Source organism: Canis aureus, chromosome 30 (assembly GCF_053574225.1).
Source record: "Canis aureus isolate CA01 chromosome 30, VMU_Caureus_v.1.0, whole genome shotgun sequence".
NCBI classification, from domain to species: Eukaryota; Metazoa; Chordata; class Mammalia; order Carnivora; family Canidae; genus Canis; species Canis aureus.
Window position 1 is genome coordinate 37,749,609 of NC_135640.1, and position 70,007 is coordinate 37,819,615.

Genomic DNA, 70,007 nt, shown 5'->3' on the forward strand with positions numbered 1-70,007 from the left:
GTTAAAAGAATAAACTTTAAACTCTCTGGAATTGACCTTATTCCCAGTAACAATTCATTTCCACTGCCACTCCTCTGGCATTGCCTCCTTCCCTTTTTTTCCTTTCCAGAAGCCCATTGGCTGGTTTTACAGGTTTACATTCTGAAAGAAGGACTACTATGAGAGACTGCCATGTGAATAGTGGGTCACCATCATAGGTATGGGCCAGGCTCAGAGATCCCTGTCAATTCCATGTACCCCTACTGCTGGGTGCAGGGGCGGGGGTGGGGGGCACCCGGACATCACTCTCTGGGTGGTGAAATCTTTGCTTGCACAGCCAGGCCCGGTTGAGCAAAGCACACCCTATTGATTTTTCTACCTCGTTTCTGTTTATCTCCTGGGTCTTTGACGGCCTGGTGACTCATTCCCAGCCCGTCAGAACTTTTACATCTTGATTACATCTGGATGACTAATGCCTACGACACCTGGGGAGATCCATGAAGGCACTGTTTGTTCAGACCACACTCACTCCAAGGGCCTGTCCTTCTTGGAATAGAATCCAAACATTAGTGGTGATCACTGGCAGTTCTGTCCCTGTGGATCATGAGGAGTAGGTCCATTCTTACTCGCCAGCTGTGATGAAGCCAACTTGGCACCTCCCAGGACTGGAAGTCAAGGTGTGTGACCTTCACCCATTCAGAAGCTGGGATGCACTTCTGAGTGTGCCTGGCTGGCCCAGAGCAGCTCATTAACTCCCCTTCTCCCTCAAGATTCAGTTTCAATCACCTTTGTTCCATCCATCAAAGGGAATATTTACTGTTATTGTAATGACTCCTCTCACTGTACACACAGTGTGTTAGGCCACACCTAACACACACAGGCTTTCAGAGAGCACAAAGGGCCATTGTGCAGACCATAGCCAAGTGAGATAGACAGAGTAGTAAACATGCCATTAACAGCCATGCTCCCGGACAACTTACCTTTGTCTGTGTGTGGTCACTGGGCTTGTATTGCATTTATTTCAAAAGTTGCGGCTTCATCATGAGCATAATTAAATATCTGGGCATTTGTTTTGCATTAAAATAATCAAGCAGCAAATAAACATCATACTGGGGTGAGAACCTTGGGCTAAGGTACAAAGTTGTGGATCTGGTTCTCAGTCCATGCTACTGATGAGCTGGGTGACCTCAGAAATACACTGTCCCACTCAGGATCTTAATTTTCATTCATTCTTTCTTTTAAAGATTTTAACTTATTTATTTGACAGCACAAGTTGGGGGAGTGGGGGAGGAAGAAGCAAGTTCCTGGTTGAGTAGGGAGCCCGACACGAGACTTGATCCCAAGATCCCAGGATCACGACCTGAGCCAAAGGCAGACGCTTAACTGACTGAGCCACTCAGGCACCTGGATCTTAATTTTCCCACCTGAAAAATAAGGAGATGGGAATACTCTAGAGTAGCAGTTCTCAAAGTGTGGTCCAGGAACTCTCGGGGGTTCCTAAGCCTCTTCTGGGGATCTGTGAAGTTGGAAGTACTCTCATAAGTGTTATTTGCATTCTCCACTCTTCTTCCACAGTGTACAGTGGAGTTTCCCAGAGGCCTCATGGCATGTGATACAACAGATTGAATTCAGAGGCAGATGTGAGAATCTGTCTGCCTTCTGTTAAGCCAGATACTAAGATTTACAAAAACATAAAACAGTGACATGCTTCACACTGCTTTCTATTGTTTTACAGCAGCGTTACCTTTCATTTAAAAGATGTTAATCGTGTTAACGCAAAATCACTTCCCTGTAATTCTTTTTAAATAGATAAATACATAAATATTTTAAACACTTTTCGGTTTTGATTTCTACTGTGGTAAAAATGGGTAGAAACCACATACACAAGAAATGTGTAGAATGTAAAAGAGACCAAAATGGTTGACAACCACTAGTCTGGATCATTTTTAAGGGTCATTTGCCACTCTGTAATTTGGAACACCTCCCCCCCCCCACCATGAGCCTATGCTAATTATCTATTATGCCTGTCCCCTGCCCTCATGTGAACTCCAGGAGAGCTGAGATATGTGTCTCATTTGTGTGCTGATGTACCCCAGGCTGCCCAGAACAGCAGGTGCTTGCTAAGTCCTCATGGACGGGTGGCGGGGAGAGGGGAGAGACACAGGTGTACAGCTCTTCCAGAATCTGTATATAACAGACAGGGAAGATAGATCGTTCTATCTCTGCTTTGTGGAAGAAACTGAGGCACTGGAAATGAAAGGCACAGCCAAGATTACAGGGTATCAAGGCCAGAACTCCCTGTTGCAGCTTCCTAAGTCACATGACTTTATTATCAAACCCCATAAGGCAGTACCTTTTCCAGTAGGGCCCAGGGGTATCTGAGTCCCCTGAAATTGGAAGAAGTAGACAGCCTGTGTCCAATTGACCTTGAAAAGTGTGGGGACACCCCTTCCCTAGTGCACAGCTTCCCGAGAACCCTTGGCAGGAACCTAGCCAGAAGGCTCAGATCCACTTGGATGGTGTAGGAGCCCTGGATCTGTGAACAGACACAGGCCTTAGAATCATTTGAGCCTTCCAAGTTCACTCTGTTGACACAGGTCAGGCCCTGTTCACCAGATCTGGAGCATTCCCAGCTATGTCAGGTATGCCTTTGAGGGCCACCCATCATTTATGCTCCTGGTAAGTACATGATTAAGTAACCACAACCACAGACCAGGCCTCTTCCAAAAATCTCTGGGAATGAAGAGGTAGTTTTATGATAAGCCAGCCAGGCACCCTGCTGAGCTCACCCACTTTCAGTGTCTCTTCTCCTGCCAGTCTCTCCAGCCTCTCCACTTACCAACACCTCTGAAGGTGATTCCTTCACCCATGGACACTCAAGGCCTATGTGAAAGGGGAATCTTCTGGGTCTCAAGCAAGCTTAAAGTCTCTAGGGAAAAACTCTGACAAAACTGTCACAACCCAAGAGTTAAGACCCAGGAGTCAAATCAGAGAGCCAATTAGGTCACTCTAAGGATCAAGTGCAAAATAGGGCCTGGCCCTCTGTGGGTGGATGCCCAATAAATTTAAGTGATGATTGTCTTAGTCCATTTGAGCTACTATAACAAAAGACCATAGACTGGGTGCCTTATAAACAACTGAAATTTATTTCTCACAGTTCTAGAGGCTGAGAAATCCAAGACCAAGGCATAGGCAGATTTAATGTCTGGTAAGAGCCCAATTTCTGGTTCATAACTGGCTGTCTTCTCCCTGTGTCCCACATGGCTGGGGTGGGGATAGGGCAAGGGAAATTTCTCTGGCTGCCTTTATAAGGGCACCAGTCCCATTCATGAGGGCTCTGTGCTCATCACCATGTCATTTTCCAAAGGCCCCACCTCCAAATACACACTTTGGGGTTAGGTTTCACACATGAATTTGGGGGCCACACAAGTATTCAGGCCATAGCAATGATTATATTACAAAGCCCTCAACAAATTTCTGTTCTCTTTTTCCCTTGTTCTCTTTCCCTTCTTCTGACTGGACCTCGAGGCTCATGATGTAGCTGGTGAGGAGTGTAGGAGGGCAAAGCCGGCAATGCAGCTGAAAGCCTCACCAAGCTGTTTAGATTGTCATGCTGCAGAGCCACTGAATGCTGTTGAGCAGGGGAATAACATAATCAGAGCAATGCATTAATAAGTCTATCTGCGGGGATCCCTGGGTGGCTCAGTGGTTTAGTACCTGCCTTAGGCCCAGGGCGTGATCCTGGAGTCCCGGGAGGATCCCTGCATGGAGCCTGCTTCTCCTTCTGCCTGTCTCTGCCTCTCTATCTCTCTCTGTGTCTCTCATAAATAAATAAATAAAATCTTAAAAAAAAAAAAAAAGAAAGAAAGAAGTCTATCTGCCCACTCAGTGCAGTATTGATCGAGATGAAGTTATCAGAGGGAGGGCATCTGATTGGAAAGCTACTGCCAGACGTTATTGTGCTGTCCCTCTGAGATTCTTGAAGAGAGAAAGAAAAGATTGATTGCTAGAGAAATTGAAAAGCCAGAATCCACAGGCCCTAGTTACAGACTGATTTAGATTGAGCAGGAGATAGAAGAGTCTGAGGGTTGCCCCCTGGTCCACTGGGACATAACTCAGGAGGACGGGCACATGTCAAGGATGGATGGCTGTTGGACTTCGGCTTATCCTGCTAATGTCCATTTTTAGCACAGACTCATCTAGCTAAAGACTACACTTCCCAGCCTCCCTTGCAGCCAGATGAAGTCATGTGATGGAGTCCACCAATAAGGATGCGCAGGACTGCCCCTGTAATTATGAATAGTGACCTTAATAGGAAGTGCCTACGGTTCCCTCCCTTTTTTTCCCCAGGTAGAAACTTGGAGGTGGTAGTGGGCCATCTGTTCTGGGGATGAGGGCAGAACAAGATGGGAGGAGCCTACTTCCCAAAGTCACTGAGCCACCAAACCAGCCTCAGACCACCTTCCCCAAGTATTATACCAGCGAATGATAAAATTCTACATCACTGTATTAGTGGAGTCTTGTTACTGAGATGCATGTTCATGTATCACTCTATGTGTGGGGAGATCTGTTTGCTTTTGCTGTATTTTAAGTGACTGGGGGGGTTAAGGGACTGTAACTCTGCACCCCAGGATTCTCAGAGCCTCTAGTCCCCTGCCCACTGTCTCTGCACTGATGTGTGGCATGGGAAGCACCTGGGAAGCATCCAGAACACACACCAGCCCAGGGACAGAGGCCATACGGGTCTGCTGCATGCGTCTGGACAGCAATGGACACTTCACATCTGCTCTGCCAGAACTGAGCCAGGAAACATGCCCAACTGAGTGAAGGCCTCAGGGTCATCAGGATTTCATAAAAACAAGTTGTGTCTGTATGACCTGACAGGCTTATTGGAGAAGCAGATAAGGTGGACGTGGCTGATGCTATTACTTGCTCTTCAGCCAGATATTTCACCCAGTGTCATATATCTTCAAGGGTAGTAATAAAAAAAAAAAGTTAATTGGGCCTCTGTTATTGTCACCAACAGGGATAGTCTTAGTGACATACTTTGCCTTAGTCACTATTTGTTCAATGGCTTGCTTTTTTTTTTTTTTTTTTGTTCAATGGCTTGCTTATCAAGGTTATAGGTGACCAGAGCAGAGACTAATGGAAGATACTTTGGATAATAAACCTGAGGAGTCATGAAGATCCAAGACATGGTGATGCACTGAATCTAGCCAGATTCATTCATTTATTCATTCGTTCATTCATTTATTCATTCATTGAGGGCATATTCATTGACACCTAGAATACGCCACATTCTGCTGAAGGTGCTGGGACACAGCAATGAGCAAGATGGACAAGGGTTTTGCTCTCACTGAACTTGCATTTTAGTACGCCGGGGAAAGACAACAAAATCAAACAGATAAATTAACAAGATAATTTTGTAGTGATAAATGTTAGGAAGAGTGTTATCAGTATGCTCTGATAGTGTGACTGCAAGGTGAGGCATCTCCTGACCAGAGGTAGAAGACTGCCTTGAGCCAGTGACATTTATCCTAGAGGATGAGAAAGGGCAGCCTTGTAGAGATGGGAAAGAGCATTCCAGAGAACAGCAAGAGCAAATGACCTGAGGGGGGAGCAGTTTGGGGTGTTCCAGAAGTAGATAGAGGCTAATGTGCCAGAGTGTGAGGAGCAAGGAGAAGATGATAGAGAGAAGAAGCAGAGCAGGTTTTCTAGGGCCTGGAAGGAGTCATGATTCTATTCTATGTGGGTGAGAAGCTTTTTGAAGATTCAAAGGAAAAGTGGCATCATAGGATTTATTTTCTCAAAGACTATTGGCCACTGTGTGAAGGATGGATTGTAGGAAGGCTGGAGCAGAGGTGTGTTTGACAGGAGATTGGTGCATGGTCAAGGTGAGTGACATGGTGACAAGGGTATAAAAGCAGAAAGAGCAAGAAATGGTAGGATTTGAGAAATGTTCTGGAAACAGAGTCCACAGGACTTGCTGATGGCTTATGGGTTTCAGAGAAGAGTGGAAATCAAGGATGACCCTCAGGGCCTTGGCTTGAGCAACTGGTGGATGGTGATGCCAGTTCCTGAGATGGGAAACACATTTCTGCATTTTCATCATTAACTCCCTGGTTCAGGCCATTCACCTCACCTATGTTCACTCCCACTGTGGTCACCTGGCTGGCTTCCCTGCTTCCACCACTCCTGCCCATCAGGTCTAGGATGGATGATGTTCTACATCAACACTCGCACTACTAACAGACGGGTTGGAAGGAAACCCCAATGTGGCTTACACACAGCAGACAGGTGCTCCCTGCGTGTGACTGTCCTTGCGTGGGCAGAACATAGACAAGCTTCTGGCCAAGGAGGGGCTGAGGACACCAGACAGAAGAGAAGTCTGAATTGAAGAAATAAGATGAAGGCAGAATCCCAGTCTCAAGAGACCAGATGTGAGGAAGGAGAAGGTCCCAGTGCACAGCAGGGCAAAGGCCATCAGGGCACTCATAGCCCAGCAGTGGCTCTAAGCTGGCCAAGACTCAGTCCACTCCCCTCTTGTGGGGCTGGCTGTTGGTGTACTGTTGTCCCTGTCCAGAGGTCAGCAGGGCTGGCCCACTTTTCTTAACAACTCAAGAACAGGGATTGGATCAGTACAAAGTTGAGGAGCCCCAGAGAACCTAACAAGGAGCTAAGAATGAACAAGAGCAGGAGGGCCTGCTGCTACCTTCTAATCTTCTGATCACCAACTGCTTCACACCATGGTTAACATGTCATTGCTCTGCATCTGTAAGTTCCTATTCTTTTATTTTTATAACTTTTTATCCACATAAGTTGTAAATGGTGACTCACCTCTGAGATTGTACTTGACATTCCAACATGTAACTGCACCCTCAAAGGCATATCGCCTTCACTGGCTGGGATGCCCCTACAGCAGTTGCATGAGTCCCTTCTTCTCGTTTTATTGTAGAGAATGTCAAAGACTCAAGTCACTGTCTAACTCCACTTTTTATTCCTTACTCGTTTTTTAATTTCCTCAAAACTGTCTTTTTTTTTTTAAAGGTTTTATTTATTTATTCATGAGGGAGAGAGAGAGACAGAGACAGAGACACGGGCAGAGGGAGAAGCAGGCTCCTCACAGGGAGCCCGATGCGGGACTTGACCCCAAAACTCCAGGATCACACCCTGAGCTGAAGGCAGACACTCAACTGCTGAGCCACCCAGGCATCCCTCCTCAAAACTATCATACTCATGTGAAGGTTCCTCGCTTTCTGAGAAAGCCTCAACTCTTGACTCCCATCCCTTGTGCCCACTTCCTGGTTTTTCTCTCGGGTCACTTCTCCCAAGGAGGTTGTATGAGTTTCCTGTGGCTGCTATAACAAATCATTGCCAACTGAGTGGCTTAAAGGACTGGACATTTTCTCTCTCGAAATCTGGAGACCATAGGCTCCAAATCAAAGTCAGCAGGACTGTGCTCCTCTGGGGCTCTAGGGGAGGCTACTTCTGTGTCTCCTTGTTTCTGGTGGCTCCAAATGGTCTGTGGCTTATGACTGCATCTCTCCAGTCTCTGCCTTGGTCCATGGATGACTGTCTTCCCTTCTCCCTGGGTCTCTCCTGGACATTTGTCATTGACTTGGGGCCTGCCAGGATAACCCAGGGTGATTTTATCTTGCGGGTCTGCACTTACTACCTCTGTAAAAATCGTTTGTCCAAACAAGGTCCCATTCACAGGTTGCAAGTGTTAGGATGTAGACGTATCTGGGTGTCGGGGGGGGCACCATTCAGCCCACATCAGGGACACAACTATATCCTTATGGAGAGTTACTGCAAAGGCTGTGAGAAGAGGCACCCTCCCAAGGGGAGGTAAAACCCAAGCTGGGCAGTGAGTGAATTTCCTTTGCTGGTCATGTGACTAGAGCAACCGAGATGTGTTTCAGCCAAGTTTCAAACAAAGCTCACCATGGGACTTCAGGCCACTCTTGGATGATGGAACTGACCAATAGGATAGCTTCAAATACCAGAGGTCAAACTGTACCTTGTTCAGCAAAGAACAAGGAAGTCAGATGTCATTGTTTGTCATCAGCAGTCAAGTCAGTACAAAGACCAGAGACCTGGTGCTGGCCCTCACCTAAGCCAACTGGCCGGGTAACAAGACTCTGGCCAGGCTGAGTCAGAGTTTCCTCACTGGTAAACCAGGGATTTGGGGATAACAGTGTGTGCTCTGCTTATCACAGGGCAGGGGCAGGGCAGCTGATGTCTGGGAAACAGTTTGTAAACTGTGAAGGGCTCCACACAAGCAAAGTTTCCCCTCTGCTTGCATTGGTGGAAAAATACTCTTCACTGAAAATTTCAGAAGATTTTAGTCTTGAATCCCCTAGAAGTTTGTTCTATGACTTTGGGAATTTGGGCAAGTTACTTAAACTGGAGATGGCAATGCGATCCAATATAAGGAATGTTGGAGAAGGTAAGTCTAGGAAAGCCTCGGAGTACTACATAAATGCAAGATTCTTTTTTTTTCCTTAAGATTTTATTTATTTATTTATTTATTTATTTATTTATTTATTTGAGAGAGAAAGAGCAACTGCATGAGCTGGAGGAAGAGGGAGAGGGAATCTGAAGAAGACATAGCCCAACACAGGACTCCATCTCATGACCCTGAGATCTTGATCTGAGCCAAAACCAAGAGTTGGCTACTCGACCGACTGAACCACCCAGACACCCCCATAAATTCAAGATTCTACCATTATTATAGTTTTTCCTATTTCAGCAAAATAATATAAAAGACATTATGTAATGTATTCACATCTTTTCATGGGTAAAACTTTTACATATGCATCCATACTTACTGCCCACATTCTACATGTTTGTTGGAAAGGGGATGAAAATTTACCCTCAGAATTCACTAAGGTCATTTATTTAACAAATATTTATTGAGTCCTGTATGTCAGGAATTGTTCTGCACATTGCAGAAAAGCAGTGAACAAAATGGGTATTGTCTGCACCCTAATGGAGCAGAATTGATGCTGGAGAGCTAGAGAATAGCCAGGTGGACAAGTGAGCTGGAAAGAATAGCAAATAATGATATGAGCTTAAGAAAAAACCATCGTGTGGGTCTGATGGGAGTGGTTGAAATTTTAGGTGGTGTAGCCAGAGAAGGTCTCAGCAAAGGTGACTAGCAAAGATCTGAGGCAGTAAGGGGAAGGAGCCCTGTGGTGTCTGGGGAAGAGCTCTCCCAGGAGAGGAAGGAGCCTGCCTGGTGTTTGAGGGGAGGCCAGAGGCTGGTGCCCAGACGGGTCCAGATGGGGGAGGGAAGGAAGATCACAGAGATGGAGGGAGGTCAGATCATGAGTCATTAGGGGGCCAGGTGGGCACTTGCACTTTTCCTGAGTCACATAGGACCATTTTTGCTAAAGAAGGATGGGTATGACTCGTGTTCTCACAGCGCTCCTCTGGCTGCTGTGAAGAGAATAGACATAATGTCTAGAAGTCTTTAGAAATGAGTATAGGTACTTGAATTCAGAAGTTATACTGAATGAAAGTCATTGAAAATTGTCAAAGGATGTCAATTATATCTTAATGAACCTGGAATGAAAGAATGATAGATAGATGATTGATAGGTAGATAGATAGATAGATAGATAGATAGATAGATAGATAGAATGATTGGGTTTTTTTCCCTAACCTAGAGCAAGTGGTTCTTGCAGAGAAATAGTCTACTCATTTTTCTACACAAATGCCACAGTGCAGGGTGAAAATAAAGAAACAAGAAGGCAAAATTTGCCAAGTGTATTCAAACAATCGTCTGGCTCCCAAGCTCAAGCCATCAGCCCTCAAGCTTAGAGGAGACCAGTTTCCTTGGTCTCCCTCCCACAAGGAAAGCTTGGCTGCATCTGGGGTGGCCAACTGCCAGAGGGCCAGTGCCACAGGGGCCGTAGAAGCCCCAGTGGGCGGTCAGGTGGGCTGCTGGGTGCAGCCCAGCGCAGCACCCCCGCTCCTGGCATGGCTTTGTCTCTTTTCCTCTCCTGCTCGGGTTGGTCCAGAAAGAGAACATCAGCGGTTCATCCACTCTGGGCACTAAAGATGCTATAGGTTTCATCGTGCAGACCAGTAGGGTCATGGGCACCTGCAAACAGAAACTGGGCATGGGATACAGAAGCATATATTGGCCACAAAAAGGAGTAAAGCACTGACCCTATGACATGGATGCCCCTGGAAAACATGAGCTGAGCAACAGAATTCTGTCCACCACAACGAACCACGTATTGGTGGTTCCACGATCCATTCTCGTGAAATGTCCACAAGAGGCAAATCAAGAGACAGAGAGCGGATTGGTGGTTATTCAGGACTTAAGGATGATGGGGTGATAGCGAATAGAAACCGGGATTCTTCTTAAGGTGATGAAATATTCTAAAACTGACTTGCGGTGGTGGTTGCCCAACTCTGAAAATTCTAAAAATGACTGAATTGCATACTTTAAATGGGTCAGTTTTATGGTATGTGAATTCTATTTTTTTTTTTTTGGTACATGAATTCTATCTCATACACACACACACACACACACACACAAACACAATGCTTTCTTGTGACTTCTAAAAAATGTTGATAATTCCCAATGGAAATATTTATGCCTAGCCAGTTGAGTCTTTTATTTATTTATTTTATTTATTTATTTTTTCAGTCGAGTCTTTTAAAAGTGAATTTGGGGCACCTCGGTAGCTCTGTGCGTTGAGCACCCAACTCTTGATTTCAGCTCAGGTCATGATCTCAGGGTTGTGAAACTGAGCCCAGCGTCCGGGCACTCAGCAGGGCTGTTTGTTCCTCTTCCTCTGCTCCTTTCTCCACTCGAGCGTATGTGCTCTCTCTCTCAAATAAGTAAATAAATAAAATCTTTTTTAAAAATTGTTTTTAGGGCACCTTGGTGGCTCAGTGGTTGAGCATCTGCCTTTGGCTCAGGTCGTGATCCTGGCGTCCCGGGATCGAGTCCCACATCAGGTTTCCTGCATGGAGCCTGCTTCTCCCTCTGCCTGTGTCTCTGCCTCTCTCTCTGTGTCTCTCATGAATAAATCAATAAAATCTTTAAAAAATTGTTTTTAAAGTGCATTTTCAACCCTCATTGACACACAAGAAAGGATAGTTTCAAGGGACTGGAAGAGATGACAGGGTCTCTGCCTGTGACATAGCTGTTGGCTCCCTGTGGGTGGGGAAAGCACCGGGACAAATATCCCACCTGGGACCAACTACATCATCTGCAGGGCACAGTGCAAAATGCAGCAGACCTCTTGTTTGAGACAGCTACTAAGAATTTCAAGATGCCCAGTGGAAGCCTGGTCCTACCACCTGTCCTCTTCTCCAGCCATGGAGCGGAGGGGAGGGCTGTTCTCACAACATGAACCTGCTTGGAGGAAAATACACAAGGAGATGTGATTTCCACAACAGCTACCAACATGAGGTACTGACAGCTCAGTGGGTCTGAAATAGACACAGAGAACCAAATTCCTGGGTACAAAGAGGTGGGGGAAAATCTTGCAGCAATCAGAAAACCATTCCTCAAAAGAATGGACATCACCTACATATCCCAACGCCTCAGTGGTTTACTCACGTACCTGCTGAAGTGAATTACAGTATTTAGCTTTAAAACACTAATCCAGGTTTTAGTTTGTCACCAAAGCGGCATTTCAATTAACCTTCCTTAATCATTTGCTAGGCTGACTGGCACATTGATGACTAACTCCTTGCTTGTGTGAAGACCAGTGGTTCAATGCTCCAGATTGCAAGGTAAATAGTCAAGTTGATGCTCTGAGCATTATGCAGTTCGGTGCATACTGTGGGAATCATTCTGTGATTCAGAAAAACACACAACTACCAAATCATATATCTGTACAGGTCTGACTCACACTTCAGACGCATTTATTTAGGGATTATCAATTTAACAGAATACAAAGGGTCCCTCTTGCTATTTTTGCTGTTCAGACTTGCCTAAAGCATGTCATCATGCAGCTTAATATCACGGTGGATTTTGAAGGTGGTTTGTATACGCCCAGAGTACTGCCTTATAAGGGAGGCGGTAGGGGCAGTCAGCCTGGAAATAGCCCCAGGCTCAGCCCTGCCAAGAAATAGCCCCATGACTGTGGGCAAGGAATTGATCCTTCTTGGGCCTCCGTTTCCTTATAAAAACAGGAGCTGGTCTCACTTATCAGGTCTCTAAAGTTGTTTCCAATTTTAAAATTCAGTGTTTCATTCCCCCATCGAAGGCAAGAGAATCATGATGAAGGGAACCATGGGCTGCTATTGATGGCATTGGTCTTGATCCTATTCCTTGTTCTGAACCAAAGTCCTACTCAGAGTGTAGAGCAAGGTGGCTGGAAGGATGGAGATGCTGGAGATGCTGGAAGGGATGATAGGACCAAGGTCTCCAGGGTCAAGGGAACTGCCGCTTGTTTATCAACACCCTTGGACTTAACTGTGTGCCCGGCATTGTTCTAAATGCGTCAGAAACACTAACTCATTTCATCTTCAGGCAGTGCTAGGAGAAATCTCCATACTGCTATTAATCGAACCTGACAGAGAAGGAAACTGAGGCCCAGAGAGATGAAGTAACTTTCCCAAGGCCACAGTGGGTGCCTAGTGAAAGACTGAAGCTGGGATTTGATCCAGGGAGTGTAACCCTACAAGCTACCCTTCAGAGGTTAAAATCATAGGTGCTTTCTAGTTTTTAATGCCTTCGTACCCACAGGGAACCCATTGGACAAATCAGGCTGCCAACAGCAGAAGAAATTATAATGGGCCATCAGGAAAAGGGGCCCATCTCCAGGATAGTCCCAGGTTTGTTATTCTGAAGAATCTTCACGAAGAAGATAGTTACTGCCTGCTTTTACATAGTTTGGGACCACCCAGTCGGGAGGCTGGGAAACTGCCAGACAACCCCAGGTCATCCGAGATTCCTGGTACCTGTGTCTACAAACGGGCAAGAGTGGAAGGGCTACTGGGATGGTATGTATGTGGTGTGCACACGTGGAGATGGGGGTAGAGCTTAACCTCATTCTTTCCTTGACCCCAACACGCATCAGTGGGATAACTGCTGCTGCCAGACACCACCCGCCCAGTGACTGCAGGGTAAATGGTCAGCAGAGGAAATGCAGGTGCCAGAATGTGCACGAATTCTGCGATTTCTATCTCTAAGGGCATTTCCCCATCCCCCACCCCCACCCCATCCCCCCCTTTCCAGGATTTCCAAAGTCTCTTGTTTGCGTGTGATTTTCACAGTATTGTGGACTCATTCTTACTTCTTCAAGGGCAGGGACTAAGCCTTGCTGGTCTTTGTCTGCTCAGCAGCTGACACTGTGTTTGCTGAATGAATAAATGATACACTGCACACCAAATGACGTCTGTTTAGCTTACAACTGGAAACCACCACGTACTGCATGTTGACTACTGGTTTGGATTTCAAGGTAAATACAGACGTTTCTAAGGAAGCATTTTTGGGTTTTGGGTTGTTTTTTGTTGTTGTTGGTTGTTTTTTTGTTTTGTTTTGTTTTGTTTTTTTACAGAATGACTTGGTAAGCTACTCATTTTTAATAGTTACGTCTGGATCCTAAAGAACTCTTAACTGCATCTTAGTCTCTAGACATTTAGTATTTAAACACATATGTTCTGCTGTAATATCCCTTTTCTATTCTATGAAGTTCCCTTTTTCTTAAGGGAAAAGAGTGAAGAGTGCTTTTAAACTCAGTTTGACATAGTACATCCGATCATTTCACCCGGCGTGCCTTCTGACTTGTAATTTCCTTCTAACACGTTCGACTTTTGATCTTGAAGCACAAGGGCCGTACTTTTATTAGGTTTAATTTACTGTAAAGCTCGGTGTTCCCTGTGAATCAAACCATAATAGGTGAATAATCACAGGCTTTAGCCAGCCAGGTTTTAGTTCTGCCGAGTAACTAGGAAACCGACTAATAACAGGAAGGTAAAAAAAAAAATGTTAGGAACCCTGATATCGCCCCAGAGCTAGGTTAAGCCATTTTATTATGTGCAGATGACTGTCCAAGCATAGAGGGGGACCAGCTGTGGCGTAGATCCCAGGGCATGGGGGTGCCCGGATGGGTCCAGGAAGGGAAAGCAGGGAGTGACGGGGGCTTGGGTTGGAGTCAGGATTGGGTGCTGGCATGTGACCCCACTTCCTCTCCCCCACCCCAACCCCGGCCTCCCACACCTCTTTCAGCTCCACCATTTGTGCCTCTGGCCAGATTATTTTCAATGGGGCTTCACACATTATAACTGAGAGGGTAGGGATGATTTCTTTTTTCAAGTACATGCTCTTTTTTTCAAAGGGTTTTTCATAAAATGAAAAGGGAAGAGCTTAGAACAAGAAATGTAATAGCTATATCACTTTGAGATTCTCTTTACCACGTACTTAGGGCTCTGATAAGTTCTTTACACATCCAGTTCTACGCAGAAGGCTCCTCATGGCCTGATGACGTAGGTTCTATAATCGCCTTTTCTTCTGTAGAGGAGAAAACTGGCCCAAGACTTCACTAGTCAGAGCAGAAGAAAACATCATCAGGAATGGATTGTCTCTCCATCCTCCTCTTTTGACATCTTTCTGCTCAGATGTGTCGGAACACCACCCAGCCTGAGCAAAGCTCCCCTCCAAGCCCCCAGCCTGCACCAGCGCCCCAGGAGGGAACATGGCTTCCCCAAGAATCAGTGGCCGTCAAATGACTCGGGGAGCCTCTGAGCCTGCACTGAACACCCGCAGTCGTGGCAGCAGGTGCTATGGAAAAGGTGGTCCCACCTGGGGCGGCCGAACTTAACAGGATGGCTGTAGGCCTCAAGCTTCTCACACACTATCAAGGCCTGGGTGAGTAGCCTTGGGGGAAAAGTCCCTCTATTAGCTGAAGCTGCAGCACAGATGAGTCAGTATTTTCTGCTACAGTGGGAAAAAAAAAAAGTAGCATACTCTTCAGTCTCCATGGTAACTTACTATGGATCTGCATCCCATTTATGAAACTCCTTCTTGACCTATCTGTGATTTCTGATCCTGGACTGAATATAAACTGAGAAGCCATCAGAATCAAATCAGTCTCCCAGAAATATCAGACCCCCTCCACCGGGCTGTTGGAGCTGTGTAGAGCCTGCCTCTGCCCCACGCACTGGTGGCACCTGAAGACCCTCAGGCGTCTGGAAACATCACAGTGCAATAGTATCTCAATTATCCGGGTAACGCCGGATTTAGGGTTGCCATGGAAACCGGGAGCCTTGGTAACAGAGAAGGGAGAAGGCTCCTCTCCCTTCCCAGCAATGCAGTCCCTGAGATGCGCCAAGTTTCAGTGCCTCGGCCTTCCCCACGCTGGGCTGTTTTATTTGATACCACCCTCGGGTATCTAAATAATTCTACCAAATACTGAGAAGCTGAGTAGGCCATGCACGCATTTCTAGGCATGGACTCCAGTATTTTCTGCAGGCAACAGAAACCAGCAGTTAGGGGTGATGGTTTGGGTTGCGATTGGGAGTCAGATAAACTTGGGTTTCAACCGTGATTTTCCCACTCGTACGTTTTGTGACCCGGCAAGTTACTGACCCTAAGGCCCAGCTTCCTGACACTTAACGTGGGGGACGGGATCGCTCTGGAGAACGACGAGCATCGCCGGCGGCTGAGCAGGGCTCGGTTTCCATGCAGGCGCCGCTCAACTCTAGGGGGCGCCCCTCACACGAAGCCGGGGGCCGGGGGCCGGGGGCGTCCCGGAGCGGCGCGGGCTCCGCGGCCCAGCCGAGGGCCTCGATTCGGACCTTTTGGCACCGCAGACGCATTTTGGAGACTTCGTGATAGAATGAGAAATCGCGAGGCCAGGAGGGGGTCCAGGAGCCGGGCCGGAGGGAGCCCCTTGTTACCCAAGCCCCGCGGCCACTCGGTGCCCCCACCCCGCTCCTGCCCGGGCCCAGGGGCGCCTTTGGGGTGAAGGCCCCGGGACGGGGGGAGGGGGGGAGGGGAGGCCCCGCGGTCCCAGAGCCGCAGGCGAGGGCCGCAGCCAGGTGACAGCGGGCGCCCCGCGCCGTCCCGGCAGGAGGGAGCCGGCCCCGCCCCGCGCCCCTCCCCTCGCGTCCTCACCCCTCCTCGGCGCCGCTGCCCGCCCTCCTCCTCCTCCTCCTCCTCCTCCTCCTCCTCCGTCCCTCCACTCCTCTCCCCTCCCGCCGCCCTTCCTCCCCCTCCTTTCCCTCCTCCCTCCCCCCTCCCGTCTCTCCTCCTCCCGTCTCCTCCCTCCCCTCTCTCCTCCCCTCCCCCTCGCCCCTCCTCCCCTCCCCTCTGTCGTCTTTCCTCCCTCCTCTCTCCTCCCCCGGCCCTGAAGAGCGCGCCGCGGAGGGGACCGGCCGGTTACTTCCTCCGGTGGCGGCACGGAGCGCGGTGCGGCCCGGTCCTCCAGCCCCGGAGCCGCCCGCCTCGCCCCGCCAGCGTCCCCGGCTCCCGACCCCCGCCGGGTGCCCGCGCCCCGCGCCCCGCGCCCCGCGCCCGGACCCCCCCGCCCCGCCGCCCTCGCTCGCGTCCGACGCGCCCCGCGGAGCCCGGCCCCAGAGCCGCCGGCCCTGCCCGAAGCGGCGCGGTAAGAGCTGGGCCCCGGGCGGGGGGGGCGGGAGGGCGCCCTCGGCGCGGCTCCGCTCCCGGGGACCCAGACCCCCGGGCGGCGGACGTGGGCAGCCCCGAGGTGCGGATCCCGGGGCACAGCCGGGGTCGCGGCGGGGCGGCGACTGCTCGTCCGGGGGCCCGGCTCGGAGGCGGGAGGTTGGGGGGCGGGGGTCCGGGCGGTGATGCGCGGGGGTCCGGGGCGGTGATGCGCGGGGCGGGGGGTCCGGGCGGTGATGCGCGGGGGTCCGGGGCGGTGATGCGCGGGGGGGGGGGTCCGGGCGGTGATGCGCGGGGGTCCGGGGCGGTGATGCGCGGGGGGGGGGGTCCGGGCGGTGATGCGCGGGGGGCGGGGGGTCCGGGCGGTGATGCGCGGGGGTCCCGGGCGGTGATGCGCGGGGGGGGGGGGTCCCGGCGGTGATGCGCGGCGGGGGGGTCCGGGGCGGTGATGCGCGGGGGTCCCGGGCGGTGATGCGCGGGGGGGGGGGGGGCGGGGAATGCCCGGGCGGTGATGCGCGGGGGGACCCGGCGGTGATGCGCGGGGTGGGGGTGGGGGTCCGGGCGGTGATGCGCGGAGCCGGCCGCGTACTTGGGCCGCGGCCCCGGGTGGCCGAGGGGACCGGCGGGGCGCGCCCGCCTGTTCCACTCGCTTTTGTTTCTAAAAGGCAATGCGGGTTTGGGGGGCTCCATCCAGAGGGCGCCCCGCGCGCTGATTCCGCGGAGGGGCCCCCGCGCGCCCGGCTCTGCGGTGACTTACCGGAGCGCGCGGGCCGCGCAGGGTGCGGGCGGGGAGGGGCGCCTGGAGCACCTGGAGGCTGCGGCTCCCCCGCAACGTGCCAGGTCCCCGGTCACCTGCTCGGCCACCCCGGGCCCTGGCGGGGGGAGGGGGGCGCCGGGCGAGGGCGAGACCCCCAGGGCGCCCCGGGGCTCCTGGATGGGGGCGCTGGGGCCGCGGGTCGAGCGAGCGTGGGAGCCTGTCGGAAATGCGGGTGTGGGTGCGCGGAGCTGCCTTTATTTTCGCCTTCTTAAAGGATTTTGAATGAAAGGTTAACATTTGCACGTCTGTGGGTTTTTTGGTTTGGGTTTGATTATCGTTTTTTTGGGGGGGGTGGTTTGTGCGTGTGTGCGTGTGTGTGTGTGTGTGTGTGTGTGTGTTTAAGCACAGGAGACTCTTAAGATATTGGCCTCTATTCAGTTGCAGGGTAGCTTAAACTGGTAGAAACGAGCTACTTATTTAGAAAGTAAAGAAGTGAGCAGTCCCCTTTGGAGATAGAGGTGATTCATTTTAATTCACCAGCAGGAGATTGTGCTGGTCCTGGATAATGGAGGTGCCTGTGCGCTGTCTGTCCACACCACCCCCAATCTTGGAGATAAATCTCCAAGTTAAGGTTTATTAAAATTCTGAGTGATATCTCAGTACAGTAAATGTTAGCACTGTGGGCCCTGCAGGGAAATATTCACTCATTTCTGAGGTTAGTCATTGCTCTCTCTAAACTGATAACTTTCCAAAGAAAGAGCAAACCAACCTTCCAAAGGCAGCAAATGGCTTCGTTTTTTGGCTTTTGTTTTTCGAATTTACCCAACTCTAAACCTGAGCTCTGATCGCTCACATAAATGATCACTCCCTTCCAGGAAAGGTACTGTTGTTAGGCAAGTTCTCTTTGTTTTAAAATTTTACTGTTCCCAGCTCACACATTTCTGCCATGTTTTCTTTCCTTTTTTTTTTTTTTTTGTTGTTGTTCAAAAGCAGCAATCAGTAGAGCAACCCGCGAGGACTTGAATTTAAAATTAATTTGGGTAGAGAAACTTGACCTGTCTGCCACCTTAACAAGCTTTGTTGAGTAAAATAAGCGAACTTCAATTTCGTTAGTTATGTGTCTGCCTGAAACCATTGGAGGAGCACTTTGATTCCACATGGTTTTTACAAAACAAATTAAAAGCTGGACAACAAAAGAATTCTATTCTGTGGCTAGTAATTAGAGCTCTTTATGTGGGAGTGGTAGACTGCCTTTTCTCCTGCTATTTGTACCCAAAAAACCAGGCGAGCTTTATCCAGTACCTTCCATACCAAGTCGCTCTGTCCATTTGTTTGAGGCTGAAAAAAATGTCCAATAAAGTCAGCAAGGTTCTCTGCAAACCAGACTTAGAAAAAGAGCTGGCCTAGTGGGCTCAGGAGGGACCACTGGTAGCTGTTAAGATGTCTTTATCATTTGGGTCTTCTATTTAGGGTTTGTTGATTTAATCAGCAGGTAACAGGATTTAGTTCCTAAAGCTCAGAGTTAGGAAGCATGTCCCATGGTTAAAGAGTAGAGAGCAGGGCGGTGGTCTAAGAATATTTGTATGCACTCTCTCCACTCCATAGTGATATGGTGGGAGAAGACCCATGCCTCATCATCCCGTTACTCCCCATGAAGGAGATCCCCTGGGATTGATCTGCACTGTGCCCCCCTTAGTAGCTCTGCAGGAGCTGTGTGATCCTGGGCAAGTCATGAGAGGTCTCTGGGCCTCCATTGCCCGGTAAGAGGCAACATCGCCGAAAAATGTTACAACACCTGTGTCTCAGAAAAGTCAGGAAGATTCAGTGAAGTGGGAATGGGGGGTCGCCCAACTTGGGCTTAGCTCTTGACAGGAGGACTCTGTCCCACTGGGATCATTAGTAGTGAATATTGATTCCTGAGTGCATGTGGATGGCATGATCCACCAAGTGGAGATTCTGAGCCAGGGTGGCCACTTTGGAAGCAGGACAACCCTTTCTCTACTCCCATCTCGCCCCATAGGACTATTAATTTATTTTCAGTGTTTTCCGGCCTCCATTGGCCACCATGATAATTACTCGTACTCTGAGGGTTTTAACAACCTTCCCCAGCGCCTCTTGCTTGCTCTGTGGCGTAGACTCTCCTCCCACGCTGCCTCTCTAGCCAGGGGTGTGTGTGTGTGTAGTAGTAGTAGTTGGGAGGTCTGGTTTAGCCATAACGTTGATCATAAAGAGAAAACAAAGTACAAACTCGAAGTAGTCACGGGGAAATGGCCTACTTGCCACCTCCAGTAAGCGCTGTCAATTGCACAATGTTTTAATTGCTCGAAATTTCTGGTTGTAACAGGTGGCAGCACCCAGGGGAGATCATGGGGGAGAACAATTAGGGGGACCCTGTAAAGCTTCCTCTAGACCTTCATTCAGTTCCAAAGCCAGGAAGCTGGAGTTGGGGGGTGGGGGACACGGGGCGAGGCTTGCCCCATGGGGTAAAGGTTACTATTATTGATGCTAACCCAGCCCCTTTGAAAAATGAGTTTTAGTTTTAGTTGCTCTCTATTTTTATATGCCACTCTGGTGGCGTTATCTTGGTGCCTTTCTTCCTTATTAATATAGAACTTACCCAGCCAGCCACATGTTAGGGCTCCAAGTTAAGTTTTCAGCGTACAGCACTGTCCACTTGCAAGCCACAGAAGTAACTATAAAATTTCCAAGAGCCCATTAGATATGGTAAAGTAAGTGAAGTTAATTGCAATATATTTCAATTAACTGAATACATTCAGAATATTACATTAACATGCAGTAAATAGAAAGTCTCGTTACTGAGATACTTTTTTTCTACCAAATCTTTGAAATCTTGTGGCTTTTACATGCGGAGCTCCTCTCAGCCCATCCTAGCCGTGGGCCTAGCCACAGGAGGCTGGTGGCTACCACGCTGGTCAGCTCAGGTCTGTGTAGTATAGGCCTATACTGAGCAAGTGAGACCGATCCATGATCGGCATTACTTCCCCCTCGAGGAGACGCACAGCTGAGCAACACACACATCGGACACATCTGGAGTGTGTGCAGTGAACACAGGAGGATCTGGGACAATGCAGGGGGTTTGGTCTGAAGCAGTGGTTCTGGGAACCTTTTATGTCCTTCCTGGGAATGTTTCCTCACAGCTTAGGGAGGGGTTAGGGCCTCGAAGGCTCTTTCCAGCATGCTGACCCGGAGCTGGGTATCTGGATCCACCAGGAGTTCCCAGGTTGAGCTGACTGCCTCCCCTCCTCGCTTTTCCCCAGCAGACAGGAGTGGCCTGTGCCTTCCTGGCACCCGCCACCCGCACTGAGGTCCTACGCTCTGAGCAGACCGTGGACATGGCAGTGAAAAGCAGCTCGGCCCACTCCTGTGATGGAAAGATGGGGTCCTCCTTGCTCAGCCCCCCTAGCCTGGCTCCCTTGGGAGGCCCTGACCAGCCAGCCAGAAAGTGACTTTATGTGTGTGCTTCATATCTAAGTGGAATTCAGTAGAGAATCGGCATGATTATTTAATTACTTGAATAGCATGCCCTTTGCAAGCTGGGCCTTTTGAGTAAGAACTGGCATTCAGTTTTGAATGACCTGTCTTGCTGTAGAACTTGACAGACTCCACCAGAATTAGGGTTGACGCAGCCAGTACTTCTTAAAAATGTGCATGCTTTGCTGCCCCCGTGACTCTTTCTTTATGTCTTTTCCTTTTTCTTTCTTTTTTTCTTAAAGATGAATGACTTTGGAATCAAGAACATGGACCAGGTGGCCCCTGTATCTAACAGTTACAGAGGGACACTCAAGGTAAGTGAGCAAATCTTAACTGATATGTTTTTTTAAAATATAGGAAAACTCCATCTCTGGGAGAAAAAAATAATATGCTAGGTCCTAAAAGATTGGCTCTAGCCCCAGCCTTTTAATTTACGGGCTGTGTGACTCTGGATTGTTTGCTTAATCTCTCTGGGCCTCAGTTTTCTAGTCTATAAAATGGGTCTCCTGATGCTCGTTCTACTTGTCTTCCAAGATATGAAACCATTTAATTTGCAGATGGTGAGGCCTTTGTGGTTTTATTTCTGAGACTTCTAGCAGGTGAAAAATCCTATGATTCTCCATAGGGCAGAGCTGGAGAAGCTGTCTCTCTACTGCTCACTCGTGAGTTTCCCCAGGGGCGAGGGGTTGGTTCTTAAAGAACTAGAAAGAAAAGAGCTGAGAGGAAGAAGACCAGCCCCACTGTGAAGGCTTCTTCCTTCAGAAGAGGCAGTGACCCCAGGGCTGCAGGCAGCCTGTCCTCACTGCCACAGAGAACCAGTGAACCAGTGTGCCTATTGGCATAAACCAAAGCACAGATGAAAGATAAAGGAACCTTTTCTGGTGCATAATAACCAAATCTCATGTAGCTTCTGTCTCAATCCTTTTGGGAATGTTCTTGAGTAGCACGAACAGATCATTTCCCATTGGCTTTCTCCAAATGTGACAGCGAGATTTGATTGTTTTCTTAGCATCCTGTAGTAAACGGGTTTTGGAGCAGTGATTTTAGACTGGTCCCCTCCAAGCTCTTACACTGATGTATCCCTGGCGTGTTATATTTTCCTTTGTTAAGTCCTTTTGAGGTTGTTTGTCTGGGAGAGCCCAAGGAGCCAAAAATGGGCACAGGCTCCTCTAGAGTGTCACGAAGGTCACGAAACTTCAAGCCAATGAGTTTTCTGGTTTGATTTGGTCAGATGTTTTCAGCATGGCACAAACTGTACAAGAAATTGTGGTATTGAGTTTGTAACCACACCCCTGGAAAGAGAAATTCTTCCTTCTATAAGTTAAAAAGAACTTGATGATGCCCATGTGATTTCTGGGTTTGGAGAAGAAACAGTAGTTGCTGAAATTGATGTGTTGAAATACTCAGTGCGAATTTGTATTGTCTTTTGGCTTCCTGATTTTAAAAAAAGAACTTCCAGTCAGGAAAGGAGAGGCATTTCTTGGTCACCTGGGGGAAACACTAGTGGGAATTTAAAAAATCAATTGGCTGTTTCACCAAAATTATCCCTGAAGTTAGTTTATAAATCTGGATGTGGATTTCGAACTTGATTGTTTTTTCCCTTAAGGTTTTGGCTGTCGAGCATTATTGTCTTGGGCTTGGGTCGGGGAGGAGGAGGGGGCTGCTGGGCTTCAACATCATTGGGACAGGATTGTCTTGAGTGTTTTCGGCTGAGTTCCAACTTGTGCTGCCTGCCTTCTTACGTAATGCGTCATTCATTGTTCTGCATTTCTAAGAAGAAAGCACACAAACCGATTTTATTTGTAAATGTGTTGCACATTTTTTTTAATTGATGACTCAACAGATGGGTCATGTATTACACATAACATGGGCTTTCCAGTGTATGTTGGAAAAATATACCCATCTTTTACGTTGTTCCTCAGCAAGTCAGGCAGCAATGAATCAAGACTTCATCTGTTACTTATAAACAGGTCTTACATTTAAAGGCTATCTTTTCTTTCATAAATTTTAGACGAGATCAACACACTGTGGGGCTTATCTTTCCCTGTGTCCCTGTCCACTTTGTCCCCCTAAGCTGTAAAGACTTTAACTTGAAACTTTTTTTTTTCCTTTAGAAATCTTTCCCCTTAGTTAATGATGGGGAGCCAGGGGTCCTTTCAACACCTTTACTTTTATAAAATTAAACCATGAGGAATGTTTTACGGTCTTCTGAACCTTTGGAATTGGTGAGGGGAAAAAAAAATCTAGTTTCAATTAAAGCATGCCACGGTTAAACAAAAATAAATGCTTCCACAAATAATTTATCTCACTGTTTTCCAAATCTCACTCACTCGTCTGCCTCTGCTTTAACTGCAATGAGCTAAAACTGTCCTGCTGAGGGTCTGACTCAGTTTCCCTCTGATGTGGCTGAGGGGCCGGGTGTTTGGACCAGGTGGTCTCTAAGTCCCACGCAGCACTGTTGTTCCAAACTCTGTTATTTTTAGGTTTGTTTACTTATTTTATTAATTGAAATTCATTAGGCCATTCAAAATAAATTTCCAGTCCTTCCGACTCCGTGAGGTCAATGCAATGATCCAGAGTAAAATTTGGACTGTGTAGACGTCTGATCAGAGCACTGACTGGTCAGTTCCTTTGATGGCTTTATATTTGCCAGTTTCATCAGGGTGCATAAGTAAGATCGCTCATGGACGACCCCTTTTAAAACAGGTAATTAAATGAGTTTAAAGATTAATTTCAGTTTTCTCCTCCATCTGTTTTGCAGCGCCAGCCAGCTTTTGACACCTTTGATGGGTCCCTGTTTGCTATTTTCCCCTCTCTAAATGAAGAGCAAACACTGCAAGAAGTGCCGACAGGCTTGGATTCAATTTCTCATGGTAATTTGTTACTCAGACTTGACAAACTGTGCATGGTTTCCGGTAGTTCAGTTAATAAAAAGATGACAGTTGGTAAAGCGACAAAGGTTGGTGTCTTGAATCTTTGGTATGAGAAGTCGGATGGTGGCTCTGGGCCTGGGAGAAGACAGTTTTCCTTCTTTATGAGCCTGTTGGTTCTAATGTCATCTGCTGCCAGACGCACCCTGGTGAGAGCAAATGCCTTGCTGGTAGCAAACTGCAGGGGAGCCCCTGAGATTTTCAGTGGGATGTTTTCATCACTGTAGCAAGCCGGGGCTCCATCTCCCAGGGGGACCTGCAAAGCAGACCATTAAAGTGCACTCCAGCTTCTCATTCTGGGGTCTTATCATCTGTTAGATCATCCCCCTCTGGAGTCTTGGGGCAACAAATTATACTTGCTAATATTTGCCCATCTGCATTTACTTTTGTAGGTTTTTTTTTTTAAGATTTTATTTATTTATTCATGAGAGAGACAGAGGCAGAGACACAGGCAGAGGGAGAAGCAGGCTCCCTGCAGGGAGCTTGATGTGGGATCAAGCACCCCGGGATCAAAACCTGAGCCAAATGCTGATGCTCAACCACTGAGCCACCCTGGCGTCCTATGTCTGTAGTTCTTAATGTTGTTGTTTATTATTTTTTAAACGGATAGCAGTCAGATAATGCCTGCACAATTACTGTGATAGTGTTGTTACTTGGAAACATTCCAGAGATTACTTTGTCATACGAAGTAGGTGCTAGAAGATATAGCCCCGAAAACTAATTAAAACACATGCTTGCATAAGCATGCCATCATGTGCCAGTCATTTATCATTCTTGAAATTGCTGAGCGAATCCAGAGAAGATTGTTTTTCATTAAAAATTGCAGGTGTGGGGATCCCTGGGTGGCTCAGCGGTTTAGTGCCTGCCTTTGGCCCAGAGTGTGATCCTGGAGTCCTGGAATCGAGTCCCACGTTGGGCTCCCTGCATGGAGCCTGCTTCTCCCTCTGCCTCCGTCTTTGCCTCTCTCTCTCTCTGCGTCTCTCATGAATAAATAAATAATCTAAAAATAATAATAATTCCCTTTCCTTAAAAAAAAATTGCAGGTGTGTCAGAAGTCCCTTTGCCCGCTGCTTAGTGTAATGAAAATCACTTAGGGTGCATTTGCATCCCTTAAAACTTTTGACCAAAACCGCGTACTTTCTTTCTTGTCTAAAGATGTTAAAGGAGATTTAGATAGAAATTTCAGCTAAGGGGGATTGTTTTATGAAGTTCTGCAAAATGATTTGCAAAATAAAATAAAACTTGAGTTTTATTTTAGATGTTTTTTTAAGATAATAATATATTTTCAATTCCTGTCCCCTCCCTCAAATTTTTGTTAATATTTATACTCCTTTAAGGAATTACGTCAAGGTTGGAGACTGCAGTTGTTCTTGCTGAGAACTAAGATTTCTCCCCTAAATTCTCTATCTGGTATTCCCAGCTTGAAGTCCTCATGTCCCCATGGGTTTCTTTTTCTAGATTCAACCAACTGTGAATTGCCTCTGTTAACTCCGTGCAGCAAGGCTGTAATGAGTCAAGCCTTAAAAGCTACCTTCAGCGGCTTCAAGAAGGAGCAGCGCCGCCTTGGCATCCCAAAGAGTAAGTGCCAGTTTTTCGAGTCCTTTCTCTGAGTCTATGTTGTACTAGAACAACAACTCTTACCACAGTTGCTTGAGATGACTTTTTTTTTTTTCAGCTTTGTTAGGGCATCTTGCAGGGTGGCAGGGATGTGGTTAACCTGAGCCACTTTTTATTCTGGCCCAGTTAACCGAATGCTTAATTCATCACGATTAGTGTCTTAGAATTTAGCTGGGTGGCTTGCTCCGTGGGCGGGTCTCTGGTACGCATCTGGATCAGGAGTGATTCTGGTCTCCTTGTCTCCCTCCACATTTTCTCCCTGTGTGTGTTCTGACTTTTTCTTCCCTCCCCTGCAGACCCCTGGCTGTGGACCGAGCAGCAGGTGTGCCAGTGGCTTCTCTGGGCCATCAACGAGTTCAGCCTGGTGAACGTGAACCTCCAGAGGTTCGGCATGAACGGCCAGGTGTTGTGTAACCTGGGCAAGGAGCGTTTTCTGGAGCTGGCACCTGATTTTGTGGGCGACATTCTCTGGGAGCATCTGGAGCAGATGATCAAAGGTTCAGCTGAGTGACTGACGGGGCTCCTCCCCCTTGGGGAAAGCCATGGTGGGGGAAGGGTGATGGGGGGAATCAGTGCTCTGTGATCCTACTAAGTCAGGGTTTCAAATAATGTAGAGTAAATTGCTTGAAAATGCCACCAGAGTGAGTCAAATATGTGGCAGTGATTATGGGTTTTTAATCCACAGAAGTGTGTGTGTGTGTGTGTGTGTGTGTAGCATCAAGTATAGCCACAAGGCAGTAACCTTAGTCACTCACTTGTTGACGGTGGTCAGATGGCATGTGTCAGAGGAGTGCGTGTTGGCTCAGATATGGAGGCCAGCAAGAAGTCATCCCGTGTTTTGTGGCTCACCTTATCGAACCCAGAGAAGTAAGTCAGCCTCAATGAAAGGGAGCCTTTATTCAAACTCCGTGAATTAAAAAAAAAAAAAAAAAAACTCCGTGAATTTTAGAGTAAATTTTCCTGAGACCAAAAGGAATCTGACAACATGAATTTGTTTGGGTTTTAGATATTTAAACAAACGCAGAAGTAATTGACACATATTTATACGCTGACACATTATACAGAAACTGGCCACGGAACAAAAGCACTCTCATCGTATAGAAAGTCTTGGTGTAAGCCTTAGGAGAGTGTCGAGAGCAATGTTAAAAATACATCCAGTTAAAAAGAAAAAAAAAAATTCTAGTGAGGGACTAGGTTAAAAATATAAGACAATTAGTGCATTGGTGGAGTTCAGGGCCGTAGTAGTCCTTGTTCACTTGATTTTAAACCCCGAGTTTCAACACCTTTTACAGACTCAGAATCTTTAAAAGACTTGAGAAGGCTTCAATCCCCTTCTCTTTTCAGCAGTGCCTTTTGAGGCCCATGGAAACTTATTTTTGGAGACTCCCAAATTCTCCCTAAACTTGGACAAGTCTGATTTGACAGGTTTCTGATGGGTCTGTTCACTGGCAGGTTGGGCCCGTTTTGCCATTACTCCGGGCGTAGGTCTGTGGACCAGGATGTGTGGGTGTGTGTGGTTCCGTGTGTTTGTGGGAAGTCAGCACACACAGAGAATGCTAATAATTTTTCCATTTCCAAGGTCTGGGGCACTGTGGTCCCCCCTTGATAGCCCCACAGCTCTGTAGGGTTTGAAGCCACGAACCCTTGTATCTGGCAGGAACTGGATCTGCTTTACTAACCCCCTGTACTCCCAGCCCCTGGGACAGGTGGCGCTTCATAAATATTTAACTACCTATTGATGGCATGGATGAATTAAATTCACACTCTAGATATTTAAGATTATGCAGTAGAACATTTCACGTGGCCAGTGTCCGCATTCATTTTGGAAAACGTCCTCTGGCTATTAAAAATTCATTGCCGTCTCTAGTTTTTGAAAAAGACCAAATTAAAAACAAAAACAAAAACAAAAACAAAAAACAAAAAAACAGACCGAATGACACCGAATACCATCAGTTTAAATGTGAAGCGTAAATGCATTCAGGTTTTCTAAAATAACCAGACAGCAGTCATTTAGAAATACACTTTTTTTTTTCTGTGCGTAGTTTTTAACTTTGATTTGTAATCCTACCTCTCCCGTCTGTTTTTTCAGAAAACCAAGAAAAGACGGAAGATCAGTATGAAGAAAATTCACACCTCAACTCAGTCCCTCATTGGATTAATAGCAATTCACTAGGTCAGTCCAATCAGTTCTGCCCTGAAGACCTTGCTTTTAGCTTTTCCTATTAAATTTGGGTTCCTAACCGCCTCCCCCAAATAAATAAAATAAAAATAAATTTGGACTCCCTAGCAGGAGGTCTGAAGGCACGATCTAGGCCTGTGCTGTCCCGTGGGGTGGCCACATGTGGCTGCTGAGCTGCTGGAAACGCGGCTGGTCCACACCTAGACGTGGGATAAGAATACAATGGCTCCGAAAGGCTCAGTGGAACGAAGAATGTAAAATGCCTCCTTAATAATTTTTAAGAGATTGATTACATGTAAAATGATCATTGGTGACACTGAGTCAGGTTAAATATTAAAATATTATAATTAATTTTCACCTGTTTCTCTCTACCTTGTTCCTATGGCTATTAGGAAATTTAACATGGCCTACGTGGCTGGCATTGTCTTTGCACTGGCCAGTGCTCTCTAAGGCAGTTCCCGGAGCACGGGGCGGAGCGAAGTGAGCATCTGATGGCTGTGGTCAGAGCTCGAAGGATAGATAAGAGGTGCCAGGCACAGGAAGCATGTAGAAAGCAATTCTAAATTTGCTCTGATCTTTGGAGCTTAAAGAAGTGGCATGGAATTCAGGCCTTCTGGTCACTGACACTGATGAGTGTAGGCTCTGGGCGGCCCCCGCCAGCAGAGGGAGGGGATGTTCCCCTACAAGTCACATACTGGGTGGCAGATCACTCAGGCTCTCCGAGCCTCACTTCCCCTGGAAGTGAAAGAGCCTCTGCCATCCTGAGAGTCACATAAAGCATTTGATGCACTAGAGCCGGAGAAATGTTAACCTCAAGGAGGGTCACGTCTTGGTCCAGAGGCAGCAGGCGCGTTGGGGAAGGGCTTGTGGGCTGACAGCATGAATGGCCACCTGCCAAAGCCTCCTTTCCACCGTGGTCTCGGGGAGGGTTAGACCCTACAGAACCGGTTGCATTTGATTCGGCTCAAGGGCATGGAGGGTCTCCGGTGACCCTGTCACTCCACCTAATAGCTCTGCCTTCCGACTGTCCCATCCCAGGCTTTGGTGTGGAACAAGCAACGTATGGGGTGCAGACGCAGAATTACCCTAAAGGCGGCCTCCTGGACGTGTGCGCACCCTCGGCGGCACCCGGCGCGCTCGGCTCTGAGCAGGAGTTCCAGATGCTCTCCAAGTCCCGGCTCAGCACCGTCAGCGTCAACTACTGCCCGGTCGGCCAGGACTTCGCGAGCGGCAACTTGAACGTGCTCGCTGGCGGTTCTGGTAAGTGCGATCCCCGTGTGCCGAGGGCTCCGCAGTGTCACCACCGCGGGTGACAGGCTTGCTCAGCACGCATCGACTCCCTCCGGGTCGCAGGCTCCGGGCCCGACTGTACGGAGCCTGCTCGCGGCTGGATCCCTCCACCCAGTGGGATATTTGGGGAGACCATGCAGAAACAGGACATTCCTGCAGTCAGAAGCATCCCCCCCACCCCCCAACCAAGAGGCAACCACTGGCTTGATTTTTGTCATTATAGGTTAGTTTTTCCTGTCCTGGAGCTTGATAGAAATGGAACCATAGCATTATGCTTTCTTTCATGTTTGTCATTTGCTCACTATGCCTGAGACCTGCCACGCCGTTGGATGGGGCAGGCGGGCTTTCTTTTTTCATTGCTGTATAATATTCCATTCTGTGAGGTGCACTTGCTGCCGCTGGTGGAGGACGTGGTTGTATAGGGCGTATAGGGGACAAGTGCTCTTGAGAAGTCCGGGGCTCTGCACCAGCAGGCTGTCGGTGGGGTGGGGTGGGGGTGGCTGGCGTGAACCCCAGACTGGCCCACGGGCCCTCACCATTCGGGAGCACTGGACAGTCCACCGTCCCCAAGGGCTCAAGCCTTGGTGCCCGGTTGTCTTTGCCAGGGAAGCCCCGGGACCGCGACTCCCCTGAGAACGGCGCGGACAGCTTCGAGAGCTCGGACTCCCTGCTGCAGTCCTGGAACAGCCAGTCGTCGCTGCTGGACGTGCAGCGAGTGCCGTCCTTCGAGAGCTTCGAGGATGACTGCAGCCAATCCCTGTGCCTCAATAAGCCGACCATGTCCTTCAAGGACTACATCCAGGAGAGGAGCGACCCGGTGGAGCAGGGCAAACCGGTTATACCTGCGGCAGTGCTGGCTGGCTTCACAGGTGAGTGTGTCACCTGGGCTGTCCCCGCCTCCTCCCCTGGGCCCCCGCCGTGTTCCGCCGGGGTGTTTCTGGATGGCGCACATTGCATCTGCATCGCACATTTCATGCGTGGCTGTCGTCCCAGATCAGGCAGGCTGTGTCCCTGAATTTTGTAGAGGCCAAGCTCTCAGGAGCTGTCGTGTGCACGGCTCAGCAGCGTGGATGACGTCCATGGGCCACTCCGTCACCTGGGCTGTGCTCGACCAGCCTGCAGAGGAGGGGGCGGCGGCCGTGCAGGGGACATGGGCCTCTGGAGGCTTTGGCTCTGACTCACCCACTCCAGGAATCCCGAAGAATGTAAACTGGCCCAGGGAGGGACGTTATTGTTATTGAGCCAGCCTCAAATAACACAGGGACTGTTTACCTTTGCTTTTGCTGCTAAAATCCATCTTATTTTTAAGATTTGGGCGAGAGCTATTTTCGGCAAGGGACAAATATTAAGGCTGCTTTTAGAACCAAATATTTCCAGTACTTTAGCAAAAATACCAAGATTTTTTTTTTTAAAATGCTTCATGGGTCCTTAAATGTGTTTTTTTTTTTTTCATATTTTGACCATATGGAGCGACTAGATTTAAAAAAGTGCCTACTTAAAATAGTAGGTTAAACTAAGAATACAGAAGCATCCATTTTTTTCCTTTTCTGTCATTCCAAACATGCACGGGAGTGAGCTTGATAAGAAAATAAACAGCTGTAGCGTTGAGGTCTTTCTCTTTTCTTTTTTTTTTTTTATTTATTCAATGAATGCATTTATTTATTTTGAGAGAGAGAGAGAAGTGTGCAGGCATACACCAGTGGGAGGTGGGGAGCAAAGGGGCAGAAGGAGAGAGGGAATCCTAAGCAGAATTCCTCTCTGGGCGGGGATCTCAACACAGGGCTCGATCTCACAACCCTGAGATCATGACCTGAGCCAAAATCCAGAGTCCGGCGCTCAGCCAACTGAGCCACCCAGGCGCCCCTTGGTGTTTTTCACTTTAATATTAGTTACCACTTGTTGACTCTCAGCTTTATGTGGTTAATGAGGCATATATATGGTTGGTTGTCCTTGGGACGTGTCCAGTGCAGGTGGGGGTATTAACCTGTTTTTCAGATGGGACAGTTGGCTCAGGGTAGATCGTGCTCCATGGTCACACCAGTAACCCAGTTACCTCTGGTCCCGGAACTCCCGTCCTTGGTGCTTTAGAGCCTTCTTGCTGGTGGCCGTTGGGTCTTGAGGAAGAGCTGTTTGATGAGTGTGTGGTCTGGGGCAAGGCACCTTGCCTCTGAGCTGTGCCTCATCTTTAAAATAGTTACAGCAATGCTCTCGTCACAAGTTGGTGGTTCTAAATATTAATCCACAAAGAGTATATGAGAAGCAAAGCATACCTCACAGAGCCGGTGAGGCCATGGAGACAACCCCAAATGTCCAAGCAGCTGTTGAGTAAACTGAGTCTTGGATTAAGCAATTTACCCACCATCACTGGGCAGGAAGGCTGTAGCCTAGGATTCCAGGGACATGCCTCATTCTGTGGTGAAATGCCCCTTTAGCCTGTCCCGCTGGGTGGTTCTAGAAATGAACCCTGAAACTTATGACATAAGGAACAATTAAAAAGCATGAGGATTTTTTTTTTTTTTTTTTAAGATTTTATTTTTGGGCAGCTCTGGTGGCTCAGTGGTTTAGCACCTGCCTTCAGCCCAGGGCGTGATCCTGGAGACCCGGGATCGAGTCCCATGTCGGGCTCCCTGCGTGGAGCCTGCCTCTCCCTCTGCCTGTGTCTTTGCCTCTCTCTCTCGCTCTCTGTGTCTCTAATAAATAAAAAATAAAGTCTTTAAAAAAAAAAAGATTTTATTTTTAAGTCATCTTGACACCCAGCGTGGGGCTCAAACTCATAAGCCTGACATTGAGAGTCACATGCTCTACAGACCCAGCCAGCCACACAGGTGCCCCCAAGATGAGGAATCTTGATGTCCAGAGTTGGAATTTTCTTCCAGAAAGACCCAACTCAGCAACTGAGGGCGTAGTGCTCCCCTTTCCAGGAGTGGGAGGCGGGGAGGAAGACCCCACATTGGGGGTCTAGCCTCATGCCATTCAAGCATTCAGCGCTGCCACCACACTTGGAGTTGTGCCTTCACTTGGCACCCTGCCCAGAGTTGGGCCTCACGTTCCTCAGTGAGCCTATTTCATCAGAAGGACTAAAGCCTTGCTGTACTTTATATTTTTTATTTTTTTAAAGATTTTATTTATTTATGATAGAGAGAGAGAGAGAGGCAGAGACACAGGCAGAGGGAAAAGCAGGTTTCCTGCCAGGAGCCCGATGTGGGACCCAATCCCGGGACCCCAGGATCATGCTCTGGGCCAAAGGCGGCGCTAAACCGCTGAGCCACCCAGGGATCCCCATTGCCATACTTTAAAGCGAAAAAAAAAAAAAAAAACATGTAACAGGGAAGCCTGGGTGGCTCAGCAGTTGAGCACCTGCCTTGGGCTCAGGTCGTGATCCTGGGGTCCTGGGATCGAGTCCCACATCGGGCTCCCTGCATGGAGCCTGCTTCTCCCTCTGCCTGTGTCTCTACCTCTGTGTGTGTGACTCTCATGAATAAGTAAACAAAATATTTTATAAAAAAAAAACAAAACAAAACTGTATAACACATCCCCCCTCCTCCCCCCAGGAAGCGGACCTATTCAGCTGTGGCAGTTTCTCCTGGAATTACTCTCGGACAAATCCTGCCAGCCGTTCATCAGCTGGACCGGGGACGGATGGGAGTTCAAGCTCGCCGACCCCGATGAGGTACGGCCAGAGCCTGGGAAGTCAGTCTCGGTGCTTTAAAACCTGATTTCATCACTTTGGGCTCATAAATTCAATTCTCTGGGCACAAGGCAGGGTTCACCGCTACAGCTGGGTCTAGTGTTCTGTGGGTGAACACACGGGCACCGGGCGGGCATCTGTGAGTTGCTCTCTCGTCTGATAAAAAGGCACAAATGGTAAACTGAGGGTGTCTCCTGACCGTCCGAATATACCATGGGAAATTTGCTTTTTCCCACTGTGGGGATGAGCCTCCAGCAGCCCTTGCTGGTCCTCTGGCTGGTGCAGCTCTGCCCAGCTCAGCTCAGGCCTTTGGAAGCCCTGGAGGAGAAAGCAGAGGGCAGACCCTCCAGGACGGCATTCGAGAAGCCTGTGGTCCCTGGCAGCAGCAGAGGGCAAGCTGTCGCCTCCCCGACTCCCTGGGGAAGCAGAAGCATTGAGGAATGCAGAGTGTCACATGGCTCCGAACCCCACCCAGCAGCTGTTGACTGTGCTGACTGGAGCCAGAAGCCGGGAGGTGGGGGGACACAGCATTTCCCTTGTGTCAGGCCCGGCCGATGGTGAACCTTGGCTCTTGGTGCACCAGCCGGCGCCGTGGGTGGGGGCCCCTCACTCTCCCAACCGGAATCCACCTCTGTCCTCAGAGAAACAGCCGAGGGACTCGGTGCCCTGCACGTGGGCTAAAACAGGCTGCACCCCTAGGTGCCGTGGTCTGGGGGTGCTCAGGTTCCCTCGGGGCAGCAGGCGTGAGAAGCCCCATCGGGAGCAAGTCGTTCCCTTTCTCTTAATCGCACATTTGGACGCTTTCCACCCGTGTCCGTCCAGGTGGCCCGCCGGTGGGGAAAGAGGAAAAACAAGCCCAAGATGAACTACGAGAAGCTGAGCCGCGGCTTGCGCTATTACTACGACAAGAACATCATCCACAAGACGTCGGGGAAGCGCTACGTGTACCGCTTCGTGTGCGACCTCCAGAACTTGCTGGGGTTCACCCCCGAGGAACTGCATGCCATCCTGGGCGTCCAGCCGGACACGGAGGACTGAGGCCCCCCCTGTGCTGCGCCGGCAGCCCCCCAACCCACCGACTGCTCCAAGGACCCTGAAAGGCGGGATCGCACGCGTCCAGGAAAGTCCCCACGAAGCAGTGGCCTTATTTCCTCGGAAACCGCGCTTTTTCACCCAAAGCAGCATGGTTTCCCACTTCTAAAGCCTGCTGACGGGAACACACTATTTATGATGCTCTTAGAATGGCCGAGAAGGAAGCGCTGGGAAGCCGTCCTGGCTCCGAGCAGGCCGCGCGGCAGGAACCTTCAGGCCGTTGGATATTCTCCAAAGGAGCGAGCGAGCATGCCTCGGGCACACGTTTTGTTGTTGTTGTTGTTGTTGTTGTTTGTTGCCTTTTTTTTTTTTTTTTTTTTGCCTTTGGCAGCCAGGAATCACAAAGGCAGAAGTGGTCTCTTTGGTTCAGCCAGGCGGAGGGCGCAGGGAGACAGTCGTGCCATTTCAGAAGTTAGTTTGTATATATGACTGTAACCCTAATAATTGTTGTCAGAATCCTCTCAGAGTCCTATTTAACGAGAACTGTATATTGTAATTTAAAATAATTCTGCAAATGTATTTGAAATGAGAACGCAGACGTCCGGTGTTCACTGCGGTTTCCAAGAGCACCAGCAGCGTTTTGCAAACAGTCTGCCAGGCCAGACGAAGAAGTTGTAAAGTCTGTATTATTTACATTTGATATGCCTACAGGTATACGTCTAACAGGGTCAGTCCCTGTTTCTGTTTTGTTTTGCCCAGATTATTATCTGGCAAGGACTTTGTACATTTGGGAATTTTTATAAAAACACTTAATGTTATTATCTGGAGGCGCATCTCGCCTCTGCTTTCTCCTTAATTGTAATGTAAAAGCTATAAAGCAGTATTTTTCTTGACAAATGGCATATGTATTCCATTTCCGTGCATGCCTTTAAATCCGTTTCTACACAAAACTTATTTTATTTTTTAGTTCGACTGTGTTTCCCCAACAACTAACCTCCCCGACCAGCCATTTCCTTCCCGGGTTCCACCTCCGCGCCCCAAATTATTCTGTATGATTAAAATAAGAATGCTATTTTTGGAAATAATGTGGCTCCTTTTCAGAGAGCAGGAGGGATTTATGTAGCAGCTACTTTTACTGCAGAAGTAATTCACTGGAAAAAAATGTAATTTGTAAGAAAGCTTTATTTTTATCTGCGTCCCGTGTGAAGTTAAACATATTGTACTGGGAGCTGAAGCCTAGGGCAGGTGGGGGGCGGGAGGGTGATCTTCACGGAGAGGTCGTGAGCAAAACCCGACTTGTCCTGTCCTTGCTCACCTGGCGAATCGTGGGCTGTCCGGACACGATGCTACTCCTGTATGCACAGTACCCACAGCTCCGTGTTCTTGTTTTTGTGGATGCAGAATGCCCAGAGGCAGAGAGAGGACAAGCAAGATGGGAAAGAGAATCCACTGGAGGATTTGATGTGAGAAAAACGTTTTGCTCACGATGGAGAATTTTCATGGTGGTTTCGAAGGAGCCCCCTGGGTGGGCGTGCATTCGGGATGCTTGGAAATGATCAAGTCATCCTGGTTTCAGAGCCAGACGGGCTTCACCTGCAATGTGGGAGGGCACTCGGAGCAGGGGCTGGTGTCCCTAGAGGAGAGGCCATCTGTGTAATCAGGCTGAGAAGCTGGGTGGCGGGGCCTGCTGAGAAGAGCAACCCCAGAGCTGGGGGACCAGTTGCTCAGTACCTACACGAGACCATTTCCAGGGTCTAAGCACAGGATGTTTTTCTCAAGCAGGACATGTTTATCACTCAGACATCTGTTTATAACATCAACAGACATGTGACTGGGAACATCTTGCTGCCAAAGGGAATCTTAGCCATTGGCTCATTTTATATGGGGTTGAACCACATGAAATTGCCAATATTTGACTTTTTTTATCTACAAAGTTGGCAGTTTCATGTGGTTCAACCTAATAGTTACAGAAACTAAAGCCCATTATAAACCTTTGGTGTGGTAACGAACAGACTTCAGTATAAAGATTTTGTAATCTGGCCTTTTCTTTCTCAAATAATAAAGTATTTTGTTTATATAAATGCTTCCTTGTAAGAATCCTCATTCATCCCACCCCAACAGGGAGGAGGGGAGGTGGAGTGAGGATAGTGAACCCTGATCCACTGTCCATTTAGCCAATTTTACACACAGGTCACCTAGTAAATCATGACCAAGCTACAACCAACTATAGCTCTTTCTTAAGGACCCCAAAAAGTGTTCCCTTAAATCAAAAAATTCTTTAAGAAGGGATTAGAATTTAAAAAAAAAGGGGGGGGGGATTAGAATAGAAAGATACAGGCACCTTGTCTTTGTTGGGGGATTGGCAGAGATAACAGAAGAGTTTGTAGGATGCTTATGTGAGGAACCCCGTTAGCATTCGAACTTCAAGGACTTTCTTCAGGATGCCTGACATGGCTGAGCTGACTTACCAAGAGGTGAGAGTGATGGTCCTCGGAGATGGGTTCTCAAACACACTTCAGAGTCCATCAGGATGCCAGCAAACAGGTGGGTTATATCAGAGGTGTGCTGGAGTCCCTCCCCACAGGCGGGTGGGAACAGGTCCCTTCCCAACTTTGTATCAGTGACATATTGGTACCTTGAATGTGATGGTGTAATAAGAGCATTTATATTTAATCCATGAAAATCAGCAGGCCCTATATAAATCAGGCTTCCCTCAAGCCCCCTCAGGAGCTGGTTCTTAAACATTTACTAGAATACCACTGGTCATCAGTGTTCACCATATGAGAAATTAGAACACATTTTAGGGCTCAGTGGTTGAGCATCTGCCTTTGGCTCAGGTCATGATCCTGGGGTGCTGGGATCAGTCCCAGATCAGGCTCCCCATGCAGAGCCTGCTTCTCCCTCTGCCTATGTCTCTGCCTTTGTGTCTCTCATGGTTAAATAAATAAAATAAAACACATTTTAAAATACAATTCCTTTTTAAAATAACATTAACACTTTTATGAAAAATAACTTTTCCCAAAACAGTGAGTATGTCATTGTTTGACACGTTTTCAAATTTATTTGATGTCTGGTTTAAAAGAAAGGATCTAGGTTCTTCTATTTTCTTGTGTATTTTTTCTCGTGATATATTTTGAAGGAAATTAGGCCTCACACAGCTATGTAATTGGAACAGAGGAGTATTTGGGAGATGTTTGGGATAATTGTGGATATTGTTTCATTCTATATCAAACCTGGCAAATGGAAGTTTTTTAAAGGTTCATTGCAGTTGGAATATGAAATCATATCAATAAAATTTCCTATGATTATAATAAATTTTATTGGTCTGTCTTGCACTTTGAATGGATCTTTTACCCATGTGTGACTTTGTAATATCACGCATTAGTCATTTAGAAAATATTGCTTCAAAATGTTGACCCACTTCAACATCCAATATCAAGTGATCACATTGTTACATTTATCACCAATTTCACCAGAAAAGTACTGGGAATCTATCAAGCTCACAGCGGCCAGTATAAATTTTCAAAAATTCAGATTTTCATTTGAAAGCTCAAATGTTATCATTGGCAACAAAGAGTCTAAGTTGTTTTCTTTGAAGTGACAGACTCATTTCATTTACTTTTGAGGACATACCTGTCAGATACCCAAGGCTGAATAAACATGACTTGTCTGTTATTCTTACAGATAAAAATGGTGTCCATGATAAAGTGGTTAGTTTAGCTTGCAACTCACATAAATACACAACTGCATTTCCTGGGACAACCAAGCTGCCTTTGTGTGCAGCAATTCTTCATGTGTACCATCTATTACCTAGAAGTTAAAAAGATGTGTATTCACTTAAAATTATTTTTCACTACTTTATCAAGGATGTTCTTAAATGGAACGGATTTGTTTGTTTATTTTCCTAGGAGTACATGGTAATGAAGAAGGCAATGATGGCTGGGACAGTTTAATGCTAAGGTCCCACAATTTTATCCATCTTTACTTTTGCAAGGGTGACTTTGAGGATCCCCTTAAAGGTGTCAGAGCCCCCACAGGTGTCTATGCACCTTACTTTGAGAACTGTTCTGGAAAGCCAAGCGACTCAGCCAGAACTCAGAGTAGAACAAGGGGCAGGGAGGTGACCAGAAGTCGAGTGAGGATGATTTTCCTTTCTCCTCTTCGATCCATTGTCCATCCTTCTAATCTTACCCTTTCATAGCCAATTAAAATGAGCAATTTAATTTAAAGCAAAAAAAGAACTGTCTAAAGTTCTCCATAATAAGGAAAAAGTTCACTTGCAAAAGGTGAAATGGGTAGTCTACAATCCCTCCTACCATCCTTCACTGTCTTTTCCTTTTTCATGTGTTGCTCCAATTCTAAATCTTTTTTTAACGTAATATATTTCACCATGTTTTAAACGTTCATTTTTCTTTTTCTTTTTTTTTTTTTATAAACGTTCATTTTTCTTAACAGTCAAAACAGATCATGAAGAGATGAGGTGCATGTGGCCTACCTCCCAGCTTGTACACATGGTGGTGAAGAAGCAAACTTAAATTGCCTTTAGGCCACACCATACCCTGGCTCTTCTCTATACAAGGGCCCCAGAGGGCTTCCCTCAGATCTGCAAATGGTGGACACTCGTGAGTGGGAATGATTTAGAGCCTGAAGGGGCTGCTCTGTTGGGTGTGTGAGTTGTAGGATATGGGAACCAAAGCAGATGGACAGGGAACAGAGGGGACATAGAAGGTAGTAACCTGTTTCATTACCTCTTTGGAAAAAAATCAAGCTAGTTGGCAGTAGGGTTTATTGTGCTTTGGCTTGACCATGGGTTATCATTCTCACTCATGCAGCAGTGCATGACCTTGGGCATGTGACTTCATCACTCTGTGCCTCAGTTTCCCCTCCATAAGGTGGAGTCACTGGGTGGCAGTGGATGGATGGATCTTTCATTTGTTTAAGACAGCAAGAAGTCAGTGACCTGGAAGGCTTTTTTTTAAGTCATGAGCAAAGCATTCCAGCAGCAGTCTCTTAGAAAATAGGGCTCCTGGCAGTCATGTCTCTGTTTTCATAAGGAGAAACCCAGGCACAGAATTCAGTGATGAACCTGGCACTTAGCTCAATCAGGACTCAGACTTAGATCTTCTGTTTCCCAATGTTGTCCTCTTGCCATGATAACCATGCCATGTTTTGGGTAAGTCGTTATAAATCCTACCCAGGGGCTCCCCCCAAGCTTCTAGTTCCTCCTTCTGTTCTGTTTTAAACAGCCCTCAATTTGAGTTTTAAAATTATCCATGAGCCTCCTACCCAAAGGACACATAGTTCTCATACACGTGGCAGCTGGAGGCAGCTAGTTTAGTTTGAGCAGATGCTCAAATCCCATAATCTGGGCCAGATGTTAATCTGTCTTTTCTGTAAGAGCAACACAGAAGGGTGAGGCCCAAAGCAGTGAAGGGGGTAATCCCTTATTGTGTAAGTCTTTTGAAACTCCTGGGCAGGGTTTGAACATGTGATTCTACTTGAAATCTGACATTAAGGGAAATACCATTTTTGGTCATAGCTGATGATGACACCTTCACAACTGGAATTGACATAGCCTTTGTCCCATGTGCTATGAGTAACTGCCCCCTTCTTGCCTCCTAAAGTCATGTTCAGATGGCAAGATAGCCCAGGATTGCTAAATCTGACCCCCACCAGCAGTTTCCGTGTCTATGGCCTCATACTATCCAAGTCGATAGCCAGGACTCAACACATACATGTGTATTTGTGAGGCATGGGACCAGAAATTCTGATTCATGAGAGCCCATGGCCTGTGTTGGCTGGAGGATGACATGTCCTAGGGATATTGAGGACGACAAATAGTACAAAGAACATGAGGTCTCATGCAAAGAGTATTATGCATTGGCTATGTTCCATTTCCATGTAAAGCCCATGAGAAACACCTTCATCATTTGCTAGTAAACTCCACCAAATTGGCTACCAAAGAGGTTATTTTTCATCACAGTGCAAACATGTAATTAATAATTGTGAAATACAGTAGCATTGGCAAATCTTGCTTTCATTCATCATCTCCTTGGGACCCTGGGAAGTCGGTTTCATTATGCTCATTTTGCAGATGTGGGAACTGAGGCTTGGCGAGATTAGAGCCCTATATTGAAACCAGAAGTACTTCTGGTCTCAGCAGTGACCCCTGATCCATCATGCCTGCGGACTCTGGTTTGAGGGTGGTGGAGGCCTCCAGGGGTTGGAACCCAGAGCGGGTGTCCCAGCTTAGGGGTCAGACAGACACTCAACACTGCCACGCTGGCTTGCTGCATCTGTCCCAGGTCATTGTCAGCAGTACCATAGGTGCTGTTCACCTTCCCACCCCAAGGAGAAAGTCAATCCATCATCTCAAAGACACAACACTCTGTTCATAGTTTTCAGACCCTGAGCAATTGGACTAGTATTTTCAATCAAATTTGTATGAGCCTGGGCTTCTGCTTTCCCAAGCTATGTATGGACCCCATAGCATATTCCCAAGGGAGGCACCAAGTTTGGTTACCTTTCATTCATTTATTTTTGCATTCACCCTCCACTCAGCCATTCATTCACAAGCAGCTCTTAAATGTCAACCACTAGGAATGTACAGATTACTGAAAGCCAGACACTGTCTGCTTTCTGGGAGCCACTTTAGTGAAGGAGCCTGGGTATAAAGAAGGTAAGAGCATGTGAGTTCCATCCAGCACAAAGGCCTGGTTCCCATTGTTTCACCTGCATCTGTGGCTGGGGTCTATTCAATAACTGGCATAACAGTGGTAGCATTGCAACAAGATGTGCAACAAGAGGTAGTATTGCAACAAGAGGTGACAAGGAATCAGCCTTACTAGGCACTGAGATAGGTGTTGGGGGTCCACATGTTCACTGATATGTCTCTGTAGTCAGCCCCACAGTTGGGAATAAGACGATCCTCAGAACACAGGTGCACACACACACTCATACTTTATGTGCATCGTGGCACAAAAACACATGTCCACTCACACATGATCACTGCACACATTCTGTCTCACACTTGCACACACATTCACTCGTGTGCACTGTGCACACATACATGCACACTCACACTTAAACATGGACACACTGCACCCTTTGCTTGTCTCATCCTGACCATCTCTGCCCCTCTTTCTGTTGGTCACCTCATTTCTTCTCTTCTGTATTGGCTTCCTGGGGTAGCTGTCATACAATACACAGGCTGGGAGGCTTAAGTGACATAAATCTATTCTCTCACGCTTCCAGAGGCCAGGAGTCCTGAAGCAATGTGTTGGCAAGATTGGTCCCTTCTGAGGACTCTGAGGAAGAATCTGCTCCAGGCCTCTCTCCCCGGCTAATAGATGGATTAGGGCCCATCCAAGTGACTTCTGTTTAACTTGGTTACCTTTGTAAAGACTCTATAAATAAAGTCACATTCTGAGTTATGGGACAGGAGTTAGGACTTCAATATTCGAGGTCTGGAGGAACAGAGTTCAACCCATAACATCTCCCGACACTAAAGACGTTAAAATCAGCAGAAGTGAACCCTAAGGGGGAAGCAGGTTCTGGCTATGGACTTGGGTCAGTTGTAAATGTGCACTGTCAAGTGCACTACTACAGATTTTTAAAAGAAGCATGATTCTAAGAAGATGAAACAGAAACCTATAAATTTCTCAACTAAAACCACAGAATGCACAAAAGGAATTAAAGGGGGGAATAAAAGAAACAGAACAAGAGCAACAAGGGAAAACAGAAATGTGATAGGTATTAATCCACATATACCAGTAATTACTTTAAATGTCAATGGTCTAAATATATGACTTAAAAGACAGAGACTATCTGAATGGATTAAAAAATAACCAACTAACTGTACAATGTCTACAAGAAGTTCACTTTCACTATAAAGACACAGATTAAGAGTAGGGGATGGAGAAGGATGGACCACACTAACACTAATTTTAAAAAACTGGGATCACTGTATTAATGTCACACAAGCCAACTACAGGACAAGGAAAATGTCCAGGACCTCCGGGAGAGGGAGGAAGGAATAAGTAGGAGGAGCACCAGGGATTTTCAGGGCAGTGAAACTATTCTGTATGACACTGTAGTAGTGCATACATGACTGTGTTCATTTGTCAACCACCATAGAATGTACAGCACTAAGAGTGAACCCTAATGTGAATTGTGGACTATAGTTGATAATAATATACCAACCTTGGTTCATTACTAGTGCTAAATATACCCCACTAAGGCCTATTGTCAGCAGGAGGGGGTTCTCCATGGGGGAGCCAGAGGGTGTGTGTGTGAGCTCTCCATCCATTCCATTCAAAGTTTTCTTCACTCCTAAAACTACTTTTAAAAAATAAAGGCTAATTAAAAATCAAAAGGAGGGGATCCCTGGGTGGCGCAGCGGTTTAGCGCCTGCCTTTGGCCCAGGGTGCGGTCCTGGAGACCCGGGATCGAATCCCACATCGGGCTCCCGGTGCATGGAGCCTGCTTCTCCCTCTGCCTGTGTCTCTGCCTCTCTCTCTCTCTCTCTCTCTCTCTCTCTCTCTCTGTGTGACTATCATAAATAAATAAAAAAAAAAATTTACAAAAAAAAAAATATTAAAAAAAAAATATTAAAAAAAAAAAAAAATCAAAAGGAAGCAACTCTCACTTCAGACCATGGGCACCTCCTCCCAGAGCAACAAGTCTGGTGGAGGGAGCATCTGTCTGTCCATCTGCAGGGCCCCTGCAGCCTAAGCCCGGAGCCACTTGAGACTCCAGACCCACTTTCTGACAGCTCTCTTTTTCTTCTCAGAAAAGGGGCTGGGGAGAGGCCTCTCGTGGCAGAGTCCCAGGGGATGGACAAGGGGACTCTTAGCCTGGCTCTGCCACAGAGATACTAGGAAGCCACCCGTGGTTTAAGGTGATAAAAGGAGGCAAATTGATCCCAAATACAAACTATTCCATCCGCAGGGGCCTACTTCTGAAGATGCCTCCTTGGAATGGGTACTTTCCCCTGGACATGAGGGGAGGCACAGGTTGGAGATGGAGGCCCCATGAGGGAAACAGACCAGGTCACTGTATCACCCTGTAGCAGAGTCACCTCCTTGCAGGAACACCTGCAGTGAACAAGGACAGACTAACCCCACAGAGGCAATGAAATTCTAGACCCTGCTGGTTCCAGTGGATTTCTCCTGAGTTGTTAGCAGTGGAATCCTGGAGTCTTAGTTAATACCTCTGGGGACACCCCAGGTCTCAACCCTGCCAGTGACCAGCCTGCCCACAGGGACCACATGAGAGAGGGAGGGAGCCTCAGAGGAGGGAGATCCCTGAGACCTTGACAGACAGGACCAGGAGTCCCAGCAGCAGAAGGAACATGAGATCGAGGATTGGCCAGGCCAGGGCAAGAGACCCTAACTCTCTGCCCTGACTTCTCTTGTGCCCAGAAAGAAACAGGGCCTGGCCCTGCCTTGACCCCCTAGGTTCCCTGGAGGACCTCGGGGGATGTGGGTGCCTCAGCTCCAGGCTGGGATCCACCCTCCCACCTCCCCCAATGCTTGTGTGACTGAGATCACGTTCTCCTTCAGAGCAGTTAGGGAGAACTGTTTTCAAGACCCTGCTGGGCTCCCCTCCCCCAACCAACCGACATGCCCTGGTTGCCTGGAACTTGTTTACTTTAGAGATGGAACTCTCCACAGGGTTCTGAGTGGGCAGTTGTGGCCCACAGGACGCTGGCACTCGGAGCCAGAGCTATGGAGCTCTACACAGCCTTGGAGGGCCCGGCTTCGGCCACCGGATCCACTTTCCAGCTGGTCCTGGAGTGCCTGTGGCAAGCGCTGCTGGTGATTACTGGCAGCTGGGGACACAGCCCATGTGGCCCTGTGTTTCCCTGGGCCATGCTGCTGTGTACCGTGGGGCTGGTTTTCCTCGTGAAGAGACGACTCACTCCCCGAAGAGGGAAGGCCCTGGGCACAAGCTGCTCTGCCCCCCACGGAGTCTGTGGAGCCCCCAGTGAGAAGAGAGTGGCCACCACACAGACAGATGACGCCCACAGGCCTCCCAGGGGGGAGGTCAGCCCGCCCAGGTTACAAATCCTGTGCTTGTTGGCATTTAATAGAAACCTGGACACGCTGTTACTTTGGAACACTCTCAACTTTGTGAAGATGGCACGGAAGAGACGTCTTCAATGTCCCCGAGTTCCTGGGGACAAACCCATCCTAAGATCATCAGAGGAGGCTGGGGACCAACTGCCGAGCGAAGCCCAGAAGGACGTGAGGGAGAACGTTCACTTTCCAGAAAGTCCAGATCTGCTCCACAGTGAAATTTCGAGATGCAGGCAGAGAGGACAGGACAAGGAGCGAGAAGAAAGGCTGGAGCAGGGGGAGGCAGGCATGGAGCCGGTCCCGAGAGGTCCAGCCAGCCGGTCCGCACCCAGTGTAGACCCGGGCCTGCAGGCCGTCCCCTCGCCCCACCTCCCTGCGAAACTAGGGGGGGCCGAGAACAGGGGGGTCCAGCCAAAGAGAGAAGCAGGATGTGGTGATCACCCCGTCCAGCGGGCAGCCGTTGACCTGAAGGCTGGCCCTGACGGTGGCGGCCTCAGTGTGTCCCCTCGACGACCCGAAGGGGAGCCTGGGGACACAGCCACACAGCCCCGGGCAGAAAGGCCGGAGATCCCAGAGCTCGTCCGACAAATACACAGTCTCCAAACCCGGGAGGCCTCTTTGCAGGCACAAAATTCCCAGCTTGAGAGTCAGATTCAGCAGCTGAAGCTCATCCTTCAGAAGCAGGAGGACGAACAGGACCAACACACCCGGCAACTTCACCGCCAATTGTTTCAAGAGGAAGCTCAGTGCCTGGCGATAGAGAAGCGCCTGGCCGGCCTGTATAGAGACCTCAACCGCACCTACCAGGTTTGCAACCTCCACAAGAAGATCGCCCAGGACCTGGCTCAGGAGCTGGAGAGAACCATGGCCCACTATCACCAGGAGGTCCTCTTCCATCAGGACAGGGCCGCCAAAGGCTGGGAGGCAGCTGCGTCCAGCGAGAGAAAGTTCCAGCAGCTGAGGCAAGAGAATGCCCGCAAGAGGCAGAGGCTGGCCGTGTTGGAGAGGACCTGCCGGCCTTTCCCGACTGGCCCCCCTGCTCCGCCCGCAGCCCCCGGAGGCTGGCAAGTGTGCGGGGGGGCCCGGGGTGGTCAGGCCCCCAGGAAGGAGGAAGGTCGCACTGGGAGGGCACAGGGATCCCGGGCCCCTGTGGGTGGGACGGGGCTCGGGGCAGCTGGGTCCTGAACAGCCACCCCCCCGGCACAGCCCCGGCCTGGAGTTCTGCGCACCAGGCCTGATGCCCTCTCTCCAGCGAGGCTGCTCTTGCTCAGCTCGGGCCACAGTCACGCTGAGCACGACAGCATTATGACCTTCCTGCTGTGCTGTGGCCGCAGAGCTTGGTTACTAGTCTCCTAAGTATGTAGGTTCCCCATCGGATGCTTTAGAGTTCTATACTATAGGTGTGATATTTTGATTTTAATTAATCCACTATGACTTACCACATCCCTTAAGGTTGACGAGGAGAGAGATGTTCAAAACAAGACCACTTCTGGGCGCTAGGACGGGGACAGGTACAGAAGTAACTCAATATTTATGTGAATCAAATGTGATTGGTTTAAAAAAGAAAAGAGAAAAAAAAAACAACATCCCACTGAAACTACGTATAATTGTTAATGTAGTCCTAAATTTGTATTTTAGTCCTAAATTCAAATTTTAGTCCTAGATTCAAATTCTAGTCCTAAATTCATATTTTAGTCTTAAATCTATATTTTAGTCCTAAACTCATATTGCAGCCCTATTCATATTTTAGTACTAAATTCAAATGTAGACCAAAATTCATACTTTAGTCTTAAATTCAAATTTTTCATATCTTAGTTCTAAATTACTATTATAGTCCTAAATTCATATTTTAGTCTTCAATCACATTTTATTCCTAAATTCTTATTATTTAGTTATAAATCATAGGATTAGTTCAGTCCTAATTGTAAAGATAAAAAACTTAAGAGCTTGCAATAATTTCTTGTTCTGTAATTTCTTGTTCTGTAATTTCTTTTCGTAAACTTTATTGTTTAGCTTAAGATACTTTGTTGAAAAAAAAAGATACCATTTGTTGTTTCACATTGGTGAATTGGATGCAGTCCCAATTGCTAAGCTTTCTCCTCGTGGCAAACACACACTCCCCTGCCCCTGGGTGTGCACGTACACACCCCCGATGCCGAATCTAGACACCCTCATCTGCTCTGTGAGTCCCAGAAAATGTAAAACCATAGTGGAAAATTGTAAACTTTGCTTATTGATAAATAAATAACAGAAAAAAAAACCGTGTGTGTTTACTGTGTTAATAGAGGACAGACTCCCGGATCTTATTCCCAGGGAGCAGAGGCCCTCGTGTCCCAGCACAGACCCCAAGCAGGAGCTCTCCCCCCACAAGGGGCAGAGGAGACAGAGGCCAGAGGACAGTCCCGAGCTGTGGCAGGGAGGAGGCCAGGACCCGGGAGGGGGCCCCCGGCCTCCAGGAGCAGGGGTGCTGGTCCCAGCCCTGGGCCTGCAGGGAGGACAGGGAGGTGGCCCCGCTGAGCCCCGTGGGGGGCTGTCCCAGGAACGGGGAGATGTGCCCCTCTGTCTTCCAGTCCCCCTGGCATGGCAGGAGCAGGGCAGCCACCCTGGGGCCAGGGAGAGCAGCAGGGGAGTCAGCCTCGGGCACAAAGCAGGCACACAGGGGTCCAGAGCGATTTGGAGAAGGACCAGCGCCCGGGACTCCGAGGATCCAATGTGTGCGTGTGTGTCACTGTCTCATCGGCGCCCACATGTGCAGTGAGCATCCAGCAGCTTCTCCGATGGCTTTGGCGCTGGTGGAGTGGGTGGGGTGCGTGTGGGATGGAAGCCACAACCCAGGGAAGTCCGTGGACCCCCGAGCTTTCCTCCTAGTGACTGGCGAGGCCAGAGAATCAAGAACAAAGCTACAAGGAGGAGGATTGTCTGCCCTGCAGAGAATTCCCAATGGGTGGTGGCTGGCGGGGTCAGGGGCCACACCCGGAGGGACATTCAGGCTGAGATGCAGGGGACAGGAGGTGGTCTGGGGGGGTAAGGGGACAGAGGTCTGCATGGAGCCCAGGGGACTGCCCTGGCCTGGTCATCATGGAGATGCAGGAGGACAGACTGGGACCAAGGTTGGGCCATTGGGGGGTCAGAGGAGAGGCAGGAAGAGAGACTCAGACCTTTTCTGAACCCCGTGTGTGGTCTGGTTGTCCCCACATCACCCTTAGCAAAATCTCTACAGGGCGACCCTGGGGAAAGTCAGCAAGGCCTGGACCCATCCCCCCATGGGAGGCCTGGCCTCCAGGGAGGCGAGCGTGGAGTAGGCGTGTCCTCGTGGGCTCCCCCCAGACCCCACCGTACCTGAAGGCCCCCGAGAGCTGGTGGTCTCACCTCCCAGCGGCTCCCACAACGGGGACCCCAAGGGCAGCTTCCAGAGGGATTCAATGAGGACCCCCAGGTGGGCACACGGACTCCCTCAGTCTAGCCGATGCTGCTACACGTGGGAACCACGACAGTAAGAAATGTCCTCCTGCCAAGTCCCCCGCAGCAGAGGGGAGGACTCAGGGACTGCAAGTGCTCATGAAGGGGGCATGTGCACCCATCGCTGGGCTCTGGAACTGTCCCTCTGCGGGTGGGGTGGGGAGCAGGGCAGGAGGGCTCCCTGCAGGAAGTGGCCTCTGAGCTGAAGACTGAGGGTGAGCAGGACTTACCAGGTGTCTCCCACTTTAAAGAGCATTGGAATTTCCTGAAGACCTTGGGTATAGAAGGATTCTGATTCCTCGGGTCGTGGAGCTGAGACCCTGCACTCCCCGTGGGCTGTCTGTGCTGGGAGCAGACCTGGAGTGGCAGGGTCCTTAGATGAGGATGGTTCGGGAGCGGGGGACGCTGAAGGGAGCGGGGGCCTTTCTGGCAGAAAGCACAGCACAGGCCACAGTCAGGGCCCCTCACAGCCTCGTCTGGGTGAGCAAGGCCAGATGTGCAGTTAGCTCCCAGGAGCCGGGGGACTCCGAGCTGGGAGGGCAGGGGCAGGAGGCAATATAGACGCTGCCCTGGCACCTGCGCCGTGCCCACTCAGCCTGCCCAGGGCCTGTCCTACACGGGCCACCTCGTCCGTTTCAGAGGAGCACAAGGGACCGTAGACTCGAGGTGCCTCTCGGGGAGGCAAGCCACGGAGGAGCCGCTCCTCCCAGGCCCAGGAACAGCAAGGAAGGAATCTCTTTAGCCTGAAGGTAAGTCAACGCCTTCAGACCACACTCACACACTCATTTGTCCTTGAGCGCCCGTCTGGTGGCTCAATGGTCTGTGCCTTTATGGTCACATCAAGGGCAAACTCATCATCTATCAACGTATTTGGTGACTAATTATATTTTCACCTCTTTTGGGGTTAAAGCATATGTGTTGTTACTGTGTCCACCTCAACTGTAGATTAGAAAGAGAGAGATTCAAGACAGGGTTTTTAAAGCATCACGAAATCTCTTGCTTTCCTATTTCAGCCAGCAAATTCTCATCTGACAATTGCCCCGGGTACATGTTTCAAGGACACCTGCCAAAATGAGTGTGTGTAATTTTTAATGTGTTCTACACTGATTAGACTTTGATTTTTTTTCATTCCCTCACTCACTCAGCAAGGATTTATGAAGCGTCTTCTGTGTGTCCGGCAGGTTTGGGTACCGCTGAGGACGAGGCAGGCAAGGTCGCAGGATGTGACGTTGACCAAGAGGCAAGTGGTGACCCATGCCCCTCCCGGGAGGGCAGAGACCTTGTGCCCGGGTCCCTCTATGGCCCGGCTTCCCGGGAGCCAGGGAGCACAGCGTTGTCAGGGAAGCTTTAATAATTAGGGCTTATTAGACCAGATTACAGAGCCAGAAAAATCTCATCATCACAGATGGAGCAGCGGAAATTAAAAAAAAGAAAAAAAACAGATGAAGCAAAATCACAGGAGGGAAAGCCACGCATTTACCAGCTTCTCACAAAATTCCCGAGATAGGATGGAAATCTCCAGCTCGGGCTCTGACCTCCGGCTTCTGTCTCAGGAGGAGGCTGGTGGCAGCTGCTGGCAGCCCGAGTGCAGAGCTGTGTGCAGCCAGGAGGCAGCTTTGCGGAGGCCGGAGGCACAGGGTGGCCTGGGGGCACGTGACTTCCATCCTAGGAGCCTCATTTACCCGCATGTGCAACAAGAAAAAGAATTCTTGCCACGCGGGGCTGCCCCCGAGGGAGGAAGCTCAGTGATGATCTCCAAAAGGGTAACTGTTAGGGCCAGGCTGCACCGCAGTGGAGCCAGGAGAGCCCGAAGTTCAAGTCCCCTTTATGTAAAATGTTGCCATTCTGTTCATCATGGGGTTTTCTGCATAAATTTTGATCCTTAAGAACAATATAGCGTGCAAATATTTATCTTGATTACTGAGTTTTCTGGGCATGCCTTAAATTTTTTTATTTATTACAAAATATACATATATAACTTACTATTTTACCAATTTTTTAAAGATTTGTTTATTTATGGGGCGCCTGAGTGGCTCAGTCAGTCAAGCATCTGCCTTGGGCTCAGGTCATGATCTCGGGGTCCCGGGATGAAGCCCTGCATTAGGCTACCTGTGCAGCAGGAGTCTGCATCTCCCTCTCCCCCTACTGTCCCACTGGCCCTCTCTCTCTTTTTTAAAGATTTTATTTATTTATTCATGAGAGAAAGAGAGAGCCAGAGACATAGGCAGATGGAGAATCAGGGTCCTTGCAGGAAACCCGACGTGGGACTCGATCCTGGGACTCCAGGATCACACCCTGAGCCGAAGGCAGACACTCAACCCCTGAGCCACCCAGGGGTCCTTCTCTCTCTCTCTCTGTAATAAAAGATTTGATTTATTTATTTGAGAGAGAGAGAGAGAGAGAGAGCAGGGGAAGGGGCAGAGGGAGAGAGAGGCAGAGAAGGAGATTTCCTGCTGAGCGTGGTGCCTAAGCCAGGGCCGGACCCCAGGATCCCAGGACCCCGAGACCATGACCTGAGCCAAAACCAAGAGTCAGAGGCTTACCCAGCGTAGCCAGCCAGGCACACTTGCCTATTTTTAAGTGTCAGATTCAGTAGCATGAAGCACATTTCCCATTTTTCTGCAAACACCCCACCATCCACCACCGGAACTTTTCATCTTCCCAAACTGAGACTCTGCCCCCATAAAACACAAACCCCCCTCTACCCACAGCCCCCAGCCCCTGGCACCTTCTAGTCTCCTTTCCATGTCTAAGAACCTGACTGCTCCAGAAGCTTGATTTAAATGGAATCACACAACGCCTGTCCTTGGGGACTGGCCCCTTGTGCTGCACATGGTGACTCTAAGGGTCACCCTCAGAGCAGCAGGTGTCAGAACTTCATGGCTTTTTTTTTTAAGATTTTATTTATTTATTCATGATAGACATAGAGAGCAAGAGAGAGAGAGGCAGAGACACAGGCAGAGGGAGAAGCAGTCTCCATGCAAGGAGCCCGACGTGGGACTCGATCCCCGGACTCCAGGATCGCGCCCTGGGCCAAAGGCAGGCGCCAAACCGCTGAGCCACCCAGGGATCCACTTCATGGCTTTTTAAGCCCGAATAAGATTCTGTGTGTGGCTGAGAGTGCATTTAGTTAACCCACGTGTCCATCAATGGGTATTTTGGTTCTTTGTACCTTCTGGTACCTTCCGGTATTGTAAGTGATGCTGCTGCGAACGGCGGGGCGCAAGTATCTGTGGAGTTCCTTGGAGCGTATACACCCCGAAGCACAATCACTGGATCCTGCAGCGGCTACCGCATTTACATTCCCACCAGCAAGGCACAAGGGTTCCAATTTCTCCACGTCCTCACCGACCCCTGGCTCCTTCCTGTTTTTGTTCTCTGGTGATAGCCATCACAGCGGGCCTGAGGTGACCCCCTCTCAGATTTTGTGCCCGAGCTGAGGTGTCCCTCACTGCACCCAGCCACAGCTTCCTGGGAGTGGCCCAGGAAGGAACCCCATCCCTGTTCATGGATTAGGGCTCTGGCCTGCTGGAACCCCCCAAGGGGGCTTCCCTGCATCCCCACATGGACCTGCTGACTCTGCGTGGTGCCTTGGCTGAGGCCACCGGCTGTGTCCCTGTGTCCCTGGGCCCAGTAGCCAATTCCCACAGATGTAGGTGAGCCATTGGAAAAGCGGGAAGGACTAGGGTCTTTCAAGGCAGGCCCTGCCCTGACCTCTGACAGGCCAGACATCTTCAGTTTGGTGGCCAGAGTGCCATCTCATAAACAAGCCAACTGCTGAAAACAACTTAAAATTTAAACCCAAGGCACCCGGGTGGCTCAGCAGTTGAGCATCTGCCTTCGGCTCAGGGCATGACCCCAGGGTCCTGGGATCGAGTCCCACGTCGGGCTCCCTGTGTGGAGCCTGCTTCTCCCTCTGCCTGTGTCTCTGCCTCTCCCTCTGTGTCTCTCATGAATAAATAAATAAAATCTTAAAAAAATGTTTTAAAATCATTTTGAAAATATCATCTTGTACATATTCTTCTGCAGCTTGACTTATGGCTCAGTCGTCTGTTCTGGAGAATTGTTCACATTGATAGATGCAGCTAGTTCACTCCTCTGAAACAGTGAGGAGAGTCTTGGGCACGAAGACCCCCTTCACCGGCCCCTGGGCCCAGATGGGTTGGTTCTATAATTGGGTGCCCCGTGCCTGACCCCACCCTTTCTGCTTCTGGGTGGATTTAAGAGAGGATTTCCTCTGGGAACATGGGTGGTCATGTGGATGGACACCCTGGACACACCCCCAGCCGAGCAGGACAGACAGATGAGCTCCTTATTACCCTCGCCCTCGTTCCGTGTGGACCGGAGATGCACACAGGGCCGGGCGCCCTAAAACTGAGAACCAGAAACACCAATGCCCGAGAGATCAGGGCAGAGAACTAAGACAGAAAGACTGGCGAGGGGTGGGGGGTCAGAATGCTCCGTATGTATTATGGGAATTGGAGAACCTGACCAGGCTCTGAAATTTAGCCTTGAGCTTTCTGGGCCAAGCGGAGAGGGAAGCCAAACCGGGAGAACACACTCTTCCTGAGAGAAGCAGGGACTTGCTCAGGATTCGGGCTGGCAAAGAGCCTTCCGGTGGGGCCCAAGCTAAGACCCTGAGGGATGTCAGGGGCTGTGTCCTCCTGTGACTCCTTCTTACACCTGTCTCAAAGGGGGCAGCCGGGACCCCTCCGGGACAGCCCTCCCTAGTGGGGTCTGGGCTCCCTGTCCCCCCCGGCATGCAGATGCCACCTCCCAGGCCACAGCTCCCTCTGTCCTACATAAGATGTCTGTGCTCGACAGCACCCCCTCCGGGGGCAGGAACAGGTCTCTGCCCCGCACAGGCCACCAGCAGGCCTGAGGTTCCCGCCCAGGCTGGAATTGGGCTTCTCCTTGGTGGGAGCGGGGGAGCAGACCCCCCCACTGGCTGCTCCAGCCTCTCTGTCTACGTGGGGATGATGGGGTCCGGCTCCCCTGTGGGAGGATTAGTCACCGCCTCCCTCCAGCTCCCCTCTCCTGGTTAATCAGGGTCATAAAACATCTTAATGTGAGGCCACATCCATTCCGCAATCACGGGTAAGTCCCTTTGGAAAGAGAGCATCTGCCAAGGCTCCTGACGCAGATGCCCTGTGTCTCAGCAGGGGCGTTCGGCGACCATCCCGACCTGAGCCGTGGGAAGACCCTGCCTCCCATTTTGGCCATCTGGGCTCAGCTGCTGCCCAGGGAGCACGGGACCCCCGTGAGTGGGGGGGACTCACCCAGGAAAGACGCCCTGCCCTGGCCCCCAGCCTGGGGAACTGTGCACCTTCCCTCCTGAGCCCCGGGGGCGGCGGCTCTTCGCCCCTCGTCCCCAGCCTGCATGGAAATCAGAGGACCGGCCACATACCCAGAGCAGGGAACCTGTCCCTGGCCTGGTGACCGGGTCAGGTTCTTGACAATAGGAAACCAAGGTGGCGATTTCACCACCCGGAAGGTGGCGCGGCCTGGTTTTCAGGGCCCTGCGTACTTTACCCGAGGATGTTTGGAAAAGGAACTTGCTATTTTCCGTTGCCAAGCTGTGTAAGGGGGGTTGCCGAGAAGCCACGGCTGGGGATGGAGGGGGCCGGGCTTTTGTTTTTGTTTTTGTTTTTTGTTTTTGGAAAAGACAGTGCTGCTGTGAAATGTGAAAGCCAAGGGCTAGGAAGACAAGTGCGGGAATCCTGGGCTCCCTCCATGATTTGGGGGGGGGGGTCACCGTCAGGATGCTGAGTGTGCAGATGGCATGAGCTGAAGTGACAAGTCACCCTGGTGGGACGCGGCCAACAGATGCTGAGGGACACGAGCTCCTTGTGCAGAAAACCTTAAGGGAGGAAGGGTGCTGCTGGCTCGCAGCTGGGTGCTCTGGGGATGCTCGTCCCGGTGCTGCGGCGCCTGGCTGGTGGCAGGTCCACGAGACCAGGATGCTTCCAGATGAAGAGCAGATGGAGAGTAGGGAGCAAGTTCCAGTGGCAACACGCAGGACTGAGATAAGATGGGGAAAAGGGGCAGCCCTGGTGGCCCAGCGGTTTAACGCCGCCAACTTTGGCCCAGGGCCTGATCCTGGAGACCCGGGATCGAGTCCCACATCGGGCTCCCTGCATGGAGCCTGCTTCTCCCTCTGCCTGTGTCTCTGCCTCTCTCTGTGTGTCTCTCATGATTAAATAAATAAAATCTAAAAAAAATTAAAAGACAGGGAAAAGGTTCTGTCCCCAAAGCCCAAGCCCGCAACAGCTCATGGTGCCAGATGACATCAGGCTCACATTGCCTGTGTCTCCACGGACGGGCACCCACCGAGGGCCAGGCCTGCTCCCTGTCCACACGCAGAGTTGTCAACCCCACACTCATCTCTGAGGCAGGTGCAAAGTCTTTGGTGTGAGGCCTGGAAGCAGCACGGTTCACAGAGCTGGTGAGGCCAGAGCAGAATTTGAACTCACATCTGTGCAAGAGGAGGGCCGAGCCCCTTGCCTTCTGTGATTTGCCCACGCTTAGGCTTAGTCTCCTATTTGCCTCCAGCTTCCCTGTCCTCTCCCTCTCACCCCTGCTCATCCTTTCCTTCCTCACCTGTCCTCCCCACCTCAATCCAGCCCATCTGCCCAGCGTCCACCCCAGTCCCGCACGGACCACGCATGCTGCACGCGCTGTGCCCTTGGAGGCATGTGAGTGTGGCTCACTAAATAGCATGAGAGGGGTGATGCCTCATGGTTTCCGCTTAAAAATCAGGTGAGCCGAACGCTTGTCTCATCTCTCTTTGGTGGGTTTCTGCTTCTGGGTAACAGTCAATTAATTATTTCAGACAAACCCTGCTCACCCGTGATTCCAGGAGAGGGGCTTCCAGAGGGAGAGGGGCCTGCCTCGCTGGGTGTCTGAGGACGTGCTAGCAGGTGGGATGGAAGGGGAGACCAGGATTTCTGGAGTTGGAGTCCGGCTCTGCCACTTGCTGCTCAGCATCCCAGGGGGACGTATCCACTCTGTGAGCCTCAATCTTTCCATCTGTTAAGCGGGCGGATGGTCAGTACCCACTTCCCAGTGTGGTTGCGAGGGTTCCCTGAAGAGCACCTGCCAGACTCATAGCACAGAACTGGGAAGCGCCGTAGCTCCTCGCAGCAGACCAGTGAGGCCTGTGGCCCCCTTCCCAGAATTGTATACTTAAATACCCTAAATATAATTCAGAAGGATAACAAACAACACACCAGTATCAAAATGGGTACTGAATTATAATTGCAGAAAAGCAATGTATGTGCTTCTTTACTGATGCATTTGTAGTAAGATCCAGTGGCAGGTCTAATAACCACTGCAGTTTCGGAGCAGAGAGGAGCAGGGGCTGGATTTCCAGATTCCACGCAGAAATAACGGGGTATAAAATATCTCGGATTCCATCGGTGATGACATCCCGAGTCCTGCTAAAACTGCTGTAATTTGTTGCTTCCATTCAATAATCAAAGGAAATGCAACACTTCAATGTGAAAATAAAACCACAGCTTTTCCCACCCGAGCTCACTCTGGGGAGCCCCTTCTCTGGGCCCTGGGTGACCCCCCAGCCCTCGGCAGCAGGGGCGGCAGGGAAAGGACTCCCACCGCGTCTGAGCTGGGACCTCCTGGGCAGTGAAGATGTCAGAGAAGAATTTTGCATTTTACCTTTTTGTTCTTGCAGTTCTCCTAAGAATCAAGTCCCAGGGCACGGCATTTCAGACGCGGTGATTTTCCCCAAGCACACCATTTCTCTACCTGAATATTAACTTCACAGATACTCTCATCTCTCAGAGAAAAGCCGTGGGTGGAACATTCTTTTAAATGTCAAATCCGAAATGAATCTGCAGGGCACAGCCTCCAGAAAGCTCTGTGTTCTCCAGCAGCAGCCTGTTCAGGAAGCAAAGGGATGTGCAAACCCTTTCTTGTCACTATTTCGGTAATGTTTTCAAGTTTTCAGAGTTGTGAGTTTGTTGGGGTGCAAGGGTTTTTAGAAGCTCTTCCCTCCTCCATCAGTACTCTTCCTCCCTGTCTCCAAGCTGTCACCAGGTACCCCCTAAATGGTCCCATCTGGGAGGCCGATCTCCAAACATCCAGTAGTAAAGCCTGATGTTGGGTTCACCTAACATCTCTGCCCCTGTTCTCTTGCCTCCTGGGAACCGCCCTCCTCAACCAGGGAATGACCTCAAACCCCTCAGTCCAGGGGTAGGCATGAGACCTGAGCAGGCCCAGGCCCAGCTCCTCTCCTTAGACAAATACAGACACTAAGAAAGAGGGGACTTCTCTCCTGAAATCAAAAGCACCAAGAATCCTGGAACTTGGGGTGCCGAGGGCCACTGTGTCTCTGTTGGAGATCCTCTGGTGGAGAACGAAGCTATCACAGAGAAAGCAGGAAAGCCAAAAGACAGCAAGAAACAAAATCCTGACACCTGGACCCTTGATCCAGCTGTTCCTGAAGCCTCTTTCCCAGTCTCACAAAGGACCCGAGCTGAGCCCCCTCTGAAGCTTCAGGAGTTTGAAGTCTGCACATGCACATGAATCTATCCTGTTGGTTATACCTCGTAGTAATGTCCTGATGAGCAACCACTGTCTTCAGTGGGAGGCTCTGTCCAGAGTCCCAGAGGCCACCAGAAGCCACACGGTGGGACAGCTCACAGGTTCAGGGGCCACACCCAGGCCCCTACCTTACAAGTAGAAGCACAGTGAGAAGCTTCCCTGTTTCTGAGATTGCAGGGCCTTCTCCTTCTGGGGTCCCCCCACTGTCCATTCCTCTCCTGGGGGCCATGAGGACATTGTTCGGCCCTGCTTCCAAACCTCCCCAGGCGACACAGCAGGGACCATGATGTAAGGGCTCAGCCTGGCCGCTGACCCATCCTGCCCACAGTGGGCCCCTCCTGGGAGCAGGGCCTGGGCCTGGGGCTCCAAGCTGCCGTGTGTGCAGGGGGCACCTCCATCCTGGGTCAGCTCCTGGGAAGTGCCGCCACTGCCCTGGGGAGAAGGAGGCCTCAGGGGCAAGACCCAGGCCTCTGTCCCCAGCAAGGGCTCACTGCATTTCTGACCCAGGTTCCTCCTGGGCCTTGGAATCCCAGGCCTGAGGCCCTACCTGCCCGGAGCACCCTGGGGCTGAGTCTGGAAGGGGCTGCCTGGAAGGGGCTGCCTGGAAGGGGCTGCCCACACACGCTGCACACGCCAGGAGTCCTCCTGCCTGAGCACGTCTGCAGGGCCAGGAGGGAAGAGGGGAGTTGGTCCTGGCAGGAGCCCCCAGCCTCTGGCTCCCAGGAATGGCACCCAGGCCTGAAGGAGCCGGGGCCTCATTCAGCAGGTCCATGGAGCGCTCACCTCCCCCCTGAGGGCACCTCTGCACCAGCCCCCCCACACACACACACACCAGCCCCTGAACAGCCACCTTGGCACAAACTCCCTGACAGATGAGAGCATTTGTAGGATCGAAGCTCACGGGCACTTCTGTTCCCCACAACCCCTACATATCTCCTTTCAGGCATGACCCAGAGCCTGTCACCTGAGAGGAAGTCTCTGCTTGGTCTGGGACCACGGGCCCCTCTGAATGGGATGAGACAACAAGGCAGCTCGTCCCCATCTGTTGAGATTCCTCAAACATGGGCTGGAGATGGAGGGCACTTCCTCCTCCTGAGCAAGGTCGACGCCGAGTTCTCTCAACGAATGTTCTGAGGGAAACAAAGCCTGCAGGGCAGAGTATTTGTGGGATCTGGGAGGTGCAGGAGGGCCCCGACTCCCAGGCACAGACCAGAGGGGTCCACCACACATCCTGCTGGTGAGACGCTCCCAGGCGTGCTCTGTAAAGCCAAACCCCCCCGAGTCCTCAGGTTCATGACATGAGGGTGAGGACACTAAATCCCAAGGCTCTGCCATCCGTTTATAGAAATCCCCACCAGAAGTCTGGCCTTACCACCTCCAGGGAAGCTCTGTGGGTGCCTGTGCCCTGACTTAGACTTTGAAGGGTCCTCCATCCACTGCTAGGGTGACAAATCGAGTGGGCTCCCGCATCCAGGCCTCACGGGCAGCACACCCTTCTGGAAGGGCAGGCTATTCCCACCCGCCCAGAGCGAGGAGGCTGCTCCAGGCTCCATCATGGACCCCAAACTGTCAGGTGAGGGGGAAAGTCTGCTGGCCACCCACAGGCCCTGTGTGCATTGACAGTGAATGGCCCAGACCCACAAAGGGAGGGACAGGACCCTTTGTGAGCTGGGGGCCGTGGTGCACATGAGACACAACCCCCACAGCTCCTGGTCCCCAGCCCTGTCCCCCGCTTCTTTGCTGGATCCAGACCCCTGTCCTTCCAAACCTGTGTCTTGAGCTTCTCTCCAGGATGTGGTCTCTCCAGGCAGGTGTGACTTCATGCAGAGTGAGGTAACAGAGACCCGGTTGGTGCTTGGTGTCCACGCTGGCTTAAATAGCATCCCCCCAAATCACAGCTGCCTGGAACCTCAGAAGGTGAGCCTGTTTGGAAATAGGGTCTTTGCAGACATAGTTAGCTGGCATCCCTTCTGGCCTGTCACCCCTGCTCAGTCAGGAGCGCACACCCCTGGGGTGATCTTCACCCAACAGCTCTGGGGTCACTCCTAGAGGCTAACTGTGCACCCAGGGTGATTGGTCTAGTTTATGATGGGCCCCGTCAGGCTCGGGGTGTTCCTTAGGAGGTTACTGTTAAAACCAGTAGCCAAGAGGAGGGGCTCAATGGTTCTGTGCTGTTATTCTGGTGATATCTGTCCAGTTGAAGCATGAGGGGTGATGTCAGACTGACAGACACTTTTCCTTTAACTGCAGCTTTAGGGTCCTTGGATGCCAGCTCTGAGGGTTGGCAATGTCTGCATTTTGAAGGGCTGAGTGGCGCTGCATGCTCTGTGCTTACTTCCCGAGTGTGGTCCTCCTCGCATCGGCGCCCGATTCCTCTCCCATCCTCATCTAAGGACCCTGCCACTCCAGGTCTTCCCAGCACAAACAGCCCACGGGGAGTGCAGGGTCTCAGCTCCACTGCCCGAGGAATCAGAATCCTTCTATACCCAAGGTCTTCAGGAAATTCCAATGCTCTTTAAAGTGGGAGACACCTGGTAAGTCCTGCTCACCCTCAGTCTTCAGCTCAGAGGCCGCCTCCTGCAGGGAGCCCTCCTGCCCTGCTCCCCACCCCACCCGCAGAGGGACAGTTCCAGAGCCCAGCGATGGGTGCACATGCCCCCTTCACGAGCACTTGCAGTCCCTGAGTCTCTCCCCTCTGCTGCCGGGGACTTGGCAGGAGGACATTTCTTACTGTCGTGGTTCCCAGGCGTAGCAGCATCGGCTAGACTGAGGGAGTTCATGTGCCCACCTGGGGGTCCTCATTGGAGCCCTCCGGAAGCTGCCCTTGGGGTCCCCGTTGTGGGGGCCGCTGGGAGGTGAGACCACTAGCTCTCGGGGGCCTTCAGGTACGGTGGGGTCTGGGGGGAGCCCACGAGGACACGCCTACTCCACGCTCGCCTCCCTGGAGGCCAGGCCTCCCATGGGGGGATGGGTCCAGGCCTTGCTGACTTTCCCCAGGGTCGCCCTGCAGAGATTTTGCTAAGGGTGATGTGGGGACACCCAGACCACACAAGGGGTTCTCAGAAAAGGTCTGAGTCTCTCTTCCTGCCTCTCCTCTGACCCCCAACCGGCCCAACCTTGGTCCCAGTCTGTCCTCCTGCAGGAGCCCAGAGTCAGCCTCCTTCCAGAATCCAGCCCTCCCTTCCCCTCCCAGGTTCCCCTGGCCCCACATCCAGGGAGATCTCTGTAGAACACACATCACACACGTGCCCAACCAGCACCCCCTGTCCCAGGTCTAAACCCTCCCCTGGTATCTCTACCCTGCATTGGGGAGAGGTGTGTGCAGCGGCCCTTCTCCTTGCCCCCTGCCCCCCAAGAGCACAGCCCTCAGCCTCTCTACTCCTGGGCTCTCTGCCTAGAGCCTCTGTCCCCTTCCCCCCCACCCCAGACCACCTCCTGTCCCCTGCATCTCAGCCTGAATGTCCCTCCGGGTGTGGCCCCTGACCCCGCCAGCCACCACCTGTTGGGAATTCTCTGCAGGGCAGACAATCCTCCTCCTTGTAGCTTTGTTCTTGATTCTCTGGCCTCGCCAGTCACTAGGAGGAAAGCTCGGGGGTCCACGGACTTCCCTGGGTTGTGGCTTCCATCCCACACGCACCCCACCCACTCCACCAGCGCCAAAGCCATCGGAGAAGCTGCTGGATGCTCACTGCACATGTGGGCGCCGATGAGACAGTGACACACACGCACACATTGGATCCTAGGAGTCCTGGGCGCTGGTCCTTCTCCAAATCGCTCTGGACCCCTGTGTGCCTGCTTTGTGCCCGAGGCTGACTCCCCTGCTGCTCTCCCCGGCCCCAGGGTGGCTGCCCTGCTCCTGCCATGCCAGGGGGACTGGATGACAGAGGGGCACATCTCCCCGTTCCTGGGACAGCCCCCCACGGGGCTCAGCGGGGGCCACCTCCCTGTCCTCCCTGCAGGCCCAGGGCTGGGACCAGCACCCCTGTTCCTGGAGGCCGGGGGCCCCCTCCCGGGTCCTGGCCTCCTCCCTGCCACAGCTCGGGACTGTCCTCTGGCCTCTGTCTCCTCTGCCCCTTGTGGGGGGAGAGCTCCTGCTTGGGGTCTGTGCTGGGACACGAGGGCCTCTGCTCCCTGGGAATAAGATCCGGGAGTCTGTCCTCTATTCACACAGTAAACACACACTTTTTTTTTTCTGTTATTTATTTATCAATAAGCAAAGTTTACAATTTTCCACTATGGTTTTACATTTTCTGGGACTCACAGAGCAGATGAGGGTGTCTAGATTCGGCATCGGGGGTGTGTACGTGCACACCCAGGGGCAGGGGAGTGTGTGTTTGCCACGAGGAGAAAGCTTAGCAATTGGGACTGCATCCAATTCACCAATGTGAAACAACAAATGGTATCTTTTTTTTTTTCAACAAAGTATCTTAAGCTAAACAATAAAGTTTACAAAAAGAAATTACAGAACAAGAAATTACAGAACAAGAAATTATTGCAAGCTCTTAAGTTTTTTATCTTTACAATTAGGACTGAACTAATCCTATGATTTATAACTAAATAATAAGAATTTAGGAATAAAATGTGATTGAAGACTAAAATATGAATTTAGGACTATAATAGTAATTTAGAACTAAGATATGAAAAATTTGAATTTAAGACTACTCAGCTATTAGAAATGACAAATACCCACCATTTGCTTCAACGTGGATGGAACTGGAGGGTATTATGCTGAGTGAAGTAAGTCAGTCGGAGAAGGACAAACATTATATGTTCTCATTCATTTGGGGAATATAAATAATAGTGAAAGGGAAAATAAGGGAAGGGAGAAGAAATGGGTGGGAAATATCAGAAAGGGAGACAGAACGTAAAGACTGCTAACTCTGGGAAACGAACTAGGGGTGGTAGAAGGGGAGGAGGGCGGGGGGTGGGAGTGAATGGGTGACGGGCACTGGGTGTTATTCTGTATGTTAGTAAATTGAACACCAATAAAAAAAAATAAAAAAAAATAAAATAAAATAAAAAAATAAAAATTAAAAAAAAAAAAAAAAGACTAAAGTATGAATTTTGGTCTACATTTGAATTTAGTACTAAAATATGAATAGGGCTGCAATATGAGTTTAGGACTAAAATATAGATTTAAGACTAAAATATGAATTTAGGACTAGAATTTGAATCTAGGACTAAAATTTGAATTTAGGACTAAAATACAAATTTAGGACTACATTAACAATTATACGTAGTTTCAGGGGGATGTTGTTTTTTTTTTCTCTTTTCTTTTTTAAACCAACCACATTTGATTCACATAAATATTGAGTTATTTCTGTACCTGTCCCCGTCCTAGCGCCCAGAAGTGGTCTTGTTTTGAACATCTCTCTCCTCATCAACCTTAAGGGATGTGGTAAGTCATAGTGGATTAATTAAAATCAAAATATCACACCTATAGTATAGAACTCTAAAGCATCCGATGGGGAACCTACGTACTTAGGAGACTAGTAACCAAGCTCTGGGCCACAGCACAGCAAGAAGGTCATAATGCTGTCGTGCTCAGCGTGACTGTGGCCCGAGCTGAGCAAGAGCAGCCTCGCTGGAGAGAGGGCATCAGGCCTGGTGCGCAGAACTCCAGGCCGGGGCTGTGCCGGGGGGGTGGCTGTTCAGGACCCAGCTGCCCCGAGCCCCGTCCCACCCGCAGGGGCCCGGGATCCCTGTGCCCTCCCAGTGCGACCTTCCTCCTTCCTGGGGGCCTGACCACCCCGGGGCCCCCCCGCACACTTGCCAGCCTCTGGGGGCTGCGGGAGGAGCAGGGGGGCCAGTCGGGAAAGGCCGGCAGGTCCTCTCCAACACGGCCAGCCTCTGCCTCTCGCGGGCATTCTCTTGCCTCAGCTGCTGGAACTTTCTCTCGCTGGACGCAGCTGCCTCCCAGCCTTTGGCGGCCCTGTCCTGATGGAAGAGGACCTCCTGGTGATAGTGGGCCATGGTTCTCTCCAGCTCCTGAGCCAGGTCCTGGGCGATCTTCTTGTGGAGGTTGCGAACCTGGTAGGTGCAGTTGAGGTCTCTATACAGGCCGGCCAGGCGCTTCTCTATCGCCAGGCACTGAGCTTCCTCTTGAAACAATTGGCGGTGAAGTTGCCGGGTGTGTTGGTCCTGTTCGTCCTCCTGCTTCTGAAGGATGAGCTTCAGCTGCTGAATCTGACTCTCAAGCTGGGAATTTTGTGCCTGCAAAGAGGCTTCCCGGGTTTGGAGACTGTGTATTTGTCGGACGAGCTCTGGGATCTCTGGCCTTTCTGCCCGGGGCTGTGTGGCTGTGTCCCCAGGCTCCCCTTCGGGTCGTCGAGGGGACACACTGAGGCCGCCACCGTCAGGGCCAGCCTTCAGGTCAACGGCTGCCCGCTGGACGGGGTGATCACCACGTCCTGCTTCTCTCTTTGGCTGGACCCTCCTGTTCTCGGCCCCCCCTAGTTTCGCAGGGAGGTGGGGCGAGGGGACGGCCTGCAGGCCCGGGTCTACACTGGGTGCGGACCGGCTGGCTGGACCTCTCGGGACCGGCTTCATGCCTGCCTCCCCCTGCTCCAGCCTTTCTTCTCGCTCCTTGTCCTGTCCTCTCTGCCTGCATCTCGAAATTTCACTGTGGAGCAGATCTGGACTTTCTGGAAAGTGAACGTTCTCCCTCACGTCCTTCTGGGCTTCGCTCGGCAGTTGGTCCCCAGCCTCCTCTGATGATCTTAGGATGGGTTTTTCCCCAGGAACTCAGGGACGTTGAAGACGTCTCTTCCGTGCCATCTTCACAAAGTTGAGAGTGTTCCAAAGTAACAGCGTGTCCAGGTTTCTATTAAATGCCAACAAGCACAGGATTTGTAACCTGGGCGGGCTGACCTCCCCCCTGGGAGGCCTGTGGGCGTCATCTGTCTGTGTGGTGGCCGCTCTCTTCTCACTGGGGGCTCCACAGACTCCATGGGGGTCAGAGCAGCTTCTGCCCAGGGCCTTCCCTCTTCGGGGAGTGAGTCGTCTCTTCACGAGGAAATCCAGCCCCACGGTACACAGCAGCATGGCCCAGGGAAACACAGGGCCACATGGGCTGTGTCCCCAGCTGCCAGTAATCACCAGTAGCGCTTGCCACAGGCACTCCAGGACCAGCTGGAAAGTGGATCCGGTGGCCGAAGCCGGGCCCTCCAAGGCTGTGTAGAGCTCCATAGCTCTGGCTCCGAGTGCCAGCGTCCTGTGGGCCACAACTGCCCACTCAGAACCCTGTGGAGAGTTCCATCTCTAAAGTAAACAAGTTCCAGGCAACCAGGGCATGTCAGTTGGTTGGGGGAGGGGAGCCCAGCAGGGTCTTGAAAACAGTTCTCCCTAACTGCTCTGAAGGAGAACGTGATCTCAGTCACACAAGCATTGGGGTAGGTGGGAGGGTGGATCCCAGCCTGGAGCTGAGGCACCCACATCCCCCGAGGTCCTCCAGGGAACCTAGGGGGTCAAGGCAGGGCCAGGCCCTGTTTCTTTCTGGGCACAAGAGAAGTCAGGGCAGAGAGTTAGGGTCTCTTGCCCTGGCCTGGTCAATCCTCGATCTCATGTTCCTTCTGCTGCTGGGACTCCTGGTCCTGTCTGTCAAGGTCTCAGGGATCTCCCTCCTCTGAGGCTCCTTCCCTCTTTCATGTGGTTCCTGTGGGCAGGCTCTGGGGGCTTGAGACTCAGGGTGTCCCAATGGCAGTAATAAGACACCAGAATTCCAACCTAACAACTCAGGAGAAATCCACTGGAACCAGCAGGGTCTAGAATTTCATGGACTCTCTGGGGCCAGCCCGTCTTTGTTCATTGCATATGTTTGCCAGGGGGTGACTCTGCTGCAGGGTGATACAGTGACCCAGTCTGTTTCCCTCATGCCCCCCCCCCCACCTACAGCCTGTGCTTCCCATGGAGGACCTATGGGTTTCCAACAGTCTTTCCTCCTCACCCAGTAGGTTGGGGTCCCTGATGGAGCCTGGAACAGCCAGGTCACATACGAAGGAGGTAGGAATCGATTGCCCTTCCAGGAGGGTGGGTTGTCCAAGAGTCCTGGGGAGGGAGCCCACTGGATTATCACCCTAATAGTGGATAGAGGACCTTAAACGCCTAACTCAGGGCACAGTTACCCACACTGGTGCCCAGGGGGTTAGCCTTTGGTGGTAAGGCCAGAGTTCTGGTGGATTTTCTGTTTTGTTTTGGTTTCTTTCTTTTTTTTTTTTTTTTTTTTTTTGCAATGGTCAATGTGAAATTCTATTTTATTTATTTATTTATTTATTTATTTATTTATTTAAATTCAATTAGCCAACATTTAGTACATAATTAATTTCAGATGTAGTTTTCAATAATTCATCAGTTGGTTATATCACCCAGTGTTCATTCCATCACATGCCTTCCTCAATGCCTGTCACTCAGTTCCCCCATCTCCCCACCAACCTCCAACAATCCTCAGTTTGTTTCCCAAAGTTCAGAGTCTCTCATGGTTTGTCTCCCTCCTGTTTTTTTCCCGATCAGTGTCCCCCCTTTCCCCTATGATCCTCCACACTATTTCATATATTTCACATATGAGTAAAACCATATGATAATTGTTTTTCTCTGATCGGCTTATTTCACTCAGCATAGTACCCTCCCGTTCCATCAGTGAAAATGTTAGATATTCATCCTTTCCAATGAGTAATATTCTATCCATTGTATATATATACACACACCATATTTTCTTTATCCATTCATCTGTTGAAGGATATCTCGGGTCTTTCCACAGTTTGGCTACTGTGGACACTGATGCTGTGAACATAAGGGGGTAGGTGCACCTTCATTGTCTATATCCTTGGGGTAAATATCAAGCAGCACAATTGCTGGGTTGTCAGTTAATGCTATTTTTAACTTCTTGAGGAACCTCCATACTGTTTTCCAGAGTGGCTGAAAATTTCCATGCTAATGGATTGGAAGAATAAATTTTGTTAAAATGTCTATGCTGTCCAGAGCAATCTACACACTCAATTCAATCCCTATGAAAAAACCACTGACATTTTTCAGAGTTCGAACAAATAATCCTAAGACTTGTGTGGAACCAGAGGAGACCTGGAATAACCAATGGAATGTTGAAAAAGAAAACCAAAGCTGATGATATCCCAATGCTAGACTTCAAGCTCTATTACAAAGCTGTGATTATCAAGATGGCATGGTACTGGCACAAAAACAGACACGTTCATCATGGAACAGAGTAGAGAACCCAGAAATAGACTCGTCATCACTATGGTCAACTCATCTTCTACAAAGTAGGAAAGAATACCTGCTGGAAAAAAGTCTCTTCAATAAATGATGCTGGGAAATTGGACAGCCACATGCAGAAGAATGAAACTAGACCATTCTCTTACACCACACACAAAGATAAACTCAAAATGATTGAAAGACCTCACTGTGAGTCAGACTCCATCAAAATCCAGAGGAGAACACAGGCAGCAAGCTTTTTGACCTCGGCTACAGCAAGTTCTTCAAACACATGCCTCTAATGGCAAGGAAAACAAAGGCAAAAATGAATTCTTGGGACTTCATCAACACAAAAAGCTCCTGCACAGCAAAGGAGAGTCAACAAAAGTAAAAGGCAACCATAAGAATGAGAAGACATATCCAAGATCTCTAAGGAACTTATCAAATTCAACACCCCAAAAAACAAAGAATGCAGTCAAGAAATGGCCAGAAGACATGAACAGACATTCTCCAAAGAAGACCTACAAACGACCAACAGGCACCTGACGAAATACTCCACATCACTTGTCATCGGGGAAATACAAATCAAAACCACAATCAGATATCACTTTATACCAGTTAGAACAGCCAAAATCAACAAGACAGGAGAAAACAAATGTTGGTGAGGATGTAGAGAAAGAGGAACCCTCTTACACTGTTGGTGGGAATGGAAGCTGGTGCAGCCACTCTGGTGGGGTTCTCTGTCGGTGGATGGGAGAGCCGAGGGAATAGTGTCCTCTTATGACTCTTATGTCATGAACCTGAAGACTCGGTAGAGTTGAGCTTTACAAAGCATGCGTGGGAGCATCTTACAGGATGTTCCCCAGCAGGGTGTGTGGTGGACCCATCTGGTCTGTGCCTGGGAGTCGGGGCCCTCCTGTACCTCTCAGATACCACAAATACTCTGCCCTGCAGTCTTCATCTCCCTCAGAACATTCGTTGAGAGAGCTTGGCGTCGACCTTGCTCAGGAGGAGGAAGTGCCCTCCATCTCCAGCCCATGTTTGAGGAATCTCAACAGATGGGGACGAGCTGCCTTGTTGTCTCATCCCATTCAGAGGGGCCCGTGGTCCCAGACCAAGCAGAGACTTCCTCTCAGGTGACAGGCTCTGGGTCATGCCTGAAAGGAGATATGTAGGGGTTGTGGGGAACAGAGGTGCCCATGAGCTTCGATCCTACAAATGCTCTCATCTGTCAGGGAGTTTGTGCCAAGGTGGCTGTTCAGGGGCTGGTGCGGGGGGCCTGGTGCAGAGGTGCCCTCAGGGGGGAGGTGAGCACTCCATGGACCTGCTGAATGAGGCCCCGGCTCCTTCAGTCCTGGGTGCCATTCCTGGGAGCCAGAGGCTGGGGGCTCCTGCCAGGACCAACTCCCCTCTTCCCTCCTGGCCCTGCAGACGTGCTCAGGCAGGAGGACTCCTGGCGTGTGCAGCGTGTGTGGGCAGCCCCTTCCAGGCAGCCCCTTCCAGACTCAACCCCAGGATGCTCCGGGCAGGCGGGGCCTCAGGCCTGGGATTCCAAGGCCCAGGAGGAAGCCTGGGTCAGAAATGCAGCGAGCCCTTGCTGGGGACAGAGGCCTGGGTCTTGCCCCTGAGGCCTCCTTCTCCCCAGGGCAGTGGCGGCACTTCCCAGGAGCTGACCCAGGATGGAGGTGCCCCCTGCACACACGGCAGCTTGGAGCCCCAGGCCCAGGCCCTGCTCCCAGGAGGGGCCCACGGTGGGCAGGATGGGTCAGCGGCCAGGCTGAGCCCTTACATCATGGTCCCTGCTGTGTTGCCTCGGGAGGTTTGGAAGCAGGGCCGAACAATGTCCTCATGGCCCCCAGGAGAGGAATGGACAGTGGCGGACCCCAGAAGGAGAAGGCTGAACCTGTGAGCTGTCCCACCGTGTGACTTCTGGTGGCCTCTGGGACTCTGGACAGAGCCTCCCACTGAAGACAGTGATTGCTCATCAGGACATTACTACAAGGTATAACCAACAGGATAGTTTCACATGCATGTGCAGAAACTCCTCAAACTCCTGAAGCCTCAAAGGGGGCTCAGCTCAGGCCCTTTGTGAGACTGGGAAAGAGGCTTCAGGAACAGGTGGATCAAGGGTCCAGATGTCAGGGTCCTGTTCTCTGTCCTTTGGCTTTACTGCTTTTACATGGATAGCTTAGTTCTCCAACAGAGGATCTAAAAGGACATGATGGTTATTGAAACCCAGGATTCCAGAATTCCAGGTGCTTGTGATTTCAGGAGACAAGTTCCCAGGGGGACAAGATGGCCTATGTGGGACAGGGCCCTGGACAGGCTGAGTGGGCATGGCACAGATGCACAGGGGCAGCATCTATTCCGCCTCCTGCCCCTGCCCTCCAACTTGGAGTTTCTGGGCTCCAGAGAACTAACTACACATCTGGTCTTGCTCACCCATACTAGGCTCTGTTGGGCCTTATCTTGTGGCCTGTGCTGTGCCTTCTACCAGAAATGCCCCCACCCCCTTCAATTTCCCCCTTTGTATCACGGGTTAGGGGTCCTTTCTTGTCTGGGGCATGTCAGGGTTCCTGGTATTTGCTCTGCAGGGTCAGGGTTTGTTTGGTTCACCTAGAAACACCTTGGCCTTGTGTCTTTCTCTGCCTGGATACTTCTGGGATAAGCTGACACTATGGACACACTTCCCCCACCACATTCACCTTTGAGTAAAGAAGGCTCTTCATTGTCACTGGTGCATGGAGTAGCATCAGATTTGGCCAGTGGTTCCTTCACTAGGCCTCTTAAGACATGTTCCCATCATATATTAGGCTGGAGGTCAGTTAAATCCCCAGTTAATCCCCTCAGCTTTGGAGAAAGAGGACAGGGAAGGAATGAGGAAGTGAGGATATGAGGAGCATATAGGGAGGGGAGAGAAAGGGTTACTATGGAGGATTTTAGCACAGATGCACAATTACATTCTGAAATTTTGCTTCTTCTGACAGCAAAGCCTAAAAGGTATTATAGTTTGAGTTCTCATTAAAACTTCACTCTGCAAAAGAGAAATTAAGAGACCGTTCCACTTATAATTGCGTCAAAAAGAATAAAATACCTTAGAATAAACTTAACCAAGAAAATGAAAGACCTGTGTTCTGAAGACAATAAAACCCCGATGAAAAAAAATTGAAGAGGCCACAAACAAATGAAAGATATTTCATTATCATGGATTGGGAGAAAAAAAATATATTAAAATGTCCATGCTACCCAAAGCAATCTACAGATTTAAAGCAATCCCTATCAAACTACCAACAGCAATTTTCACAAAACTAGAACAAATAATCCTAAAAATGTGTATGGAACTACAATAAAACTTTTCATAGCCAAAGTAGTCTTGAAGAACAAAGCTGGATATATCACAATCCCAGATTTCAAGACATATTATAAAGCTATAGTCATCACAATACCATGATACTGGTACCACAATAGATACATAGATCAATGGAACAGAATAGACAGCCAAGAAATAAACTGACATTTATATAGTCAATTAATATTCAACAAGGTAAGAAAGAATAGCCAACAGGAAAAAGACAGTCTCTTCAACAAATAGTGTTGGAAGAACTGGACAGCAATGTGCAAAAAAATGAAATTGGACCACTTTTTTACACCATACACAAACTAAACTCAAAATGGATGAAAGACCTAAATGTGAGACTTAAAACCATAAGAATCCTAGAGGAGAGCATGGACAGGAATGTCTCTGATATCAACTATAGCAATATTTTCTAGATGTGTCCCCTGAGGTGAGAGAAACAAAAGTAAAAGTAAACTACTGGGACAATTTTAAAATAAAAATTAAAAAAAAAAAACTTCTTACAGCAAAGGAAATAACCAATAAAACTAAAGACAAGCTACTGAATGGGAGAACATATTTGTAAATGACATATCCAATAAAGGATTAGTATCCAAAATACATAAAGAACAGATACAACTCAAAAAAACCCACCCAAAAAAACAAATAGTCCAATTAAAAATGGACAGAAATAATGAACAGACATTTCTCCAAGGAGGATATACAGATGGCCAACAGACATATGAAACATTGCTCAATATCACTCACCATCAGTGGAAAGCAAATCAAAACCACAATAAGATATCACCTTATACCTGTCAAAATGGCTAAAATAAAAAATACAAGACAGAGCAAATGTTGGTGAGGTTGTGGAGGAAAAGGAACCCTTGCACACTCTTGGTGGGAATTCAAACCAGTGCAGCCACTGTGGGAAACAGTACGGAGGCTTCTCAAAAAGCTAAAAATAGAATGACTATATGATCTAGTAGTGCCACGGCTGGGTAATTCCCCCAATGAATATGAAAACAGTAATTTGAAAAGATACATGCATCTATCTCTGTTTATTGCAGTTTTATTTATAATAGCCAACCTATGAATGAATGGAGAAGTAGTAGTATATATGTATGTACACACACACACACACACAAAACACATGTAAATGGGGTATTACTTGGCCATAAAAAAGGATGAAGTCTTGCCATTTGCAACAACATGGATAGATCTAGAGTATATAATCCTAAGTGAAATAAGTAGGTCATCATGTTCTGGAAATTAGAAGAAATCATGTGTTTTTTTAAAAGATTTGATTTATTTATTCATGAAAGACACAGACACAGGCAGAGGGAGGAGCAGGCTCCATGCAGGGAGCCTGATGTGGGACTTGATCCTAGGTCTCCAGGATCACACCCTGGGCTGAAGGCTGCGCTAAACCACTGAGCCACCTGGGCTGCCCAGAAATCATGTAATATATCGGATCATTTCTATAGCTTTGCCTCAACGTTTCCACCACGGAGACCTAAGGGATGAGATGACAGTTGTCGCATGGAGGCTTCCTCTTGACATGGGGACTCAGGAGACCTGTCTACTGTCATATCATCCAAATGACAGATGGTGCCGCACAGCAGCCAAGAGCCCTGTGTCCCTCTGCACCTCTACTGCAGATCGCTGTGCCACGATGGGCTGCTGTAAAAATGGCCCTGACTTGTTAAAACGCACACATTTCCCGAAGAGAACAGAAACTTAGTGTAGATAATGAATGTATCTGCCACAGGATATTTTTCACCTGAAAGAAATTTTCTAGTCTTT

At 49.6% G+C, this 70,007-nt stretch overlaps 2 protein-coding genes and 3 long non-coding RNA genes across 6 annotated transcripts; 3 read left to right on the top strand and 2 right to left on the bottom strand.

The window, feature by feature from the left end:
• Positions 1 to 6,605: 6,605 nt before the first annotated feature.
• Positions 6,606 to 13,210, top strand: LOC144301964 (uncharacterized). Its single transcript, XR_013368898.1, has 3 exons — positions 6,606 to 6,753; positions 11,668 to 11,738; positions 12,697 to 13,210. It is a non-coding gene; the product is annotated as an uncharacterized LOC144301964 (long non-coding RNA).
• On the bottom strand, positions 13,207 to 15,167 carry LOC144301963 (uncharacterized). The gene is made up of 3 exons (XR_013368897.1): positions 14,944 to 15,167; positions 14,374 to 14,494; positions 13,207 to 13,830 (listed from the first exon to the last, which is right to left on the bottom strand). It is a non-coding gene; the product is annotated as an uncharacterized LOC144301963 (long non-coding RNA).
• Positions 14,797 to 35,644, top strand: ETS2 (ETS proto-oncogene 2, transcription factor). Of its 2 annotated transcripts, none has more exons than XM_077879218.1 (10): positions 14,797 to 14,820; positions 21,070 to 21,141; positions 23,589 to 23,700; positions 25,216 to 25,335; positions 25,671 to 25,871; positions 27,464 to 27,547; positions 28,592 to 28,813; positions 29,449 to 29,712; positions 32,395 to 32,513; positions 33,354 to 35,644. In XM_077879218.1, exons 2-10 carry the CDS (start codon positions 21,070 to 21,072, stop codon positions 33,567 to 33,569), a joined length of 1,410 nt encoding a protein of 469 aa, XP_077735344.1. In that variant the 5' UTR covers positions 14,797 to 14,820; the 3' UTR covers positions 33,570 to 35,644. The 2 variants fall into 2 exon arrangements, with proteins under 2 accessions (XP_077735344.1, XP_077735343.1); XM_077879217.1 differs by lacking the exon at positions 14,797 to 14,820 and adding an exon at positions 16,460 to 16,558.
• A 7,563-nt stretch (positions 35,645 to 43,207) lies between these two features.
• On the top strand, positions 43,208 to 45,743 carry LOC144301965 (uncharacterized). The gene is made up of 2 exons (XM_077879219.1): positions 43,208 to 44,120; positions 44,187 to 45,743. Exons 1-2 carry the CDS (start codon positions 43,292 to 43,294, stop codon positions 44,825 to 44,827), a joined length of 1,470 nt encoding a protein of 489 aa, XP_077735345.1. The 5' UTR covers positions 43,208 to 43,291; the 3' UTR covers positions 44,828 to 45,743.
• Positions 45,744 to 54,366: 8,623 nt separating this feature from the next.
• On the bottom strand, positions 54,367 to 57,249 carry LOC144301667 (uncharacterized). The gene is made up of 3 exons (XR_013368407.1): positions 57,036 to 57,249; positions 56,628 to 56,809; positions 54,367 to 54,997 (listed from the first exon to the last, which is right to left on the bottom strand). It is a non-coding gene; the product is annotated as an uncharacterized LOC144301667 (long non-coding RNA).
• Between the last annotated feature and the right edge of the window lie 12,758 nt (positions 57,250 to 70,007).

Excerpts from the sequence above, each read along its gene's own strand:
- ETS2 (XM_077879218.1), top strand. The coding sequence starts at position 21,070 with ATGAATGACTTTGGAATCAAGAACATGGACCAGGTGGCCCCTGTATCT. Across the intron at positions 21,142-23,588 it reads GTTACAGAGGGACACTCAAG|CGCCAGCCAGCTTTTGACAC; the intron begins GTAAGTGAGCAA and ends TCTGTTTTGCAG. Across the intron at positions 28,814-29,448 it reads CGTGCTCGCTGGCGGTTCTG|GGAAGCCCCGGGACCGCGAC; the intron begins GTAAGTGCGATC and ends TGTCTTTGCCAG.
- LOC144301965 (XM_077879219.1), top strand. The coding sequence starts at position 43,292 with ATGGAGCTCTACACAGCCTTGGAGGGCCCGGCTTCGGCCACCGGATCC. Across the intron at positions 44,121-44,186 it reads CGTTGACCTGAAGGCTGGCC|AGCCCCGGGCAGAAAGGCCG; the intron begins CTGACGGTGGCG and ends ACACAGCCACAC.